Source organism: Salvia miltiorrhiza, chromosome 2, assembly GCF_028751815.1.
Source record: "Salvia miltiorrhiza cultivar Shanhuang (shh) chromosome 2, IMPLAD_Smil_shh, whole genome shotgun sequence".
In the NCBI taxonomy this organism is placed as follows: Eukaryota; Viridiplantae; Streptophyta; class Magnoliopsida; order Lamiales; family Lamiaceae; genus Salvia; species Salvia miltiorrhiza.
Genome location: NC_080388.1, coordinates 19,558,320 through 19,630,408, shown reverse-complemented (window position 1 = coordinate 19,630,408; position 72,089 = coordinate 19,558,320). Strand labels below are relative to the sequence as shown.

Genomic DNA, 72,089 nt, shown 5'->3' with positions numbered 1-72,089 from the left:
TAATTGTATTACTATGAAAGTAATACAATTATTTTTATCTTACTGTTCATACAGACATATGTACTTTAAGTAGGTCTAACATTTACATTTTTTTTCAAAAATGTATACATTTGTTAGGTATAACTATTACATTTGAAAATAAGTATGACTCTACATATTAAGAAGTTAATATAAGTATTTCCTATCATTCTATATTTTGTAATTACCTGAACACTGAATATTAAACCCTAAATAGTGAATACTAAACCCTAAACCTTGAATACTAATCCCTAATCCTTGAATGCTAAACCCTACTGAAAATATTTACTTTTATGTAGTCTAACATATACATTTCTTTGTACAAATGTATACTTATGTTTCTATAAGTATTTCTTGTCATTATATATTTTGTAATTACCTTAACACTGAATACTAAATCCTAAATAGTGAATACTAAACCCTAAACCTTGAATACTAAACCCTAAATAATAAATACTAAACCCTAATCCTTGAATGCTAAACTCTAATTGAAATATTTACTTTTATGTAGTCTAACATATACATTTCTTCGTACAAATGTATACTTATGTTTCTATAAGTATTTTCTGTCATTCTATATTTTGTAATTACCTGAACACTGAATACTAAACCCTAAATAGTGAATACTAAACCCTAAACATTGAATATTAAACCCTAAATAATGAATACCAAACCCTAATCCTTGAATACTAAACCCTAATGGAAATATTTACTTTTATGTAGTCTAACATATACATTTCTTTGTACAAATGTATATTTATGTTTCTATAAGTATTTCCTGTCATTCTATATTTTGTAATTACCTGGACACTGAATATTAAACCCTAAATAGTAAATACTAAACCCTAAACCTTGAATACTAAACCCTAAATAATGAATATTAAACCAGAACCCTTGAATGCTAAACCCTAACGGAAATATTTACTTTTATTTAGGCTAGTATATACATTTCTTTGTACAAATGTATACTTATGTTTCTATAAGCATTTTCTGTCAATCTATATTTTGTAATTACCTAAACACTGAATACTAAACCCTATATAGTGAATACTAAACCCTAAATATTGAATACTAAACCCTAAATAATGAATACTAATACCCTGATTATTTTTTCTTACAATAATAGTTATTTGATTAAATAACTAAAAGTATAAATTTGGTACCTTATTTTTATAAACATTATTGTGAATAAATGTAATATTGTTAAAACATTACCTTTAATCATATCGATGTTTACTTTTATTTAGGGCAATTTTTACTTTACTAAATAACTAAAATATAAGTTCTAATGAGTAAAAATAAGCACTACTTTTATTCATATCAATAATTACTTTTTCTTACTATAATAATTACTTAACCAAATAATAAAAAAAACAAATTATATATAGTAAATACTTTTCACAAAAATATACTCCCTCGGTAAAAGTAGGTGGGGCCCTTACTCCACTTTAATTATTTTAACTCTCACATAAAATGTGGGACCTTTATTCCACTCACAACACATCAATCACTTTATTAAAACCCGTGCCGTTCTCAACTGAATACCAAAAGCCAGGACGGAGGGAGTATAAAATAATGCAAAAGAAAAACAGTAAAATTTTTAAAAAATGCAATAGAAAAACAGTAAAAAAAATACAGAAAAGAAAAAATATATAAAAAAAATGTAAAAAGAAAACAGGAAAAGGAAAAAAAATGTATATATAAAAAATACAAAAAAAACAAAATCAGAATTAGAAAATCCAAAAAAATGTGAAAAAAAAGGAAGAAAAATAAGAAAGGAAAAAGTAGCAGAAATTGGGGGCTAGAGGATTAGAAAATAAGGCTTTATAAAGCTATTACCACTGCGTCAACATACAATTATATTTAATTTCTGTTCAAATATATATAAAAACGTTCAATGAGCGGGTGACCGCATGGGATGCGGCCACCCGCATGCAAGTTTTTGCCTTAAATGAATTCACAACTATAAATATTATTATTTGTGAATTCTAATTTTAATTGTGAATTCTAAATTTAGTTGTGAATTCATAGATCTAGTTGTGAATTCAAGAACATAAGTTGTGAATTCATAGATCTAGTCGTGAATTCAAGAACATTAATCAAATTTTTAGTTTTTTTTCTCGAAGTCTTGAAATGTACTTCTAATCCTAAAAGAATCACGAGTTGATAGAGAAAGAGTGTGTGTGTGTGTGAGAGAGAGAGAGAGAGAACAATGTGCCTGGAATCGCCGCGTCCAGAATAACAAATTCAGATCACCGCGTTCAGAATAACAAATTCACACCAATTCAGATTGAAAATCAGAATAACAAATCGTAGAGCTTACTCTCGTCCACCAAAAGAGAGAGACGACCCAAAAAGCTAAAACTTGGCGGAGAGTTCGAGTTTTATGCCCAATAATTGCAACAGAGCTCGTCTTTTTCATATCACAAGGCAATGATGGCTCTGTTGAGTGGTGGAGTCACTTTGAAGCTCCCAATTCTATTTTCCCCATCAAGTTTTGGTTCCTCCAATTTCCTAGGATATACCAAAAGAGAGAGAGACTCCATGGAGAAAAGAGAAGAGAGAGAGAGAGAGAGAAAGAAAAGAGAGAGAGAGAGAGAGAGAGAGAGAGAGAGAGAGAGAGAGAGAGAACTGCGAAAGAAAGATGAGAAAGAGAAGCGAAAGAGAGAGGAGAAAGAGGAAGCTTTTGTAAAAAGAGAAAGGAGAGAGAGAGTTGTAATTTATTTTTTAAAAATGTGTAATCTATTTATTATATGAAAACACAGTTTGTGGTAAAATGACAATTAAAGAATCATGTTAAGGGTATTTACAAAACTCAACAATACTCAACAAATCCCATATATTTTCTCTCTCCTCTCTCCTCTCTCCTCTTTCATCATACGTTTCTTTCACTTTTCTACATACTCTCTCTCTCTCTCTCTCTCTCTCTCTCATATTCTCATATTCTCTTTTTCATATTTTTGTGATTTTTTTTTTAAAATCAAGTTTTATTTTTAAAAAATATTCAATATATATATCTTAAATTAAAGATAAATGCAAGATCTTTAATTTGATATAAAAATTATCAAATATGAATTTAAAACAAATAAATTATTATACTTTAAAATTTTAAGATGTTTATCAATTTTTCATATTTTTTGTCTTTTCTTATTTACATGGTTGTTTTAAGGTTGTCGTTATTATTAATATTTTTTCTCTCCTTCTCTACTACAAAATTTTGTTTCTACTCCTTCTCTTTTGATAAAAATAAATAAATATCATTGAAACATTATATTTATATGTTGGATTATTTTATTAAGCATAACATAAAGATACCTTTAATTCTTTTGTGGAAAATATCACATCTCTTTAAGACTAAACAAACGTTTACCTTTTTTCTTTGATTTCCTACTGTATATAAATTTAGTGGCCTTTGCACATTAATTTTGAAATATATATTAAATTATCCAATTATTATATATATATTTTTATTTTGCATACTCGCTTAGTTTTTGGTCAAATTTTGTGTTGAAATACTAGATCCTACGTACCATAATTGTCGATTACTAATATAATGTTAATTTGGGCATATTAAAACAACGTAATTTACATTTAAAATTAGCATCTAACTAAATAAATTAAGAATCAAAGTATTAAATTGAGAGAAAGTGAGATGAATGAAGATGATGAGAGAAAATGACAAGAAGTAATCCAAGAAATCGAAGTAAAAGATAGAAACTCTTTTTGCTACAACAAATTGATTAGATATAAGGATTAGGAGGAAACGAAAATAGGAATGAAAATAATTTTAGGGTTTTTAATTGTCTAACACCCTGAAATGACGTTGTTTCCATCCAACTGACGTTATATCTATTTTACCACACGGTCATATTTATGTCAAGTTGGGATTATATGAAAAATAGAATTCCAAAAATGATTTTTTTTTAATGATTGTGAATGAAGGTATTCAATTACTATATAATAATAAGAGTTAATATATAAATATGGCCACTTTCATATAGTAAAATTAAAATTTGGCCTATTAAATAAAAATATTAAAATCTGGCCAATTTTTGAGCGAAAAGACAAAAATACCCTTCTCTTTAGAATATTAAAAAATGGCCAGTCAACCTCTAATGCGTTCTCTCTCTCTATGCTCTCTGACTTCTCTCGCTCTCTCTCTCCCTCCCTCATTCCTTCTCTCCTCCGGCGAAGCGCCGCCGCTCCGATCACCGCCGCTCTCGCTTCGTTCGTTGCCGCCAGAACATCAAGGCTCGAGTTTCCAAGGAGCAGCAGCCGCTTCGCACTTCTCTCCCTCCCTCCTTCTTTCTCTCATTCGGAGAAGCGCCGCCGCTCTCGCTTCGTCCGCTGCCGCTCTCGCTTCGTCCACCGCCGCCAGAACATCAAGGCTCGAGTTTCCAAGGAGCAGCCGCCGCTTGCGCGCTTCGTCATTTGTGTTTCCACCTCCCCCTCCAATCGCAGGCCCTACGTTCTGGATCTCCAGTGCGTATCTCAGATCTGTTTTTGTGAAGATTGAACGAGGCCTTCGTTCTGGATCTCAGCGATTTTCCAGCTTTGCCTTTGGCTGTTTCGATTTGGACGTTGATAATGAAACAACGTTGGACTTGAGGGATGCGTAGCTTGATTGGATCTGTTCCAATCTCCCCCGCAGTTGGCATTTGAGCTTCGATTTGGGGTGGTTGACCAGTGCATCTGTCGCAGCCCGATTCCCAACGCTAGTGATAGCGGGGTACGAGTATCGATACGATTAAATTAAATGAATAAAGGGCATTAAAACTAAACTAACATCGGGCGGAAGCTCACATCAAAACATACTAAGGCAAATCATTATAATTTGGCTCAAAGGTATATTCATCAACATCGTTATAGCTTCTTGAATATTAGAAATTTCAAGAGGAAAAGCAAAGTAGGTACAGCTTATTTTCCATAAGGAAGCATAATATCAAGAGTATCACAGCAAAAGGCGTAACAATTATATGTATGAAGACATATAATCGCGAGTATATTACTTGATTAGGAAGGAATAAAGTATCATCTCACTAAGGTTTTATCAATGTCAGAAGGAAAGCAAAGTACATCATCCTTAAGACTAATATCAAAGGAAAGCAGCAAAGAACATCATCAATGAAACAATCCCCACCAGCACCAGTCCAATCTCGCTCCATTGCTTAGCTTGCACATTTAGAAATATATGCAGGGCGTGGGTATATAATACTCAGTGGGCAAACGCCGAAAAACATGAAAGGCGCTCTTAGAGCTATATGTTTGGAACTTGCCACATCATCAGCAATACACAGAAATAGGTTAGCATAAATGAATCTGTGCATGCAGTTTTTATAATCATAACATCATAAAGAAACGATAGCGCTATCAAAATACTCATCATGTATGTACCACGTCTACAACTCATCATTATTAAAGGTACTGAGAAGTAGGCCTCCCTCTCAAGTACCGTGACCGGCCGACCCGAAGACGGCTCACAGTCACCTCTGTGTACACAACCCCGCTTGTGGCAGGATCCGAATTCGTCTCATTAGTAGAGGGTAACACACAAGTTCATCATCAAAAATATTGGCAAGTCAAACAGTTCATAAGCATCATTTAACTCAACATTTGATAAGCTCATAACATCAATAAAATCATTTCAGAAAGCTCGTAATATTTGCATACTCAAAGTATTGTCCACGTAATAGTGGTTATAAACATACTGCCCACCTGTAGTCCTTCGCTTAAGCTCGGTTAGGAAAAGGTGACTTACTTCTTCGTCTCGCTCGGGTCTTCATAAATCATCAACATCATCACGAAGGTTCATGTGATAAAACAAACCTTAGTTAGAACTCATTACTAAAATTCAACCTCGTCTCAACAATAACTTCTCACTCAACGTCTATTTACCCAATAAAACTAAATCCCTAGGTATACTCAACTTCTAAGGATTCACACGTCCTACTCTCGATTTAACTCTCAACTCGGACCATACTCAAAGCAAATAAGCACATAGGCATGTACAAACACATAAGCATACAACTCACATATACATAATTCACAAACAAACAAACATAAGTTTGACTCGGTGACCAGAGCAGAGAAATGTTAGGTGGTCAGAGTGGAAAAACTCAGCAGAGCGGAGCAGACTAGCTCGGCAGAGCAGAGAAGAAATGCTCGCCAGAGCAGAGAAATGCTCACGTCAGAGCTGAGAAATGAACTCGCTGTCATAGCAGCGGAGAAATGAACTCGCTGTCATCAGATGAATGACGAACTCTCTGTCATCAAGGAATGACGAACTCTCTGGCATCAGAGGAATGACGAACCCTCTGTCATACCAGAGGAATGACGAACTCTCTGTCATACCAGAGGAATGACTTCTCGGGTCAGGGCAGAGAAATGGGAAACCAGAGAAATCAACATATCAGAGCAGAGAAATCATTAGTCAGAGGAATCAATCGTCAGAGGAATCACTAGTCAGAGGAATCAATCGTCAGAGGAATCACTAGTCAGAGGAATCGCGAACTCTCTGTCAGCAGCGAAATGAACTCTCTGCCAGCAGCGAAATGAACTCTCGGCTGAGTAGTGCAAGACTCAAGGCAGAACAGTGCAGCCAAGAGCAAACTCGAAAATTCATCAACTTTTCATTCCCAAAAAATCATCAAACACTCCCAAACATCAAAACACTATCATTCAGCATCATAGCCAACTCAAAAACTCATTTAAACACTACATTCATCAAACATCACGTTAGTCCTTTCATATATTCATGCTCATCATCAAATCATCATTCAAGACATAACCTCAAGGATTTTCCAAATTTTTATATATCAAACAAAATTTTGTAAAAATCATGTCTCAAGACTAAGCTTTACAAAACACACCTTAATCACCTCAAATAATCACATATAACATATTTCTCACCCCAATTTTAGAAAAGAACCAGAAAGATTTTTAAAGGGCATGAACCCTAATTTTCGAAAATGAAGAAAAAGGTGGAGGGGGAGTTTCTCATGCTTCAATCACCATTCTATACACATATAAAACATCATAGAAGCTAGATTTATGTACTTAAAGATCACTTACCCAAGATCAATCAAAGAACAAAGTTTTTCCTATTTCAATCCTCGTGGTCAAGCTCCACGGTTCTCTTGTAGTACAAAGATTTGGAAGTGTTTAAGCTTGATTTGGTGGATGATTTTGTTCTTGATGTGAACTTAGGAGATTTGGTGATTCATCTTTGGTGATCTTTTGGAGCAACATCGGTAGAGAGGGAGAGGAATTGGAGAGTGCCGAGAGTGATGAAGTGTGAGGGAGTGAAATGAATTTGGCTTGGTTAGGAAGGATGATTAGGGACAAATAACTATTCCTCATTTAATGCATGGTTCCATCATAACTGTACATACTAATCCCTTTCTTCACTCATCCACACGTCCACTTACAAGGCTAGGAAATTAGCACATGCACAAATTGGATTAATAAATCATGTACGTGTAATATTGTGTGGTGTAGATAATCCATGTATTAAAAAAAATCATGGAAGACTAATCACCAATTAATTAAAATGCTAGAGTATAAAACTCTTGTGATCTTAAAAAAAATATATAGCACTAATATTAGTGCACTCACTCCAACAATTTCAGATAAAACACGGATACAATTCACATCAAAGTAATCAGCAATCATCTCTCAATTAGATCATCTCTCGGATCGACTCTCCCTTCTATAGGGTTTCTCACTCACTTATCTCAACTCGTTTCCTCAAACTGCTCACACTCTATCTTCATCATTGATTTGATCAGACTCATATTTCCATCTAAAATAATAACTTGTCTCATCAAAATAATGTAACTTTAATTCTCAATACCTCTATTTATCATCATAACTCCATCTCATCTTAATTATAATCTCATATCTTAGTACCGTAGTACTCTCTGTAGTGTCTCGACACTACTACTACTCATAAAAGTACGGGGTGTTACATCCTACCCCCCTTAAAAAAAATTTTATCCCGAAATTTGAGTTATTCACCTTCGGGAAAAAGCTCGGGATATTTCTCTTTTGTCTTCTCTTCAAGTTCCCATGTTGCTTCCTCTTGCCCATGATGTCTCCATTGGATTTTCGCCAAAGGAATTTACTTGTTTCTCAATTGCTGGAGCTTCCGGTCCAGAATAGCATCGGGCCTCTCTTCGTAGCTCAAGTCCGGCTCTAGGGACATTTTTTTCTCAATGAAAGACGTGTTTTGGATCAAACACGTATTTTCTTAATTGGGAAACATGGAAAACGTTATGAACGTTTGCGAAGCTCGGAGGCAACGCAAGTCTATAGGCAACCGGGCCTACTTTCTCGAGTGTATTGTGGGGTCTAATATATCTCGGTTTGAGTTTTCCTCTAACTCCAAAATGATGTATTCCCCTGGATGGGGAAACTTTAAGAAAGGCTTTGTCTCCTTCATCAAAATGAATCTCTGTTCGCCTGGTGTCTGTATAAGACTTTTGGCGATCTTGTGCTTCTTTTAATTTTCTGTCGAATCTGTCGCACAATGGCGATCATCTTCTTCAATGGCTTCTGGTCCAAGCACTTTTCTCTCTCCAACGTCATCCCAAAAAAAAGCGGGGATCTACATTTTCGTCCATACAAGGCTTCGTATGGAGCCATGTTAATAGTTGATTGAAAACTGTTATTATAAGCAAACTCGATCAGGGCAAAACTTGCTCATATAGACTTCCTCTATCTAGCACAACAGTTCTAATCATATCTTCTAAAACTTGTATAGTCCTTTCGGACTGTCCATCCGTCTGCGGATGAAAGGCTGTACTAAAATTCAGTTTAGTACCTAACTCTTTTTGCATGCTTGTCCAGAAACGTGAAGTAAATCTGGAATCTCGATCCGATGTAATCGTCATCGGTAATCCGTGCAATTGCACTATCTCTCGGATATAAATCTGAGCTAACTTGTCAGATCCATAGGTAATCGAGATCGGTATATAATGTGCACTCTTCGTCATTCGATCTATGATTACCCAAATAGTTGTGTTTCCTCTTTTAGATTTTTGGCAATCCAGTCACAAAATCCATGGCTATATGATCCCATTTCTGCTCAGGAATTTCTAATGGGTACAACTTGCCATAGGTTCATTGATATAATGCTTTCACTTGCTGGCATGCCAAACATCTCTCAACAAGGCTGCTATCACTCGTTTCATTACTTCCCACCAATATTTCGTTTTTAAATCTTGGTACTTCCTCGTACCTCCTGGGTGTGCTGTGTAAGCGGTGTCATGAGCTTCACTCATGATTTCATATTTTTTTTCCAACTCTTCTCTATCAGGCACACACATTCTTCCATCAAATAATATGGGATTGTCTGCCGTTTCTTGATAATTCTCCATCTTCTCGGTTCGAATCTTCATTCGTAACCTGTCCATCTTTTCATCCTCTCTTTGAGCTGTAATTATCCTTGACCGTAGGTCAGATGTAATGTTCAGTGTAGCAATCACTATTTCCATCATTTGAGGTGGTATCACTACCTCCAATCTCAATCTCTCGAATTCTTTGGTCAAGTTTTCTTCTTGAGTAAGGAAAAATCTTAACTCTCCTTGATTCTTTCTACTCAACACATCAGTGACAACGTTAGCTTTTCTGGGGTGATAATTTATCCAGCAATCGTAATCTTTCACCAACTCTAGCCATCTTCTCTGTCGCATATTTAGATCTTTTTGCTCAAAGAAGTATTTGAGACTTTTGTGATCGGTGTATATCTCACACCGTACTTCATAAAGATGGTGTCTCCAGATCTTCAAAGCATGCACTACAGCTGCTAACTCTAAATCATGCGTCGGATAATTCATCTCATGCGGTCTCAAAAGTCTCGAGGCATATGCAATAACTCTTCCATCTTGCATCAGTACACATCCCAGTCCATTTTTTTTCGATGCGTCTGTATAGACTGCATATTCTTTGTTCGCCTTTGGAACGGCTAAAACTGGGACAGTGGTAATTCCCTTCTTCAGCTCTTGAAAACTCAACTCACACTCGTTCGTCCACTCAAATTTAACTTCTTTCTTTAGCAGGTGCGTCAATGGCTTAGCGATTTTCGAAAAGCCCTCAATAAAACATCGATAATACCCTGCCAATCCCAGAAAACTGTGAATCTCGTGCGGTGTGGTTGGCGATCTCCATTCCTACACCGCTTGAACTTTTGCGGGGTCTAACTCAATTCCTCTCGCAAAAATAACATGGCTGAGAAAATTGACTTCTTCAAGCCAAAACTCGCATTTACTAACTTCGCATAAAGCTTTTAGCTCACAATCTCTCTAACATGATCCTCAAATGCTCTTCGTGTTCTCGTTTACTCTTCGAGTAAATCAGGATATCGTCTATAAAGACTAACACGAACTTGTCTAAGTATTCGTAAAAAATGCGATTCATGAGATCCACTGAATACTGTCGGGACATTCGTCAATCTGATAGGCATTACTATAAACTCATAGTGTCTATATCTCGTACGAAATACCGTCTTCGGAATATTTTCCGATCGCATCTTCAGCTGGTGGTATCTCGTTCTCAATTCAAATTTTGAAAACGTGCTCGCTCTTTATGGTTGATCGAACAGATTATCGATCCGGGGTAACGGATATTTATTCTTTATCGTCACTTTGTTGCACTCTCGATAATCGATAAACAACCTCAAGCTTCCATCATTCTCTTTAACAAAAGAACTGGTGCTTCCCTCGGGAAAAACACTAGGTCACAAGAAGCCCATATCTAGAAGTTCTTGTAGTTGCAGTTTTAACTCTCGCAACTCTGTGGGGGTCATTCTGTATGGCGCTTTCGACGTCGGTGACGCGCCAGGCTCTAAACCAATCGTAACCCAAGCTGTCGGTCTGGGGTAAACCCGATAAAGTCTTAGGGAAAAACATCGTTATACTCTCGCACGACTGGCATCATCAACGTTTGCTTTTGATTTATCTCTCTGGCTCGGATATACAACGTACGCGGTTGTATCATTTCTCCGCAAGAACTTTCTTGCTTGCAGTGCCGAGATGATCAGCATCTTCTTCCATCTTCTCTCAATACCAATGAAGGAAATAGGTTCTTGGCCAGGTGGCTAAAAAGATATCCGTCTCTCCTTGCATTGTACCTTCACATGGTTCTCCTCTAACCAGTCCATTCCAAGAATTATATCCAAGTGCCATATAGGCATCAATCTCAGGTTTATCCCTCGAGCTTAATCGATCTCAACTCGAATTCTAAGTTAGGGCTCACGGATGAAACCGTAATGGTTCAGCCTATGGGTGTAATTACTCTTTAGAGGTTGTGGAACCGGCTCTTCGTTCGGTGTCGAACAAAATACTATGGGCACACCTTCCAATTCAGTCTATATCTGACAATTTTCCTCGATTCTTGTCCGGTGCTTTCTGCTCAAACGCGAACAGTCTCTGGTGATGAGGTCGATTTGCCTACGGGGCTGGTGGTTGCCTTCTTGACTGACGTGGTCGAAAGGCTGGCTGTTGTCGCTGTGGTGGAGGTAGCGGTAGAATTCCCTTTATCGCTTTGAGTTGTGGCCGAAGCTAACTCGATCGTTATCCGCTTCCCCTTTGTTGACGATTCGGACACTGGTTGAGTAGCGCTCGACCCTTCCGCAGGGGTGACAGGTATTCAGTCTCATCTTACATTATCTCAAATGTAATTTATTGCTCTTCGACAAGGCGACATTCCTCGCGATTCTTGAAGGTTTACTGCTGCTGGGGCAGTTGGGCCAACATCAGGCCGTTTGTCTCAGTTCTGATATTGCGGTGGCACATTCTGACTCTGCCACGGCTTCTTAGGGCCTTGACTTCGGTCGTCTCATTTCTCTTTCCTTCTTGCCCTTGTCCAGAAAAAGATAGATTGCACGTTCGAGTGCTCTTAACCGTTTTGGGGTGCTGAAACTTAAATCGCTTTCTCTGGCTACATTGCCAAATCTATATCCAATGCTCTTTTTTTAATACTTCAGTATGCATAACCGCACTCCAACTCGTTAAATCGTCTCGTACCTCTTGTCTCAAACCTGATCGAAATAATTCTGACATCTTCTCGTTCATCTCTTTTCGATGTGTGGCATACCGAACCAAGTCGCGAAACTGACGTTCGTATTCAGCTACGGTTTTATTGCCCTATCTCATATCATCAACTCTACCTCTTTCTTCAATCGGTTTCTCTTTCTCGGCAAAGTCTAAGGGGACATGTATCATCCTTAGAACTAATTCTCATAACTCACAAATCATAAGGCTCTTACTCAACATCATATTATTTCCTCAATTCTCATAACTAACCGTCGAAGACATATTTCATGTCTATCATCGTAACATCAGATCAAAGCTCTACTCAAGCATAGGGACTCTCTGGTCATCGTTGTATAGACATATAAGAAAATTTTATCTTTCGAGAACTCTTACTAAATGCGAGGCATAACGGAAATAAAACATCCCGTAATACTACGACGTTGCTACTTCTATACTAGTTGTCATCTCAGTCTGCTATCGTGGAAAACGCCATCTGTTCTAATCTGTCATCTCGATCTCCTTGAATCTGCTATTGCCTATTCTGGCTTAGCATCACTTCTTCTCATCCTCGAAAAGGTTAGCTTTCTACATACTTGGCTAATATAAGAAAATCCATAATCGAACAGTTGTGCTCGTCCCATAAAAATATATTCTACGACTGCTCCCATAACTCGTGTTTCCTTCCAAAAACTCTTCTTGTTATGCCATCCTAGTTACCTAGACATTCCTAACTCTTGTCAGATGTGGTAGGGACTAGGATGTGATGAATAAAAATGTCTGATCTTGAACAAGACGAGCTCAAGTAATGGAATGATTCCATAATAGCCAGTGCTATCTCAAGGATAATGAAGAAGCTTACAATCAAAGGAAGATCAAAAGCTAGAACAGAAACTGGAATAAAACTGAGATATGATATGATGGGAGTACATCAACACTGGAAGTAGAATTAATCCACTAAGTGGAAAATGAATAAATTGTCCACTGTTAAAGCAAGGGGTAAGGATTTCCAACACAAACGGCTCAGACTCGAACACAGTGGATCTTGGAAAAATTTCTCAATAGCAAATAGTTCATCTCATATAGGAGTTCAAATGGATGCAGAAAAATTTAAAAACGACCAAGCGGGACTCAAAAAGTTTACTCTAATGATTACTCTAGCGATGATACGCGCGGTCCCGGTGAAAGTACCTCTATTACGAAGTACAATTGGTCAAAAGTATCTATGCATCCCATGAGGTCTCCATACTACGTTCGCCCTATTAGGGTCGTGTCTATAAATCGCGATGAAATCTCTAACTCTCGTCGTATTATCTCAACTATCTCTATCTCTGCTTCTCTTCTTCATCTTCTTCTCGGTTTATGTTCTTTCCGTTCCCTCTTCTTTTCGGAGGTATACTACAAAGGAAAAGAATTATATAACTATCGACTTCGAAACTAGCCGTTCGTCAAAACAAAATACTAATTCTCTTCTTCTTACTTCGCTTCTATATCTCATAAGTGATCTCAAAATTCTCAAAATTCTTGTGCACTCTAGTTCTCGTTTATCATCATTCGAAATTCTCATCAATCTCTATTTCTCATTTATCATCAAGCATCAGCATTATCATCATTCTCAAAGATCTGATAAAGAAAGTGAAACTCACTAATCATCAACACTTCTGTATATATATATATATATATATATATATATATATATATATATATATATATATATATGGAAGACTGCCTCTCTCTCTCGAGGTCTTTTACAAAAGTAAGGTCTTATGTACCAAAGCCCTAACTCCAAAATGATGCTCTAACTATACAAGCATCATAGGTACCAAGCACCTATAGATATATACTATCTACACATACATACTATACTATGCCTTTTCTACCTCTATATATATATATATATATATATATATATATATATATCAACTATGCATCTAACATATATACGCGTCTACTAGATACACGTGATCGCTAGTCGTCGTCTCCTGAAATCCTGCTCGTCGCATTGTCAACCTCCATATCCTCACTCGGCTTTGACTCCTGACTCTCATACTCGTCGATCAGTCGGTAGACGCTATCGTCGCTTGGCTCATCCTCGACGTTGGTGTCCACCATCGGACCATAAACCGGCACCTCAGGAACAGGTACCCTTGTCTCGACTCTGTCAGCAGTAGTATGATGCTGCAATGGCTGGGTTCGTCCGTAGCCGACCGTCATCTCTGGAGTCTCCTCATCCGGATCCTCCTCATCGCTATCAACGTGTGCTGGCCGAGATCCTCCCTCCTAGGCATCTCGGGACTAGTGGATATAAAATCGAGTGCACAAACATCTGAAAAGCCAAAGTGCCTAGCTCAGACAATAGGGCAACCCTCGGATAAGGATCAAAGAGAACTCGCTCGATTTGAGACTCAGTAGGAACAATCGGCGGTGAAACTTCAGACTCAAGATAAACTGGAATCAAAAGCGTAATGGCCTCTGCCTCGTCAATCCCGTAGATACTAGCCTCCAACCAACGACGGTGGTAAAGTGCTAGAAACTCTCCTAATGTATCGCCTCTCTCTTGGTCCAGTAGTCCTGAACCAACGGTGTATTCGCCTCGCTATATCGTCTCTGTATCGCTGCTTCTTCTTGACTCTGCATCTCGTCCTCGTTTGGTACGGTGGGGCATCGGCTATACTAGCCTCAACATCTCTCCTCATATTCCACATCAACTGCCTCGTATCAGAATCCATCATCTCAAACAATTCCGTCATCAAAACAATACATAACTCATTAGTGAATCAAACTCAGCTCTCAACAGGAAAGCAATAAGAAACAACATCAACCTCTTACCTCGTTAAGCCGGAGGAGATGGGGTGTTGGGGTTTCGTTTCAAAATGACTCTCTCTCAAACTAGCCTAAGAATTCAAATTAGACTAGTACTCAATCTAAGAAGAGTCTAAAAAGAGTAGAAGCAATCAAAGGTTCGACTCAATCAAGCAATTAACTCAGAGCAGAAGACCTGCTCTGATACCACTCTGTCGCAGCCCGATTCCCAACGCTAGTGATAGCGGGGTACGAGTATCGATACGATTAAATTAAATGAATAAAGGACATTAAAACTAAACTGAACATCGGGCGGAAGCTCACATCAAAACATACTAAGGCAAAGCATTATAATTTGGCTCAAAGGTATATTCATCAACATCGTTATAGCTTCTTGAATATTAGAAATTTCAAGAGGAAAAGCAAAGTAGGTACAGCTTATTTTCCATAAGGAAGCATAATATCAAGAGTATCACAGCAAAAGGCGTAACAATTATATGTATGAAGACATATAATCGCGAGTATATTACTTGATTAGGAAGGAATAAAGTATCATCTCACTAAGGTTTTATCAATGTCAGAAGGAAAGCAAAGTACATCATCCTTAAGACTCTAATATCAAAGGAAAGCAGCAAAGAACATCATCAATGAAACAATCCCCACCAGCACCAGTCCAATCTCGCTCCATTGCTTAGCTTGCACATTTAGAAATATATGCAGGGCATGGGTATATAATACTCAGTGGGCAAACGCCGAAAAACATGAAAGGCGCTCTTAGAGCTATATGTTTGGAACTTGCCACATCATCAGCAATACACAGAAATAGGTTAGCATAAATGAATTTGTGCATGCAGTTTTTATAATCATAACATCATAAAGAAACGATAGCGCTATCAAAATACTCATCATGTATGTACCACGTCTACAACTCATCATTATTAAAGGTACTGAGAAGTAGGCCTCCCTCTCAAGTACCGTGATCGGCCGACCTGAAGACGGCTCACAGTCACCTCTGTGTACACAACCCCGCTTGTGGCAGGATCCAAATTCGTCTCATCAGTAGAGGGTAACACACAAGTTCATCATCAAAAATATTGGCAAGTCAAACAGTTCATAAGCATCATTTAACTCAACATTTGATAAGCTCATAACATCAATAAAATCATTTCAGAAAGCTCATAATATTTGCATACTCAAAGTATTGTCCACGTAATAGTGGTTATAAACATACTGCCCACCTGTAGTTCTTCGCTTAAGCTCGGTTAGAAAAATGTGATTTACTTCTTCGTCTCGCTCGGGTCTTCATAAATCATCAACATCATCACGAAGGTTCATGTGATAAAGCAAACCTTAGTTAGAACTCATTACTAAAATTCAACCTCGTCTCAACAATAACTTCTCACTCAACGTCTATGTCATACCCCGACTTTTAACCCCTGATTAAGGGCTTAATTATTAATAATTAGGGTTCGGCATCCATTAATAATAAAACTGGTTTGATTTATCTGATGTGACTTAATCGTTATATATGTGATTTTCGTTACTTGAGACCTTAGGAGCAAGTTATTATGATTTTTATTTGAGGATTTTAGCACTTGGAATTTTAATTAAGTTTCTAAAGCAAGTGCAGTTTATTTTTACCGAGAAATCAAGGAATGCCGGTTTATGAAAATATTTCCAAGCATATATTTTGTTTTAAAATTATTTTTCCTATGAGAGGAATATTATAATTGAGTGAGTGCACTAATATTAGTGCTATAATTATTTTATGTGGTCACATGAATAATTATGCTATGGTATTTTATTAATGAGTAATATTTCCATAATTATTGTGGTTATTATTTAATCATCCTTCTCACACTATTATTTTAATTTCTCAAGCATGTGCCTAAATACCCAATTGCCAAGTGGATTAGTGTATTAATTGAGAGAGTGTATAGATTAGAGAGAGAGTGTAGAGATTAGAGAGAGAGAGATCAAGGCATTAATGCCCAATATTCTTTAAGATTGCCAAATCTTTCCTAAGATTACCAAATCCTCACAAATCTTGCAAGGCAATTCTCTCTCTCCCTCCACCCCATTTTCGGCTCTCTCTCCCTCTCCCTCATCTCTCACTTTCCACCATTGACATCCATTGTAGAGACCTTCGGAGCTTCCAAAAATTATACCAAACACCTCAATCCACTCTTAAATCTTACATAGACACCTCCTAGCTACTTGAATTCAAGAGGATCCTTGATGATTGGCTTCAAAGCTAGAGAGAGAAAGTTTGATATTTGATGTAAAGTTTGGGTAAGTGATCATGTAATCCATAGATCTAGCTTGAATGATGTTGTATGTGAGTATTTTTGAAAGATTGAAGCAAGAAAAATCATCCCTTCTTTTTCTCTCAATACAAAAAAGCGTTGTCTATAATAGCAAAACTGTATGTACGAATTATATTTTATAACGCAAAAATAATTTTCATAACGGTGAAAAACCGTTATGTTTTCTCCCATATGATAACGGCGGAAAACCGTTATATAAAACATAAAAAACCGTTATCTATATGACAAATACATATCGGAAAAAAGACATTTTATAACAGAAAAATTTCGTTATGTATTACTGTCATAGACAACGGTTTTGGATATGTTATATATATCCCAGATACCGTTATGTATACATTGTATAGGTAACGGTATGTTACCGTTATGTATGAGCGCCCTCATACATAACACCACTATATACAACGGTAGTTTTGGTACATACATAACGGAAATTTACCGTTACGTATGAGCGTTTTTTTTAGTAGTGAGAGTTTAGTTTAATAAAAATTAGGACTTTCTTGTCTATGTGTTTATTAAGTGAATTGGCTTAAGATATATGTAATTGAGCATGATTTTAGTGTCTTATTATGTTTGATTAAATCTTTTGTTGGCTAAGTAAAATTTTGACATAGTTTAGTTTGTATGAGTTTTTGAGTTTTCATATGTTGAGAAGTCGATGATTGATAAAATGAGGTCTAATTACTTTATGACCATTATGTGAACGTTTATCATGTTTTATTAAGAGTTTATGTTGGTACGTGAGTTTTCCTTAGAGTTTAGTTTACATGATAAAAAGGGAATCTATATGTGTATAATGAGTTATGTGGTGTATGAGATCATGTTTGAATAATTGAGTAATTTTGAGCATGAAAATGAAAAGAGAATTGAATTGATGCGTTCGTTGAAACGTTTTCCTTGAGATTTGAGTTTATGATGTAAGAGGAGAGTTGAGATTGAGTATGATGAGTATTATGTTGTACTTGAATGTTTTTTTTAGTGCTATAAGTGTTTAAAATAAGCTTTGATGAGTTTTCTTTGAATGAATGTTGAGTTGAGCATGTTTGCTTGTGTGATTGAATTCGGAGTCATTTTTTCATGACGCACTGACCTACTGCTTTCGAGGGGTTTTAGTTACCTAAACACCATGACAATTTTATGGTAAGTATACTTGAGAGTCTTAAGCATACCGGTAGAATTTCAAGCCATTCCAACTTCGTTTGATATTTATTTAAAATGCAAAACCTAAACTGCACATTACTACCGAGAATTTCAGAGAACAGGAGAAATAGTCATTCATTTAAGTAGCTTCCTGTGTGATCTAGATTTCAAACTTTTTATGGTATTAACCTTATTGTGTTAGATAGATATACACCAAATTTTAGCCCAGTTTGACAACGTTTGCTAATTTTCAAAAATCAAAGTTTTCGATTGCCCAAAACTGCCGAATATGGTAGATCGTGGTAAAAACGTCATATCTCTCAAACCACTTGGAGTTTTCGACTCTACTTTTTTTATATGAAACTAGACTTGAAGATCTTTCTTTCAGTATGAGTCTTGAGTCCAGGAGATGTCGGAGTCAGAACAGATTAAATTTTGAAGTTGAATCAGTGTAAAACCAGAGCATGTTTTAATGATGTTTGATTGTGATTCTTATGTGCCTTATGTGATTGTGTTGTCTATGTGTTTGAATGAGATTAGACGAGCCTTATATGAGAGATAAATCGAGACTTAGTACCATGATTTTCTTGAAACCTATCCTTGAACTTAAGGATTTGAGATGAGTGGAGAGTTTATATAGAGTTGAGTAAGGAGATAGAATATGAGATAGAGCATGAGTTAAGGCTTTATGAGTATGGATTTTAAAAGGATTAAAATGTTTTAAATCAATTCCATTTTAATGGAGTTTAAAATGCTTATTTAAGTCATTTATAAATGAATATTGGAATTTCAAATTTATTTACATGCAAATGAAATGTATAGAATGTTATAAGATGGTGCATGATTATTATCTCTTATGTGAACATGTGAATTTCTAAATGATATTAAGTTTAAGGATGTTGAATTCTTTTATTTCGTTTGTTATGTGGTTACGTGATATTATGTGGTTAGTCGATGTTATGTTGGTTTTTGATTGTTTTAATCGAAATGAATTATGGATGCTAGAACCCTAAAACACTAAAAGATACCCTAGGCACGTAGAATTAGACTATGTCTTGTGACAATTTTCTTCACGAACTTACCGACTCTTCATCAATAAAGGTTCGGGCGACAGGAAGTGAAGCCGAAGAAGAAGCGACTCCACGCTAGCTTAAGAACGTTTGAGGTGGGCATTACTTTTACTATACGTATATAGAGATCCCCTGCGTGACGTAGGCCTCATATACGAATATATGTGCATGATATATTTTAACTGTTTATTCAGCTTTTATGAAATGCTTATATGTTCAATGCCCTTTATGAAAATGAAAATGTTTATGAAAATGAAATGTTTATGAAATGATTGACTGCCAAAAATATTTATGTTTTTATATGTATCCTATCTGTGTTGGTTCGCCAACTTTAAAGGAAATCCAATTGGGATCCTATGCTAGACAAAGGTCGCTAGCTAGGGTTAACGTGTACACTCATGGAGACCGCGAGTCGCTTGCGACCGGTCTCGGCGTCCGTGGTAAGGAGGCCTCCTTCCCGGCGCATGACAGAAAGGAACAGATATGGATCATATGAAGGAAAATGGGTCGGCCGGCCAATCTTATGAAAATGAAAGAAATGTTTTAGTAAGCGCAGGACTTTCAAGAAAACCCCTGTGTGTTACTGTTGGCAGTTCAATTTATATATGTTATGCATGATTGTATTATCGGCATATGTCCACTGAGTATTTTTATACTCAGCCCTGCATGTATTTCTAAATGTGCAGGTTGAGCAGCTGATTGAATGGAATGGTGTTGAGCGGGTGTTCCTTTGATCATTTCAAGAAATGTAACCTTGAGTATACATCTTCATATGTATATCTCACACGTTTTCCGCTGCAAAACACTTTGATTAGGATAACTCTATGTTATGAAGTTGTGACACGTGATATTGGGTAACCCACCTTAATCAGTTCTCCTTTATGTGTATGTGTTATAAGTATCCAAATGATCATATATGATCCTAGCATTTTATCTATGAGTGACATTTCCATATACTTTAATGTTAATTAATTATCCATTTCCGTTCCCACTCATTAATTCTCATTCCAAGTCATAATCTCGGCTAAACCGTCATTAAGGGTAGCGGGCTGTGACAGAGTGGTATCAGAGCGGTTCGTTCGCTCTGGCCCTAGAAACCTTATTCTAAAGAGTCGAGTCTAGTTTGATTCTTTAGACATACATGGGTTCATATGGCACCGCTCAACACTCCATTGCATCGTGCTCAATCAAGGAAAGAAGGTAACCGTAGTTCAACGTTTTAAAGATGTTATTGTTCTAAGATGTTTTATAAATACGTTTATGTAAAGAGCATGCTATGATGAAATGTTGAATGTTTTGCCTTTCATGGCATATTTTCGCAGTCTATGATGTTATGATCAGACGAATGATAGAAAAATTGACATATGTTTTCCCGGAGAACATAGATTGCTATAAGTTGTATGATCACAATTTCAAAAGAACATAGACTACTAGATTAGTAGGATATCTCTACAATCTAGATTCTTAAGGTGATGATGTAGAAGAATGAAAGAGAACTTAGAGCATTTCAGCTCCCTCAAGAAAATAATGATTCTTTTGAACTACAAAGAGGAATGAAAAGATATGTACGAGGTAAAGGAAAAACACAGAATGACGATACGCGACGAATTCAAGGTAAACGTTGCATCAAAGGTTGAACCATAGTCTCTACGTTCAAATGTTCAAGTGCGACGGAATATCAAATCGACTTTTGCTACAGGATAGATTTTAAGAATAGTGTGTTTTGCCTGTGTACGTATGTCTGTGTGTATATGTCTTAAGAGAGGTTTGGGGTTTGAGATCAATAGGATAGGGAACCTTAAGATAAGTTTAGTTGTCATGATGAACTTATGCTTTGTTATGTATAGTATGTTCATGGCTCTTCAAGTTCGGGACGATGTTTCCCGTGTGACTGGGAGGTGATGATGTTGGACCTGGCCAGTCCACATGATCCAAATCTCAGTAGACGTCTTTTGGGTTGAAAACCCATGTGTTTCAACTTTCGGTTGAAAAGCCAGATGGGTTCATACTCGAGGTCATTTTGTTCGACCTAGTAGTTAATCATTTCATACCCTCTGGTCATTCTTTTGATTCTCTTGAACAATTTTTACAACACCTTGCTTTGATGTTGTGTTGAGTTTGAGTCTTGCAACTCGTGAGTTGTCATATAGATCCCCTTGATTGATAAGACTAAGAAGTGTTAGTCTACTGACGTAGTATACTACCCAAATTATGGCTTCGTATAATTGTGTCTCATTGTGTTAAATTAGTTGAGATTAGTCTTTGTCCTATAAATGATATCGACCACTCATTATGATAGAAATTCAGAGTTCAAGCTAAGACCGTAATATAGTGTTCGAGTACGAGGACTTAAGTTAATTGGTCTATGATAGTTTTAAGATAGATTCATAGGAAAGTGTTGTGCATGTGATATGTAACAAGAAATGGGTTGCTGACCATTTTGGTCTTTAGAAAATAGAATACCCCGTAGATGAGCCCTAGGAATGAGGTAGGAGCAAAATGAACCACCGCAAAAGGACGAGGGAACTTATTCTCAAGTAAATTTTGTGTATATAAATTGGAATTGGGAATCCAACTGATATGAGGAGAGACCCGGATCTATTCTAGATCGGAAAGTTAAAGTACTAAGGAATAAGTCGATACCCTTAATAAAGGTACTTTGGAAGCATCATGATCAAGAAGAGGCGACGTGGGAACTCGAGTCTAGCATGAAGGAGAAGTACCCAGAATTATTTTCCTGTGGTACAAATTTCGGGACGAAATTTCTTTTAAGGGGGATAGTATGTCATACCCCGACTTTTAACCCCTGATTAAGGGCTTAATTATTAATAATTAGGGTTCGGCATCCATTAATAATAAAACTGGTTTGATTTATCTGATGTGACTTAATCGTTATATATGTGATTTTCGTTACTTGAGACCTTAGGAGCAAGTTATTATGATTTTTATTTGAGGATTTTAGCACTTGGAATTTTAATTAAGTTTCTAAAGCAAGTGCAGTTTATTTTTACCGAGAAATCAAGGAAAGCCGGTTTATGAAAATATTTCCAAGCATATATTTTGTTTTAAAATTATTTTTCCTATGAGAGGAATATTATAATTGAGTGAGTGCACTAATATTAGTGCTATAATTATTTTATGTGGTCACATGAATAATTATGCTATGGTATTTTATTAATGAGTAATATTTCCATAATTATTGTGGTTATTATTTAATCATCCTTCTCACACTATTATTTTAATTTCTCAAGCATGTGCCTAAATACCCAATTGCCAAGTGGATTAGTGTATTAATTGAGAGAGTGTAGAGATTAGAGAGAGAGAGTAGAGATTAGAGAGAGAGAGATCAAGGCATTAATGCCCAATATTCTTTAAGATTGCCAAATCTTTCCTAAGATTACCAAATCCTCACAAATCTTGCAAGGCAATTCTCTCTCTCCCTCCACCCCATTTTCGGCTCTCTCTCCCACTCCCTCATCTCTCACTTTCCACCATTGACATCCATTGTAGAGACCTTCGGAGCTTCCAAAAATTATACCAAACACCTCAATCCACTCTTAAATCTTACATAGACACCTCCTAGCTACTTGAATTCAAGAGGATCATTGATGATTGGCTTCAAAGCTAGAGAGAGAAAGTTTGATATTTGGTGTAAAGTTTGAGTAAGTGATCATGTAATCCATAGATCTAGCTTGAATGATGTTGTATGTGAGTATTTTTGAAAGATTGAAGCAAGAAAAATCATCCCTTCTTTTTCTCTCAATTTTCGAAAAAAATGGGTCTTTACCCTTCAAAAATTTTCTTTTTCTTTCCTTGATTTGGGGTGAAAAATGAGATCTATATGGTGTTTGTTGATGATTGATGTGTGTTGTGAAAGTATATGCTTTGAGATGTGAAAGTCGATTGAGTTTAGTTTACCCAAAAATTGGGAAATTGTGAGTTGATGATTAAAATGATGGATTGATGATGAAGATGAGTCTATGAGATGTATATGATGATGATTGATGGAGTAAATTGAGTATATGATGTCAATTGATGATTTTGATATGAGTTAGTTTAATAAAATTAGGGATATGTGTATTTATGCCCTAAATTGTTAATTGATGGTTTATATGTGAGTTTAAAAGGTTAAAATTGGTAGATCAATGATTGGATCAAAGTGTCATGTGTGTTTATAAAATTTCAAAGAGTTTAGTTTAATAAAAATTAGGACTTTCTTGTCTATGTGTTTATTAAGTGAATTGGCTTAAGATATATGTAATTGAGCATGATTTTAGTGTCTTATTATGTTTGATTAAATCTTTTGTTGGCTAAGTAAAATTTTGACATAGTTTAGTTTGTATGAGTTTTTGAGTTTTCATATGTTGAGAAGTCGATGATTGATAAAATGGGGTCTAATTACTTTATGACCATTATGTGAACGTTTGTCATGTTTTATTAAGAGTTTATGTTGGTACGTGAGTTTTCCTTAGAGTTTAGTTTACATGATAAAAAGGGAATCTATCTGTGTATAATGAGTTATGTGGTGTATGAGATCATGTTTGAATAATTGAGTAATTTTGAGCATGAAAATGAAAAGAGAATTGAATTGATGCGTTCGTTGAAACGTTTTCCTTGAGATTTGAGTTTATGATGTAAGAGGAGAGTTGAGATTGAGTATGATGAGTATTATGTTGTACTTGAATGTTTTTTTTAGTGCTATAAGTGTTTAAAATGAGCTTTGATGAGTTTTCTTTGAATGAATGTTGAGTTGAGCATGTTTGCTTGTGTGATTGAATTCGGAGTCATTTTTTCATGACGCACTGACCTACTGCTTTCGAGGGGTTTTAGTTACCTAAACACCATGAAAATTTTATGGTAAGTATATTTGAGAGTCTTAAGCACACCGGTAGAATTTCAAGCCATTACAACTTCGTTTGATATTTATTTAAAATGCAAAACCTAAACTGCACATTACTACCGAGAATTTCAGAGAACAGGAGAAATAGTCATTCATTTAAGTAGCTTCCTGTGTGATCTAGATTTCAAACTTTTTATGGTATTAACCTTATTGTGTTAGATAGATATACACCAAATGTGAGCCCAGTTTGACAACGTTTGCTAATTTTCAAAAATCAAAGTTTTCGATTGCCCAAAACTGCCGAATATGGTAGATCGTGGTAAAAACGTCATATCTCTCAAACCACTTGGCGTTTTCGACTCTACGTTTTTTTATATGAAACTAGACTTGAAGATCTTTCTTTCAGTATGAGTCTCGAGTCCAGGAGATGTCGGAGTCAGAACAGATTAAATTTTGAAGTTGAATCAGTGTAAAACCAGAGCATGTTTTAATGATGTTTGATTGTGATTCTTATGTGCCTTATGTGATTGTGTTGTCTATGTGTTTGAATGAGATTAGACGAGCCTTATATGAGAGATAAATCGAGACTTAGTACCATGATTTTCTTGAAGCATATCCTTGAACTTAAGGATTTGAGATGAGTGGAGAGTTTATATAGAGTTGAGTAAGGAGATAGAATATGAGATAGAGCATGAGTTAAGGCTTTATGAGTATGGATTTTAAAAGGATTAAAATGTTTTAAATCAATTCCATTTTAATGGAGTTTAAAATGCTTATTTAAGTCATTTATAAATGAATATTGGAATTTCAAATTTATTTACATGGAAATGAAATGTATAGAATGTTATAAGATGGTGCATGATTATTATCTCTTATGTGAACATGTGAATTTCTAAATGATATTAAGTTTAAGGATGTTAAATTCTTTTATTTCGTTTGTTATGTGGTTACGTGATATTATGTGGTTAGTCGATGTTATGTTGGTTTTTGATTGTTTTAATCGAAATGAATTATGGATGCTAGAACCCTAAAACACTAAAAGATACCCTAGGCACGTAGAATTAGACTATGTCTTGTGACAATTTTCTTCACGAACTTACCGACTCTTCATCAATAAAGGTTCGGGCGACAGGAAGTGAAGCCGAAGAAGAAGCGACTCCACGCTAGCTTAAGAACGTTTGAGGTGGGCATTACTTTCACTATACGTATATAGAGATCCCCTGCGTGACGTAGGCCTCATATACGAATATATGTGCACGATATATTTTAACTGTTTATTCAGCTTTTATGAAATGCTTATATGTTCAATGCCCTTTATGAAAATGAAAATGTTTATGAAAATGAAATGTTTATGAAATGATTGACTGCCAAAAATATTTATGTTTTTATATGTATCCTACCTGTGTTGGTTCGCCAACTTTAAAGGAAATCCAATTGGGATCCTATGCTAGACAAAGGTCGCTAGCTAGGGTTAACGTGTACACTCATGGAGACCGCGAGTCGCTTGCGACCGGTCTCGGCGTCCGTGGTAAGGAGGCCTTCTTCCCGGCGCATGACAGAAAGGAACAGATATGGATCATATGAAGGAAAATGGGTCGGCCGGCCAATCTTATGAAAATGAAAGAAATGTTTTAGTAAGCGCAGGACTTTCAAGAAAACCCCTGTGTGTTACTGTTGGCAGTTCAATTTATATATGTTATGCATGATTGTATTTTCGGCATATGTCCACTGAGTATTTTTATACTCAGCCCTGCATGTATTTCTATGATGCAGCCCAAGGTTCGTTAGTACAAGACCCGGTGCATGTTCCTGTTGGTCCGGTTACAAGAGCACGAGCCAAGAAGTTCAAGGAGAGCTTGATGAGCTTAGTTCAAGAAGTGTGGGCTCAAGAGTTGATGAAGAGACCCATTGGAGATGGTGGAGTCGGCCCAAGTTTAATTAATATCATCAAGTGCGAGCGGGCCGAAGCTTGAAGAATTTATTTATTTTGAAGACTTCATTTATTTATTTCAGTATTGTTATTTTCGCAGCCCATTAGTTTAAAGGGCCTTGTTATTTTCGGATTTTAGTAGTAAGGGCCTTGTTTGGCTTATTAGGGCTTGTTTTTAAGTTGTTTCCTTATTAGATTAGGTTTAGCTTTTGCCTATATAAGGCTCCCTATGTGTTGGACGAAAATCAACCAATTTTATATCAAATTTCGTGAGTTATCACTTCTCCTTGAGAGTTTCGAATTTTCTCTTGTATATTCCAAGAGAGTTCATTTATCCGGCGTAACGGCGAGTCAACCATCCATCGTCGCGTGTCATTCATCATCCCCGAGTTGCTGCGTCAACTTCACGTTGGGGTTTAGGGATTCGTTCGCCTAAATCATTCCGTGGGTTAGATTCAGAGGTTTTGGGATTCCATCTTCTATTCGTGTTATCAAGTCTTCCGTTTGCGTAGTGTTCGATTGGTCGGCAAGGATCATATCATTTGGCACCAGAGCCGCGTTTCGTATCCAGGTTTTGTTTGTTTGTTTTCGTTTCTGTGTCAAGGGTAGAATTTTAGGGTTTCCGTTTTCTGTCCTAGTTTTCTGTTCCGCTGTCTGATTATAATTCCTAGGGTTTCGATTTTCTTCTGCTGTGTTCAATACCATAATATCTGGGGTGGTCTGAATTACTCATACACTTACACGCTTATACACATCCATCATCATACGACTTACACACATCCATATAAATCCATACGTCATAATTTCGTTTGGTTCTTGATTTTCTTTTTTTTTCAGAACCTATAGTCTGTTAGGGTCCGAGAAAAAAAAAAGAGTATAGAATTTCCGAAAATTTTCTTGCAGCATCTTGTTCCTACAGTTCACTGGCATCGTATAGAGCCTTTTGGGGCAGTTTTCTGTGTACACTTTTTCCGGTTTTTGCTTATTTCTCGTTGTGTTTTCTGGAGTCCTTGGGTAGTATAGAGCGTTTTGAGCCTATTTCTGCGCAATACTTCTTGGGTTGTTCAGTCTGCGTTTCTGATTGTCTTCTTTCTGTTTGGGGGTTTTCCCATCTTTTCGTATCCGTTTAGTGTTGTTGGTGTGGTCTCTTGTGGGACGTTTCGTTGAGTGCTCTCGTTGAGATAGTTTGGCAATCTCGTTGGTGCAGTTGGTTTTTGAGTTCAGTTGGTAGATTGAGGGAATTTGATTCCTTGAGAGAGAAATTGAGCGGAAAAAGGCACGAGAGAGTGAGATTATTAGAGTGAAAAAAGCCGTTGAATTGTGTGATACACGAGCGCTGAGTGATTTCATCTTGAGTGATACACGAGTGTTTGTGAGGTGGTGAGGTCCTTTTATTTTGTTTCACTAACCGTTTCTTGTTTTCTGTCTGTGTCACTATGTCTAAGAAAAATGAACAGGGTGCGGATTTGAGCGATAGCCCTGTTATGGATCCACAATTAAAACTCGTAGTGGAGGCACTTCGCTCAGAATTTGGCAAGATGCTACACTCAGAAATTGAGGGAGTGTACGACAAGATCGAACTCATGGAGCAGTCTCATTCTCGAGAGACCACTTTCACACGAGGAGGCTGCCGCGGGCGAGGAGGCCGTGGTGGTGGCGGAGGTCGATTCCACCGTCCGTATGAGGAGCATGTAGATGATACAGGATTTGAGGATGAGGACGACGACGGCAGAACGTGGCAAGATAACAATCTGGGCAACATTAAGATGAACGTTCCTCCCTTCCAAGGGAAGAATGACCCAGAATTGTATCTTGATTGGGAGAGAAAGGTGGAGCTTATGTTCGATTGCCACAACTATTCAGAGCTCAAGAAGGTGAAGTTGGCAGCAATTGAGTTCTCCGATTATGCACTTGTTTGGTGGGATCAGATGGTGACGAGTAGGAGGAGAAATAGTGAGCCGCCTATTCAGACTTGGCAGAAGATGAAGGCTGTGATGAGGAAGCGTTTTGTGCCGAATCATTACTACCGCGAGCTTTTCAACAAGTTGCAGACTTTGAGGCAAGGCAGTCGGAGTGTGGATGAGTATTATAAGGAGATGAAGGTTGCCATGATTCGAGCCAATGTGGTGGAGGAGCGAGAGGCGACCATGGCGAGATTCTTGAGTGGTCTGCATTGGGATATTCATGATAAGGTGGAGTTGCAGCACTACGTTGAGTTGGAGGACATGGTTCACATGGCCATCAAGATCGAGAATCAACTCAAGAGGAGGGGCAACAACAGCAGCAACCAGCGCCAGAATCAGGGCAATTGGAGGCAATCACAACCAGTTTCTAGTGGTTCCTCATCAAAAGGGAATCAATGGAAAAAGGAGTCACCGCCGAGAGAGGAGAAGAAGCCATTCGTTAGGTCCCGACCCGAGGGATCCGGTGCAGCAAATCAGGGCATTCCGGCCGTTTCTGATGGTCGAAATCGAGATAAGAAGTGCTTCAAGTGCCAAGGCTTCGGGCATATTATGAGTGACTGCCCGAACATGAGAATTATGATCATGAGAGATGACGGCGAAGTCGTGACGGATGGTGATGAGACCGATCCTGATATGCCGAAATTGGAGGATGGAGATGGTACCGATGATGAGGAGGAGCGTGAGGAGATTTTTGCGCCCAATGGACAGCTTTTTGTAGCTAGGAGAGCCTTGAGTGTCCAAACTCAACCCAATGAGCGAGAGCAGCGGGAGAACCTCTTTCACACGAGATGTCTTGTTCAAGACAAGGTATGTAGTGTGATCATTGATGGCGGGAGTTGCACGAATGTGGCTAGTAGAGCCATGGTTGAGAGATTGGGGCTGACCACGGAGAAGCATTCCAAGCCGTATCGTTTGCAGTGGCTGAATGAGACAGGCGTCATCAAAGTGACGAAGCAAGTGAAGGTTCCGTTTCGCATTGTGAAGTATGAGGATGAGGTTGTGTGTGATGTGATCCCTATGCAAGCGAGCCACATCCTGTTGGGGCGACCGTGGCAGTTTGATCGCCGTGTTATTCATGATGGCTTCACCAACAAATATTCATTTGAATACAAGCAGAAAAAGATGTCACTTGTTCCTCTTACTCCTAAACAAGTTTATGAGGATCAAGTGCAATTGCAAAAGGAGGCGGACAAGGTGAAGTCAAAGGAGCAGCCCGTGGAGAAGAAGGAGAATGGGTTGATTCATAAGTCCTTTCTTGCTAGGGCTAGTGATTTGAAGTAGTGTGTACAGGAGGAGAGGCCGATCATGTTGTTGCGATATCAGGAGAACTTGGTTATTACTAACGATCTCTCTTCTCTACCCCCTTCTATTCGTTCTGTTTTGCAGGAGTTTGATGATGTTTTTCCCGACGATACACCTGCCGGTTTACCACCAATTCGAGGGATTGAGCATCAGATTGACTTTTTGCCCGGCGCTACACTGCCGAACCGACCAGCTTACCGAACCAATCCGGATGAGACAAAGGAGTTGGAGAGGCAAATTGGCGAGTTATTGGCCAAAGGGCATGTGAGGGAGAGTTTGAGTCCTTGTGCGGTACCCGTTCTACTTGTACCAAAGAAGGACTCGTCTTTGAGGATGTGCTGTGATTGCCGAGCCATCAATAACATCACGGTAAAGTATCGCCATCCTATCCCTCGTTTAGATGATATGCTAGATGAGTTACATGGTTCTTGTGTCTTTTCTAAGATCGATTTGCGTAGTGGATACCATCAGATTAGGATTAAGGAAGGTGATGAATGGAAAACTGCTTTTAAGACAAAACTTGGTTTGTATGAGTGGTTAGTTATGCCTTTTGGTTTGACTAATGCGTCTAGTACGTTCATACGTCTTATGAATCCTGTCTTGCGTGCTTTCATTGGCAGATTTGTTGTTGTCTACTTTGATGATATCCTCATTTATAGCCAGAATCATGATGAGCATGTTGAACATTTGAGGTCTGTTATGGATGTGCTTCGAAAGGAAAAGTTGTTTGCTAACCTTAAGAAGTGCACTTTCGGTACGGACAAGCTTGTGTTTCTTGGTTTTGTTGTTAGTGCACAGGGTGTACAGGTTGATGAGGAGAAGATACGAGCTATCCAAGAGTGGCCAACGCCAACGGACGTTGCAACAGTTCGAAGCTTTCATGGACTTGCTAGCTTCTACAGGCGGTTCATGCCTCATTTTAGCAGTGTTGCAGCACCTTTGACGGAGGTCATCAAGAAGAATGTGGAGTTTAAGTGGGGCAAGGCACAAGAGGATGCATTTCAGCAGATGAAATACAAATTGACCCACACCCCGGTATTATCTCTTCCTAATTTCTCCAAATCTTTTGAGATTGAATGTGATGCTTCTGGTGTTGGTGTTGGTATTGGTGCAGTGTTAATGCAAGAGAGACGACCCATAGCGTATTTCAGTGAGAAGCTCAACGGGGCGACGTTGAGTTATCCCACGTATGATAAGGAGCTGTACGCATTGGTGAGAGCTTTGCAAACGTGGCAGCACTACTTGTGGCGTAATGAGTTCGTCATTCACACGGATCACGAGTCGTTGAAACACTTGAAGGGGCAGCACAAGTTGAACAAGCGGCATGCGAGGTGGATGGAGTTCATTGAGACGTTTCCCTACGTCATCAAATACAAGCAAGGTAAAGAGAATGTTGTGTCTGACGCACTTTCTCGGAGGTATGCCTTGATCTCTACCTTAGATGCTAAGTTGCTTGGTTTTGAGTGTATCAAGAGTTTGTATGAGCATGATGATAACTTTGGTGAGATTTATCTAGCATGTGCGAGAGCTGCACGTGGAGAGTATTTTAGGCATGATGACTATCTTTTTAGGAAGAATAAGTTATGTGTTCCTAAATGTTCTTTACGTGAGTTGTTATTGCTTGAGTCTCATGGTGGAGGTTTGATGGGACATTTTGGCATTGCTAAGACTTTAGCTGTTCTGCATGAGCATTTCTTTTGGCCTCATATGAAACGTGATGTTGAGAGAATTTGTGGTCGATGTGTTACATGTAAACAAGCTAAGTCTAGGGTGAGTTCCCATGGATTGTATACACCATTGCCTATTCCTACAGCACATTGGATTCATATTTCTATGGATTTTGTGTTAGGTTTGCCTAGGACTAAGCGTGGTCGAGATTCTATCTTTGTGGTTGTTGATCGATTTTCTAAGATGGCACATTTTATTCCATGTCATAAATCTGATGATGCATCTCATGTAGCTGATCTATTCTTTAGAGAGATTGTTAGATTGCATGGCATGCCTAGGACTATTGTTTCTGATAGGGATTCGAAGTTCTTGAGCTATTTTTGGAAGACTTTGTGGTGTAAGTTGGGTACTAAACTTTTGTTTTCTACTACTCGTCATCCACAAACTGATGGTCAAACAGAGGTAGTGAATAGGACTTTGTCTACTTTGCTTAGAGCTATTATCAAGAAGAACATTAAGTCTTGGGAAGATTGTTTGCCTCATGTTGAGTTTGCTTATAATCGTTCTGTTCATTCTGCTACTCAATTTTCGCCATTTGAGATTGTGTATGGATTTAATCCTTTGACTCCATTGGATTTATCTCCATTACCTGAGCATGAGTATACTAACCTTGATGGCAAGAGAAAGGCTGATTTTGTGAAGCAGATTCATGAGAAGGCAAGGATGAATATTGAGAGGCGCACGAAGCAGTATGCCGAGCGAGCCAACCAAGGACGTCGCAAAGTAGTGTTTGAGCCCGGTGATTGGGTATGGCTGCACATGCGCAAGGAAAGGTTTCCATTGCAGCGGAGATCCAAGTTACTTTCTAGAGGCGACGGGTCATTTCAAGTGTTGGAGCGCATCAATGACAATGCCTACAAGTTGGACTTACCAGGTGAGTATAATGTGAGTGCTTCTTTTAATGTGACTGATTTGAGTCCTTTTGATGTAGGTGATGCTTTGGATTTGAGGACAAATCCTCTTCAAGAGGAGGGGAATGATGCAGCCCAAGGTTCGTTAGTACAAGACCCGGTGCATGTTCCTGTTGGTCCGGTTACAAGAGCACGAGCCAAGAAGTTAAAGGAGAGCTTGATGAGCTTAGTTCAAGAAGTGTGGGCTCAAGAGTTGATGAAGAGACCCATTGGAGATGGTGGAGTCGGCCCAAGTTTAATTAATATCATCAAGTGCGAGCGGGCCGAAGCTTGAAGAATTTATTTATTTTGAAGACATCATTTATTTATTTCAGTATTGTTATTTTCGCAGCCCATTAGTTTAAAGGGCCTTGTTATTTTCGGATTTTAGTAGTAAGGGCCTTGTTTGGCTTATTAGGGCTTGTTTTTAAGTTGTTTCCTTATTAGATTAGGTTTAGCTTTTGCCTATATAAGGCTCCCTATGTGTTGGACGAAAATCAGCATACTTTTATCAATAAACTTGTGAGTTTTATTTCTCTCTTGAGAATTCCGAATTCCTCTTGATTGTTCCAAGACGAATTCATTTATCGACGTAACGGCGAGTCAACCAACCCTCGTCGGGTGTCATTCAGCGTCTGGGGTTTAGGGATCCGTTCGCCTAAATCATTCCGTGGGTTAGATTCAGAGGTTTTGGGATTCCATCTTCTGTTCGTGTTTTCAAGTCTTCCGTTTGCGTGGTGTTCGATTGATCGGAAAGGATCATATCATTCTAAATGTGCAGGTTGAGCCGCTGATGGAATGGAATGGTGTTGAGCGGGTGTTCCTTTGATCATTTCAAGAAATGTAACCTTGAGTATACATCTTCATATGTATATCTCACACGTTTTCCGCTGCAAAACACTTTGATTAGGATAACTCTATGTTATGAAGTTGTGACACGTGATATTGGGTAACCCACCTTAATCAGTTCCCCTTTATGTGTATGTGTTATAAGTATCCAAATGATCATATATGATCCTAGCATTTTATCTATGAGTGACATTTCCATATACTTTAATGTTAAGTAATTATCCATTTCCGTTCCCATTCATTAATGAGTAAAATTTTGGAATAGCCAAAATGAATCATAAAACACAAATTATGGCCACTCATTGAAAAAACATAAATTTTAGCCATTTTTATAGCTTTGGGACGTTTTTACCCTTAATTGGGCGGACTGGGTAGGGTCAGGAGCGCGGGTCGCAGTGCCGGGTAGGATCAGGCACGCGGGTCGGGTTAGGCACTTATGGCACTATTAGTGCCATAAGTGCCAACGAAATTTTTTTTACTCCCCCTGCCCTGTCTACCCCCCAGACCCCCGACCCCACCCACCCCCAAGCCAAAAATAAAAAAAAATTACTCTCCCTAGATAAAAATAAATCAAATTTTACTTTTGTTATTTTATTTTATGGCACTAATAGTGCCATAAGTGCCAACGAAAATCCAAAATAAAATAAAGTAAAATGGTCTTTTTTAGCACTTATGGCACTATTAGTGCCATAAGTGCCAAACATGCAGAACAAATATAGAAACAACAACATCATCTAAACCCTAAATGGAACATTTAAACCCTAAATGGATAATCGAAACCCTAAATGGAATATCTAAACCCTAGGGGAAGTGTTTAAAAAGTTCCTTTTGGCTTGGGGGTGGGTGGGGTCGGGGGTCTGGGGCGTAGACATGGCAGGGGGAGTAAAAAAAAATTTCGTTGGCACTTATGGCACTAATAGTGCCATAAGTGCCTAACCCGACCCGCGTGCCTGATCCTACCCGGCACGCGACCCGCGCTCCTGACCCTACCCAGTCCGCCCAATTAGGGGTATATTAGGCATATTGCCTAATTAATGGCCATCATTTGTGTTTTTTCAATTAGTGGCCAAATATTGTGTTTGCATGTTCAATGTGGCCATTTGACACCATTGTTTCTTCATTAATTCTCATCCCAAGTCATAATCCCGGCTAAATCGTCATTAAGGGTAGCGGGCTGTGACAGTCTATTTACCCAATAAAACTAAATCCCTAGGTATACTCAACTTCTAAGGATTCACACGTCCTACTCTCGATTTAACTCTCAACTCGGACCATACTCAAAGCAAATAAGCACATAGGCATGTACAAACACATAAGCATACAACTCACATATACATAATTCACAAACAAACAAACATAAGTTTGACTCGGTGACCAGAGCAGAGAAATGCTCGGTGGTCAGAGTGGAAAAACTCAGTAGAGCGGAGCAGACTAGCTCAGGCAGAGCAGAGAAGAAATACTCACCAGAGTAGAGAAACGCTCACGTCAGAGCTGAGAAATGAACTCGCTGTCATAGCAGAGGAGAAATGAACTCGTTGTCATCAGAGGAATGACGAACTCTCTGTCATCAAGGAATGACGAACTCTCTGGCATCAGAGGAATGACGAACCCTCTGTCATACCAGAGGAATGACGAACTCTCTGTCATACCAGAGGAATGACTTCTCGGGTCAGGGCAGAGAAATGGGAAACCAGAGAAATCAACATATCAGAGCAGAGAAATCATTAGTCAGAGGAATCAATCGTCAGAGGAATCACTAGTCAGAGGAATCAATCGTCAGAGGAATTAATGTAACACCCCATATTATTTTTTTTCCTTATGTTGGGAGATAGTGTTTTAACACTATTGAGAATACTGCGATGTCGAGATGCGAGATTCTTTTCTTTCATGACCAGATAAGACAGTTTTTCTATTAAATAGAGTTATGAGTAGACAGACCAAGGGTGGAGTTAGAGTGATGAGATTTGAGGAACGAGTCGAGATTTTATTTTACTTTCGACTACCGGGAATACAATTACCGGATACCGAGTTATCAGAGATTGACTGTCCTATTAAGAAAATAGGAATAATGAGTTTGACATAGAGTCGAGGAAGAGAAGGAGAGAACCCTTGATGATATTACCTTGAAGTAGCATCAAAATACCATTGAGAACCTTGAGAGTTAAAGACTAGCTTAATAAAATCGAGAGTAAGTTATCGATGGATGGTAATATGAGTAAAATAGAGATGTTGATAGAATTGAGAATGATGTTAGAGTTGAGATGGAGACGTTGATTAAATTTTGAGATGAGATGAAAGACGAGAGATAGAGTCGAGATAGTGATTGAGAGTCACTATAAAGAGGATTAAGCTAGAATGACGATAAGATTAATGACGAGTGATGACCTGTTTTAATGTGATAACCTTGTTAGCTATTTGTTTGACGTTATTTGATTTACCTGATGAATGTGTATTTATGTTTGAGTAATTGGGGTAGTACATGATTTATTTTCCACCACACATTCCTACACTCACACTCATTATTTTAATCCTTCTCACATGTGTGATGTGACAAGTGGCCAAGTGGGGAGACAAAGTACTATTTGAGCATTTAATGCTTTCTAGATTAGAGTGTAAGAATTTTGATTAAAACAAGAGACTTTTCTCTCTCTTGCCGTCACTTTCATTTTTGGCCCTTCACCTTCTTCTCTCCCCCTCACGCCATTCTTCCTCTCCTCCATTGGAGACTAAGCTCAAGCTTCTAAGGACATATTGATGGTGAAATCCTCCACTAAATCTAGTCCTTAAACACTTTCTACTCTTGATTCAAGACGATTAGTGGAGTTTGATGCTTGAAGAATAGAGAGAAGATTTCTTTTTTCTTGAAACCACTTGAGTAAGTGTTTCAATCTTTTGGATCTAGACTTTTTTTTTTATGTGATATATGTGTATAGAAGGATGATTGAAGCATGAGAAACTCCCCCTCCACCTTTTTCGTCATTTTCGAAAATTAGGGTTCATACCCTTTAAAAATCTTTCTGGTTCTTTCCTAAATTTTGGGGTGAGAAATGTATCATATGTGATGTTTGACGTGATTAAGGTGTGTTTTGCAAAGCTTAGTCTTGAGATCTGAGTTTTTACAAAATTTAGTTTGATGTAAGAAATTGGGAAAAATCTGTAGGATATGTTTTGAACGATGATTTGATGATGAGCACGAAAATATGGAAGGATTAACGTGATGCTGATGTGTAACACCCCGTACTTTTCCTTATGTTGGGAGGTAGTGTTTTAACACTATTGAGAATACTGAGATGACGAGATTCGAGATTATTTTTCTTTTATGACCAGATAAGACAGATTTTCTTTTAAACAGAGTTATGAGTGGACAAACCAATGATGGGGTGAGAGTGATGAGATTTGAGAAACGAGTCGAGTCAGAGATGCTGATTGAATTAAGTTGAGATGTTATTTTACTTCCGACTACCGGAAATAGGAATAATGAGTTCGACATAGAGTCGAGGAAAAGAAGGAGAGAACCCTTGATGATATCACCTTAAAGTAGCATCGAAATGCTATTGAGAACCTTGAGAGTTAAAGACTAGCTTACACAAATCGAGAGGAAGTTATTGATGGATGGTAAAATGAGTAAAATAGAGATGATGATAGAATTGAGAATGATGTTAGAGTTGAGATAGAGATGTAAATTGATTTCTGATGTTGAGATGAAAGACGAGAGATAGAGTCGAGGTAGTGATTGAGAGTCTCTATAAAGAGGATTGAGCTAGAGTGACGATTAAATTAATGACGAGTGATAATCCGTTTTAATGTGATAGCTTTGTGAGCTATTTAATTGACGTTATGTGATTTATCTGATATGTGTGTATTTATGTTTGAGTAATTGTGGTAGTACATAATTTTAAATTACCACCGCACACATTCCCACACTCACTACCAATTTTTATAATCTCTTTTCCCACATGTGGATAATTGGCGGATGAGACTTGCTGCTAAGGGGGAGACAAGATACTATTTGAGCATTTAATGCTAGTTATCTTAAGGGGTAAGATTCTTGATTAAAACCAAAGAGTTTCTTTCTCTTTCCGTCATTCCCATCATTTTCGGCCCTTCACTCTCTTCTCTCCCCCTCACGCCATTCTTTCTCTCCTCCATTGGAGACCAAGCTCGAGCTTCTAAAAGACGCAACTATGATGAAATCCTCCACTAAATCTAGTCCTTAAACACTTTCTACTCTTGATTCAAGAAGATTAGTGGAGTTTAATGCTTGAAGAATAGAGAGAAGATTTTCCTTTTCTCGAAAACTACTTGAGTAAGTGTTTTAATCTTTTGGATCTAGACTTTATTATGTGATATATGTGTATAGAAGGATGATTGACGCATGAGAAACTCCCCCTCCTCCTTTTTCTTCATTTTCGAAAATTAGGGTTCATGCCCTTTAAAGATCTTTCTGGTTCTTTTCTAAAATTGGGGTGAGAAATGTGAAATATGTGATGATTTGAGGTGATAAAGATGTGTTTTGCAAAAACTTAGTCTTGAGATATGAGTTTTTACAAAATTTCAGTTTGATTTAAGATTTGGAAAATCTGTAAGTTATGTTTTAAATGATGATTTGATGATGAGCATGGATATATGAAAGGATTTTAACGTGATGTTTGATGAATGTAGAGTTTAGATGAGTTTTGAGTTGGCTATGATGTTAAGTGATAGTAAATTTTGATGTTTGTGAGTGTTTGATGATTTTTGGGAATGAAAAAGTTGATGAGTTTTCTAGTTGCTCTTGACTGCGTCGTTTTGTCTTGAGTCTTGCTCTACTCAGCAGAGAAATTATTTCCCCGCTGGCATGCCAGAGAAATCGTTTCCCCGCTGGCATGCCAGAGAGTTCATTTCCCCGCTGCTCTGCCAGCGAGTTCATTCCTCAGACGATCGATTCCTCTGACGATCGATTCCTTTGACGATCGATTCCTCTGACGATCGATTCCTCTGACGATCGATTCCTATGATGTTTGATTTCTCTGATGTTTGATTCCTCTGGCGACAAAGAGTTCGCCATTCCTCAGGCATTTCTCTGCTGCTATGCCAGAGAGTACATGATTCCTCTGCCCTGGCGAGTATTTCTCCGCTGTCATGCCGAGCTGCTCTACTCCGCTCTGCTGAGTTTTTCCCACTCCGACCACCGAGCATTTCTCTGGTCTGGTCTCCGAGTCAACTTATGTTTGCTTGTTTGTGATATGTTTATATGTGAAGTTGCATGCTTATGTGATTGTGCATGCCGATGTGCTTGTTTGCTATGAGTATGGTCCGAGTTGAGAGTTAAATCGAGAGTAAGACGTGTGAATCCTTAGAAGTCGAGTATGCCTAGGGATTTAGTTTTACTGGGTAAATAGTCGTTGAGTGAGAAGTTATTGTTGAGATGAGTTTGGATTTTAGTAATGAGTTCTAACTAAGGTTTGCTTTATCACATGAACCTTCGTGATGATGTTGACGATTTATGAAGACCCGAGCGAGACGAAGAAGTAAGTCACCTATTTCCAATCCGAGCTTAAGCGAAGGACTACAGGTGGGCAATATTTTGAGTATACGTTTATCGTATGAGCTTTCTAAAATGATTGATGATGATATTTATGAGTTTATCAAATGATTGAGATAAATGATGTTTAAGAATTGTTTGACTTGCCAATTTTTTTGATGTTGAGTTTGTATGTTACCCTCTACTGATGAGACGAATTCGGATCCTGCCACAAGCGGGGTTGTGTACACAGAGGTGACTGTGAGCCGTCTTCGGGTCGGCCGGTCACGGTACTTGAGAGGGAGGCCTACTTCTCAATACCGATAATAATGATGAGTTGTAGACGTGGTACATACATGATGAGTATTTGATAGCGCTATCGTTTCTTTATGATGTTATGATTATGAAAACTGCATGCACAGATTCTTTGATGATAACTTATTTCTGTGTATTGCTGATGATATGGCAAGTTCCAAACATATAGCTCTAAGAGCGCCTTTGATGTTTATCCGGCGTTTGCCCACTGAGTATTATTACTCACGCCCTGCATACATTTCTAAATGTGCAGGCTAAGCAATGGAGCGAGATTGGTCTGGTGCTGGTGGAGAATGGTTTCACTGATGAAATTTTCCTTGCTATTTTCCTTCGATGTTAGAATCTTAAGGAAGATGTACGTTGTTTTCCTTCGGATGTTGATAAACCTTAGTGAGAGGATACTTTATTCCTTTCTAATCAAGCAATATACTTGCGGTTATATGTCTTCATACATATAATTGTTACGCCTTTTGCTGTGAGACTCTTGATTTTAGGCTTCCTTATGAAACATAAGTAATACCCGTTTTGTTTTTGTTCATGAAATTCCTAATAATTAAAAAGTTATAACGATGTTGACGATTTTACCCTTGGGTTCATTTATGATGATTTTCTTAACACCTTTGATGCGAGCTTCCGCTTGATGTTTGACCTATACATCTTATCTTCTATTCTTTTAAAAATAGTCGTATCGATACTCGTACCCGCTATTACTAGCGTTGGGAAATGGGCTGCGATAGAGTGGTATCAGAGCAGGTCGTCTGCTCTGAGTTAATTGCTTGATTGAGTTGAATCTTTGATTGCTTCTACTCTTTTTAGATTGAGTACTAGTCTAATTTGAGTTCTTAGACTAGTTTGAGAGAGAGTCATTTTGAAACGAAACTCCAGCACCCCATCTCCTCCGGCTTAACGAGGTAAGAGGTTGATGTTGTTTCTTATCGCTTTTCTGATGAGAACTGAGTTTGATGCGCTAATGAGTTATGTATTGTTTTGATAATGGAATTGTTTGATGATGATGAATTCTGATATGAGGAGAGATGTTGAGGCTAGTATAGTCGATGCCCCACCGTACCAAACGAGGATGAGATGCTGAGTTATATTGAGACAGTGATGCAGCGATGGTTCAGGGAGTATATCCCGGACGAGGATGACACCTTGGGTGAACTTTTGGCATGCTATCACCGATGATGGAGGAGGGCTATTCCCTATGGGATTGATCGTGCGGAGGCCATTACTCTTTCGATTTCATTTTCTTTTGAGTCAAATGTTTCACAGCTAATTGTTCCTACTGAGCCTCAGATTGAGCGAGTTCCCTTTGATCCTTATCCGAGGATTGCCCCATTGCATGAGCTAGGCACTTTGTCTTTTCAGATTAAAATGTGCATTTGAGATTATATCCACAGTCCCGAGACGCCTAGGAGGGACGATCTCGGCCAACACACGTTGATAGCGATGAGGAGGATTCGGATGAGGAGACTCCAGAGATGACGGTCGGCTACGGACGGACCCAGCCATTACAGCATCATGATACTGCTGACGGAGTCAAGACATGGGTACCTGTTCCCGAGGTGCCGATTTATGGTCCGATGGTGGACACCAACGTCGAGGATGAGCCGAGCGATGATAGCGTCTACCGACTGATCGACGAGTACGAGAGTCGGGATTCAGAGCCGACTGAGGATATGGAGGTTGACGATGTGACGAGCAGGATTTTAGGAGATGACGACTAGCGATCACGTGTATCTAGTGGACGTGTACATATGTAAGATGCATAGTTGATATATATATATATATATATATATATATATATATATCTATAGGTGCTTAGTACCTATGATGCTGGTATGGTAGAGCATCATTTTGGGGTTAGAGCTTTGGGACATAAGACCTTACTTTTGTAAAAGACCTCGAGAGAGAGAGGCAGTTTTCCTTATATACGTAGATATACAGAGGTGTTGATGGTTAGTGAGTTTCACTTCCTTTATTAGAGCTTTGAGAATGATGATGATGTTGATGCTGGTTGATAAATGAGAAATAGAGATTGACGAGAATTTCGAACGATGATAAGCGAAAAATAGAGTGGACAAGAATTTTGAGAATTTTGAGAATTTTGAGATCACTTATGAGATATAGAAGCGAAGTGAGAAAAAGAGAATTAGTATTTTATTTTGACAAATGGCTAGTTCGAAGTCGATAGTTGTATAATTCTTTTCCTTGTAGTATACCTCCGAGAAGATGAGGAAGAGAAGCAGAGAGAGAGATAGTTGAGATAATACGACGAGAGTTAGAGATTTCATCGCGAATTATAGACACGACCCTAATAGGGTGAACGTATTGTGGAGACCTCATAGGATGCATAGATACTTTTGACCAATTGTACTTCGTAATAGAGGTACTTTTACCGGGACCGCGTTTATCATCGCTAGAGTAATCATGAGAATGGACTTATTGAGTCCCTATCCCGCTTGGTGGTTTTTAAATTTTTTGCATCCATTTGAACTCCTATATGAGATGAACTATATGCTATTGAGAAATGTTTCCAGATCCACTGTGTTCGAGCCTGAGCCGTTTGTGTTGGAAAACCTTACCCCTTGCTTTAACAGTGGACAATTTATTCATTTTCCACTTAGTGGATTGCTTCTACTTCCAGTATTGGTTTACTCCCATCATATTATATCTCAGTTTTTATCCTAGTTTCTGTTCTAGCTTTTGATCTTCCTTTGATTGTAACTTCTTCACTATCCTTGAGATATCACTGGCTATTATGAAATCATTCCATTACTTGAGCTCGTCTTGTTCAAGATCAGACATTTTATTCATCACATCCTAGTCCCTACCACATCCGACAAGAGATAGGAATGTCTAGGTAACTAGGATGGCATGATAAGAAGAGAATTTGGAAGAAAACACGAGTTATGGGAGCAGTTGTAGAATTTATTATTACGGGACGAGCACAACAGTTCGATTATGGATTTTCTTATATTAGCCAAGTATGTAAAAAGCTGACCATTTCGAGGATGAGAAGAAGTGATGCTAAGCCAGATAAGGCAATAGCAGAATCAAGGAGATCGAGATGACAGATTAGAACAGATGACGTTTTCCGCGATAGCAGACTGAGATGACGACTAGTACAGAAGTAGCAACGACGTAGTATTACGGGATGTTTTATATCCGTTATTGCCCTGCAATTAGTATAAATTCTCGAAAGAGAAAATTTTCTTATATGTCTATACGACGATGACCAGAGAGTCCCTATGCTTGAGTAGAGCTTTGATCTGATGTTATGATGATAGACATGAAATATGTCTTTGACGTTGAGTTATGAGAATTGAGGAAATAATATGATGATTGAGTAAGAGTCTTATGATTTGTGAGTTATGAGAATTAGTTTTAAGGTTGATACATGTCCCCTTAGACTTTGCCGAGAAAGAGAAACAGATTGAAGAAAGAAATAGAGTTGATGATATGAGATGAGGCAATAAAACCGTAGCTGATTACGAACATCAGTTTCACGACTTGGTTTGGTATGCCACATATCGAGAAGAGATGAATGAGAAGATGCCAAAATTATTTCGATCAGGTTTGAGATAAGAGGTACGAGACGATTTAACGAGTCGGAGTGCGGTTATGCGTACTGAAGCATTAAAAGAGCATTTGATATAGATTTGGCAATGTAGCCAGAGAACGCGATTTAAGCTTCAGCACCCCGAACGAGTTAGAGCACTCGAATGTGCAATCCATCTTTTTCTGGACGAGGGCAAGAAGGAAAGAGAAATGAGACTGATTTATGCCTAATTGTTCTAATTTTGGGGGTTTACATGCGCATATTTTAAGTTAAATCTTTTGGAAATTGGTGCGTTTTATGGTTTGTTTTATGCTTTTCAGGAGATTTAGGTCTTATAGATGGAAGAGTGCGATTTTGGAGATTTTGGGGGTAAGAATGGTGTTTTTAGGCACACTTTGTTATGCAGAGCTGAACTTCTCTATGAAGGCCCATGCCAGAGTAGAGAAGCCCGCTTCAGAGTAGAGGAGTGCGCTCCAGAAGTCGCCAGTGAAATCCGCTCACGCCAGAGAAATGAGAAAGCCAGAGCGGAGAGCCAGAGGAATCGAGGCGAGCGAGGAATCGCCAGAGGAATCGAGGCGAGCGCGGAAATGCCAGAGGAATCGAGGTTAATAAAGTTTTAGGCGTTTTAGTTGTGTCGTTTTTACTTGCTTTATTTAATTTCCAGCGTTTATCGTTTTTGTTTTTACATTTCTTCCACTCGGTGCGTTTAATCCGTTTGTTCAGTGTTGTGCATGCAGGGACGCCGTAGTCTTAAAGGCAAATTGGTGTCTCCTTTGCATAGTACGAGCGAAGGGATTTTCAGGAAGAATAGTTGCAAGGGAGTGATCGGGGATGACAGAGCAGACGGTTCAAACTCCAGCTCTGACGGAGAAACACGTGACAGAACTGAAGATTTCTTCTCTGACTCTGAACCTGAAGTTCCAGAGCAGACTGTAGAAGAGGAAGAAGCCAGCTCTGCCAAGTCCTACTCTGATTCTGAACTACCAGAGCAGAGCGCAGGAGAGGAGGAACTAGATCCGCCAGCCAGCTCTGACTCTGAGCCTTCAGAGCAGCCAACGAAAGAGGACGCCAGCTCTGCCGATACAGAGCACACGACAGAAACGGCAAAACAAGCTAAGGAGGAAGAGGTCAGCTCCGCCAATTTCAGCCCTAGGCAGAAATTAAACAAGGAAAAGAAGGAGATGGCTCAAAACATGGAGTACATGGGAGACTTCACCAGGCCGGTGATTGGAGATACCAACACATCGGCAATCGTGCTCCCCACTGCTGTGAGAAACTACAATCTCAAACCCAATGACTCGAGTCTACTGCCGGTGTTTCATGGGATGCCAAGCGAGGACGCTCTGCAATTCATCCGAGATTTTTGCACACAAGTGCAAACGATTCCTCTGCTTAGCCTCACGGAGGACCAACTCAAGCTCAAGTGCTTTCCCTATGCACTTAAAGACCGGGCGAGGACGTGGATGCTAACTTTGCCGCCCAACTCTATCACTATATGGGGAGATGCTTGTGAAAAATTCATGTTGAAATACTACCCAAGTCACAAGACACAGGAGCTGAGAAAAATTCACCCAAGGAGCGGATGAGCCTTTGCATGAAGCTTGGGAGAGATATGAAGAACTCCTCCGTCAATGCCCTCAACATCAATTCACTAATGTTATGTTGATGCAGTTCTTCTACGATGGGTTAGTGCAAACTACCCAATTTATGGTGGACAGCACGGCAGGAGGAAACATAGCTCGGAAGACTGCGACAGATCTGAAAGAAATTTTCAAGACCTTGGCCGAAAGCTCCCAATAGAAGTCAGTCTGTGGACGGAGAGTGGAGGCTAGTGCCGTGACAAATCAGTTCGAGATGCAGCAGCAATTGGCTTCGATCATGCGAGAAATTCAACAGCTCAAGATGGAAAAGATGGAAAATTCTCCAAGTTCAGAGCTCAGCGCCGCCGATGACAACCCAGCCGAATCCAGCTCTGCCAATGTCAACTCCGCAGAACCCAGCCATGCAGTATGTTGAGCCGTGTGGTATCTGTGGAGATTTCAGCCATGGAGCTAATGAGTGCCATAGAATGGGAGAGTTTACTCCGGAAGGACAAGATGAGGTCTATGCAGCACAAGGATTCCAAACCTACAATCAAGTGCAGAACAGACCATATGGCCAGAATATGAATCAAGGTCCACAGAATATAGTTGGAGGATGGAGAGGTCAGCTGAATGTTGGATGAGGAAATCAAAATTTTGGGGGGAATCAATTCCGTCGACCACCCCATATGGGCTATCAACAACAACAACAGTATTTCCTACCACAGCAGGGGTCTTCTCAACCATACAGACCACAATACCAACAGCAGCAATCCATTCCGCAACAGAGTGCGCAGCCGATTCCACCACATAAATCCACGCTCGAAGAAACGTTGCAAGCCTTTATGGAGATCAGCAAACAAAGTATGGAGTCCCAAGCGTCTACAATCAAAAGGTTTGAAACAACGGTTGGACAACTTTCCGGTGCCTTGAATCAAATTCAACAACAACAGCAGCCCGGGAAGTTTCATGGCCAACCTGCTCAACCACATCAAGCTCCAGCTGTAACTGCTCTCCGCAGTGGTAAGATGTTGGATAACAAAGTGGATGTTCCAACACAAACCAGAGCAGAGGAACCGTCCCACCAGAGTAGAGCCGTTTCCTCTGGCTTTACCAGAACAGAGCTGCCGAACTCTGCTCAATCCAGAACAGAGCTGCCGAGCTCAGCTCTGCCCAGCTCGACTGATGAAGAAAAGGCAGACCAGCAAAAGGAAGGAGAGAAGGAGAAGGAGGTCAAGCTCCACAAAGCTTCTACACCTTATCGACCACCGATTCCCTTCCCGGGCAGATTGAGCAACGAGAAGCAGGACCAACAGTTCACCGACTTCTACAACATGCTTGCCAAGGTGAACGTGAATCTTCCTCTCCTTGATGTGATCAAAAAGGTCCCGGCATATGTGAAGTTTTTCAAGGAATTGGTCTCCAACAAGCGGAAGTTCGGAGACAATGAGAAGATTCTAGTCTCAGAAGTAGCAACCTCAATCATGCAACAATCCCTACCACCAAAGCAGCGCGATCCAGGTAGCTTTGTAATTAATATTGCTTTGGGAAATGGTAAGGAAGCCACGGGTATGTTAGATCTGGGAGCGGGAATTAATTTGATGCCTTACTCTATTTTTCAACAATTAGAGTTAGGTAATCTGAAATCCACTCGCATGTGTCTACAACTTGCTGATAGGTCCGTTAGGTACCCCCGTGGGATAGTAGAAGATATTCTGGTTAGAGTCGGGGATTTGATTATGCCCGTTGATTTCGTAGTGCTTGAGATTGGGGATGTGCATGAGAATGGTAGAGATCACACTCTGCTATTAGGAAGACCCTTTATGGCGACCACTAACACTTTGATTGATGTCAAAAATGGAACTATTAAAATGACAGTGTTAGGGGAATCAGTGTCTTTCTCGGTGCATGAAAATCGGGCTATGCCTTCTGCCAACTTTATGAATGAATGCTCATATATAGATGTTATTAATGGCTTGGTTGAGAAGGTATTTTTACAGGAGCAGGAATGCATGGAAGTGTACGCTGGATCAGCCGACATGGAGGAATTGGCTAGGGAAGTTGAAGAGTTCAGCGCTGCCCAGCCAGCTCTGCCCTTCAGCAATGCCCAGCTAGCTCTGCCCTTCAGCAATGCCCAGCCAGCTCTGCCCTTCAGTGATGCCCAACCAGCTCTGCCGAGCTCAGCGCTGGAACTGAAGGAACTTCCCGCCAATCTCAAGTATGTTTTTCTGGAAGAAGGCGAGGAGAAGCCAGTCATCATCTCGTCTACTCTGACTCTAGAGCAAGAAGCGGCGCTGCTCGATGTGTTGAAGAGAAACAAAGCAGCGCTGGGATGGAGCCTAGGTGACATACGTGGCATTAGCCCAGCCACATGCATGCACAGGATCAACCTAGAGGAAGGAGCTGCACCCAAGCGAGATGCCCAGCGACGCTTGAACCCTATGCTGATGGAGGTTGTGCGCAAGGAAATCCTTAAGCTTCTTGCCGAAGGGATTATCTACTCTGTCGCCGATAGTGAGTGGGTGAGCCTGGTGCATGTCGTGCCAAAGAAAGGAGGAATGACGGTTTTGCGCAATGACAAGATGGAGTTGGTGCCGACACGTCCTACCACGGGATGGCGGATGTGCGTCGACTACAGAAAACTCAATGCCGTCACCAAAAAGGATAATTTTCCCCTCCCTTTTGTTGATCAAATGTTAGATTGGTTGGCAGGGCATGATTTTTATTATTTTCTAGATGGTTTGTCAGGATACTACCAAATCGCAATCACACCGGAAGATCAAGTCAAGACTGCCTTCACCACGCCTTTTGGGACATTTGCATGGAAGAGGATGCCGTTCGGATTATGCAATGCACCCGAGACGTTTCAACGATGCATGATGTCCATATTCTCTGATATGATTGGTAAATTCGTGGAGGTTTTTATGGATGATTTTTCGGTTTTTGGGCAGTCCTTTCATGATTGTTTGACTAAGATTAATGTAGTGTTGCAAAGGTGTATTGAAAGTGGCCTAACCTTGAGTTGGGAAAAGAGTCATTTCATGGTTACTAGCGGGATTGTCTTGGGTCATGTGGTGTCTAAGCATGGACTAGAGGTCGACAGAGCCAAGGTGGAGGTAATCCAAAAGTTGCCACCCCCTATTGATGTCAAAGGGATTAGGAGTTTCTTAGGTCACGCCGGTTTTTACCGGCGTTTCATTAAAGATTTCTCTAAAATTAGCTAACCTCTATGCAAACTGCTAGCTCAGGATGTTCCTTTTAATTTCGATGACTCTTGCATGCACGCCTTTGAAACATTGAAACTTAAGTTGAGCTCTGCCCCGGTTGTGATTGCGCCTGATTGGTCATTGCCTTTTGAGATCATGTGTGATGCGTCTAACTCTGCTGTAGGAGCAGTGCTAGGTCAGCGTGTGGATAAAATGTTACGTGTGATTTACTATGCTAGTTTAACTCTGAATAGTGTACAAGTAAATTACACCACTACTGAAAAAGAGATGCTTGCTGTGGTCTTTGCCTTAGATAAATTTCGAGCATACATCATTGGATCTAAGGTCATTGTCCATAGTGACCATGCCGCGCTTCGATATTTGATGACAAAATCTCAAGCTAAAGCTCGTCTAATCCGTTGGGTCTTACTGTTACAAGAGTTTGATGTAGAGATCAGGGATAGGAAAGGGAGTGAGAATCACGTAGCTGACCACCTTTCCCGTTTGGATAATAATCTGATAGACTCGAGTCTTAATTGCATCCCTGAATCTTTTCATTTTGAGCATGCATATGCATTCACCCTTGACAAGTGCAGCTCTGCCGTGCTCTGCTCTGCCGACTCCAGAGCAGCCAGCTTCCCTCTGGCCAGCTCTGTCGAGCTCTGCTCTGCCGACTCCAGAGCAGCCAGCTTCCCTCTGGCCAGCTCTGCCGAGCTCTGCTTTGCCGACTCCAGAGCAGCCAGCTTCCCTCTGACCAGTTCCACCGACATCACCTCTACCAGCCTTGCCGAACTCAGCGCTGCTCAGTGCAGCCCTGCGAGCGCCGAGCCCTGGTATGCAGATATTGTCAATCACTTAGCTTGTGGTATTCTACGGCCGGAGCTGACGTCGCAGGAGAGAAAGAGATTTTTAGCTCAGTGCAGGCATTATTATTGGGAGATTCCTTACCTCTTCAAGCTTGGAAAGGACGATGTCATCCGACGGTGTGTGCCGGCAGAGGAATCAACAACAAGTGTTAAAAATGTGCCATGAAGATCATTGTGGTGGACACTTTGGGGGGCAGAAAACAGCTCATAAAATTCTTCAATCAGGTTTGTTTTGGCCTTCCGTTTTCAAAGATGCACACACTTTCACTCTTGCATGTGATCGGTGCCAGAGAGTAGGGAATATCTGAAGGAATATTAAACTGAATTAATGCTCCGTTTGCCCGATGATCGTTTCTTGGATTATTATTAATTTATCATACAACGATTAATCCCTAACATGCATCTATGAATTTAATTGCTGCACGTTGGAGTTCAGAAATACCTGAAGAATTCAGAAGAATTCGTCAAACTCGCAGCTGAACAGACCAGTCAGCTTCAAGCTTTCGTTTGAAGCCTCAAACGTCCTCAAATCGTATTCTGTCCAGAAATACGACTTCTTCGTCTTCGAGAGAGCTTTCCTTGGCCGCCTGTTTCGCCTGAATCGGAGTTCTGTGGAGGAAGGTATGGCCATTCTCCCGAATCTGCCAGAACTTAATTTCCTGCGAAAAATCTGACTCCAGCTCTAATCTTCTGAACTGTATCCCGGTCAGCTTTCACCGTTGGATGGACAACGTTCTATGAAAGTCCCAAGAGAGAAATAAGGCTCCACACGTTTCCCTGCGCCCCACAGCTCTCCAAAAACCTAATATTTTATCAGTGTGTTTTTCCTGAGAGCTGACAGCTGTATTTATAATAAAATAAATACGTCGGAGGCGCAGATTAGGTGTAGGAGGCGTGTTCTCTCTCTTCTTGGGCTAGGAGACTTTGGGCCAGTCCAGGGACCAAATACAAGGAATAAAGATGGGCCTCAAATAAATTAATTATCTATGGTCAGCCCAGACCATAATTAATTTATAAATATCAGTTCATTCCACTAGAGAACCAATATTGACTTACCCCTTTATTGCCGGTGATGAGTCGGGGCTTGTATTTAGACTTATTAAATCCTCGTATTTAAAATATCCGACATCCATTAATTAATTAGAGCTCTGACAGCTTAAATTAATTAATCTCTTTGTAATCCTTAAGCAGTACCACTCAAAACTTATTATTGCGCCTGAACTTAATCAACCTGCAGGGTTTAACGCAATAAACATTATTGAGCTCCTTAAGGGGATGTCATTATCCTCTATCGGATACGAGTACTAATACAGATAATCAAATATCATATATTAACCGCTATCACCCAAGATACAAAGTACTCAAGTTACTATATAACTCTCACCCATAGTAAATCAAAGTGATATACGAATCAACATATATATCTGAAATCTTATTAGTATTAAGATTTTATTAAGTCACCGAGATCTTGATTCTTCACTTAAGTCAGATAGAAGAATACATCTCACTGTGGTCCTATCAGTACGTTATGACGTACCAGTATAGACAAGTAGTCAAGACAAACTACTTCCATCTATACCGCAGCCTAAACCAATAACTTGTCCTAGAGTTATTTCGGCTGTGATCATATTATATCTCTTAAGGTTATTCCAATTATATGGTCTTCTGTGATCTACAACACACCATATAATCTACTTGTATAGAGATAAAGAACATACATATGCAATCATGAACACAATCAGATAGGAGATTAGATAGTGAACTTAGGAAACATTGTATACAAGCATAAAACGTTCTTGCTTTCAGTATACAAATCCAACAATCTCCCACTTATACTAAAGCAAACTTTTAGTATACATTGCGTCTATTTACCAATCACCTAACACTTCTCCCACTTATACTTAAAGTTTCCTAAGTGGGTGGCATCAACCGCATTCCCATCTTCCAATGACCATTTGCGATAAGCCTTTTGTGAAAAGATTAGTAGGTTTCTCCAATATGTGAGAATTTATTCTATGAGCACAAAAACCTCGATTTACGAATGATCATATAACTTGGTACTTACTCTCCATATGTTTGACCCCTTGTGGTTCTTGGATTCCTTAAAGTTTGCAACTGCACTTGAGTTATCACGAAGGTGATGCTCTCACGCAAACTAGGAATCACCTTTAGATCCTGGAGGTAGTGGTCAAACCAAAAGGTTTTACCTCCCAAGGAAAACACATAGCTCGAGGTAATTATTCTTTGTTCCGGTCAGCCTGGAAATCCGAAATCGTATAATCCAAAAAGGAACTAAACTGTCTAACTGGTAAACTATCCTTATTCTCTAATCATGAACTTGAGAATATAATTTACCACGGTTCAGTGTCCTTAGCTAGGACTATACTGATATTTTACAACTATGCTAACTGCATAGCAAATATAAGATCTCGTACATAGTAATCCATACATGAAGCTATCTACTGCGGAAACGTAGAATACTGCCTTCATTTTCTCAACCTCAACAGGCATCTTAAGACATAGTCTTTAGATAAAGGAACACCATATCTAAAAGGTAGCAATCCTTTCTTGGCGGTATGCATACTACAACGAGTATTGTCAGTATCAATGTAAGACACTCGAGATAAGCCCAACATCTTTTTCTAGTGATCCCTTATGACCTTGATCACAAAGATGTATACTGTACCTCCTTAGTCTTTCATCTGAGACTGTTCGGATAACCATTACTTTATGTCTTGACAATAGCTCCATATTGTCGCCAATTAGGAGGATATTATCTACATAAAATGCAAGATAAACCACATCACCGATGACACGAGAGCGATTGACACGAGATGCTTCTCTCCCTCCCTCACGTAACCTTCAGGTTGTTGCACATGGATGTCCTTACCTTTTCAAAGGTAATATAAATGACATCCATTTGCCAGACCTCGATGGTTTAAGTGAGCTGCTATGGGTAAAATGATCCGAATGTTCTGAGCATGGCACTGGCGAAAATATCATCATAACATATACCCTTACACTGGGCATAACTTTTCGCCACCAGTCTAGCTTTGAAAGCTACGACCTTGCTCATTCGGGCTTGTCATTATCTTGTATACTCACTTACAACCTAAGGCTTTACTGCCTCCTGGTAACAAGATTTTTCTAGTATACACCCATATTCTTAATGGATTGCTCCATTGAGGCGTGCCGGGAATCTACATTCTCGTCTTCCACTAATTTCAAGTAGATATCTTGGGTCGATTCTCTTATATTCACTACCAGGGACTGAATCCAAAGATCTTCCCAAGAACATAAATCGATCGGGTTGTCCCACAACCCTCCCACTACAATGGATCTGTGGTGGCACATGTGTGTCAACAGTGCGTGCAGTGTCTTGTGGTACAAAACTCTTGCACACTTGGCTTGGGTGATGGAATCGCCTGTCTAATGTCTTCAATTTGTTGAAGCACACTATCTGACTTGGATTAGTGATTACTCCCATAGTCCACTTCTAAGAATCGTGTGTCATTGCTAATAACCACCTTCTGATTCTTTAGGACTAATTGCAAAGATGCATAACTCATCATCGAACATATTTTTCCAAGAGTGACCTATTTCTTCTCTCCACTACACCATCTTATATAGGGATTACACGGTGTAGTAAACTGGGTTGGAATCCCAAACACTGACAATGAATCAGAAAAGATCATTCCTAACACATTATTGGCCCTTTATCCCCTTTGCCATGAATGACCCGATCTCCATCTTTTCCTCTATACAGGATTCACAGGTTCCAAATAGTACAACCTGGATTGAATCCAGTGTACTTATTTAGACACGAGCCTTTGGATCCTGTTAAGATAGATGTGACCTATTTCTAGGGTATCAATATATGTGTAAGATCCTCATGAGAGATTAGCCTTAACTTTTCTCTTTCTTTTGTTCGATGATGTAAATGCAATATAAAGGTATTTTGTAGACAAGTTATAGTATGAAAAGAGATGTTCAAAATATACCAGAATAGACAACTTTGTCATTTCTTATGATAGAAATGTTTAGCCCTATTTTGTGATGAATCTCTGGGTGTTTACGTGTTATATTGACTTTTATTTTGGTCTCTTTCACTTAAGAGTTGAATGATTTGAGCTTTTGTGCTAATTTTGTTGTCTCAGGATTTTGTGCTCACATTGATTGATATGTGAACAAAATTAAAGTCAGAATTTAGTTGAATGGTCTGAAGACGAATCAAAGTTCGTCTCGATACGAGTTCGTAGGCGAAAACGGATCTAAAATCCGACTTGAAACGAGGGAGAACGGACCAAAACAAAAACGCTGCGCATTGCAGTCTGCGAAAGGCATACACGGCGGCGCCGTGCCACGGCGCGCGCCGTGCACGGCGGCCGCCGTCCCACGGCGCCGCCGCCTCTGTTCAGATCCGAAAGTACGATTTTTCGATTAAAAACCCCTTTCTAGGGTTTTACTTTATCATTCTCGTCTCCAGCAGCCTCCATAGGCGATTTTCACCTCTTTCTTAAGGTTTTTAGAGTTCCACAACACTTACTTTCAATCTTGGATTCATTGGATTGCTTTGGATGTCAATTAACACTTCATCGGATTGGTTTTCCTTGGATTGCTATGTTTTGTAAGAACTCCCTTTGATTCTCTTTGTTTATGAATCCCTTGGTTATTTAAGTCTTTGTTTCTTGTCTTTAATGAATATGATGATTGAAGATTATTGTTGTTGATTCTATATTCTCTTGGTTTTATGAATCTTTTGGTTAATTGAGTTTTGTGTTTTATGTATTTGATGAATGTGAAGATTGAAGTTCATTGTTGTTGATTCTAGATTCTCTTGGTTTTCTAAATCCTTTGGTTTATTTGAATCTTTATTTTGTGTTTTGATTAATATGATGATTGGAGATAATTGTTGTTGAGTTTAGATAATCTACGTGATTCGTAGTTTGTTGCTATTGTTTACCCTTTTCCTTTCTTGTTGATGAATATTTAGAGATTTCTTTTATGGAGATTAAGATTTTCTTGCATTCGAATCTTATGCTTGATTGAGTTTCTTGCCTAGGTAGTTATTAATCTTTGATGTTTACAAGTTTATGATCGTTTGGTTTAGTGTTGGAGTTGGAAACTCTAGTTGATTTCGTTAATGTTCAAATGCCATGTTCTAGTTAGTTCGTCGTTGAGTTGCTTGTGAAATTCTCTTTGATTGTGTGTGTTTGCTTAACATTCATTTGATTAAATGTTAATATGTTATTTCGCCTAGATAATCGTTGTTTATGGTGTTGAATTGATGATTGCTTTCTAGATTGCTAGTTTAGAACCCTAGCTTTGTTTGCCTTCTTGCATTCTTATTGGCTTTCTATCTTTTGCCTAGTTAACTTTATATGCTTTATTTTAATTACGCATTAGTTAATCGGAGAGAAAGTGTCAGACCCAAACTTCTGATTAGAGTGTTTAGGTTTATTTCATGTTTTCTGTGCGTAGCATGATCAAAGCCCTGTTTAGCCTTCCTTGAGAGACGACTTGGATTAGCTTATTACACTAGGACGACCTCGTACGATTGCGAGTCAATCCATTAGGTGTTTTGGGTTGAGTCAAATTTTGGCGCCGTTGCCGGGGAAGGCTTTAGGCATTTGATTGTGTTGCATTGTTTTCCGTGTTTATTTTTGTTTATTTCTTTTGACTCGGTTATTTTCTCCCTCCGGTGCGTTTTATTTGTTTGTTCGTGTTGTGTATGCAAGGACGTAGAAGCTTGAAGAGAAAGCTTGCACCTAACTACGACAACATTCATCGACCTCGGGAGGTTCTTTCAAGCCTGGAGAAGGAGTCCGAGTCCAGTTCGAGAAGTTTTGTGGAATCACAGTTTCGAGAGAAAAATTGTGAAGAGAGAATTGCTTCCAATCCCATTCTGGAAGCTTTTGAGGAGACACTTTCAGTGCATTCTGAAAAAGAAGAAGAAGCTTGGCCCAATCCTGACCAAGAAGCAATGGCGGAGCAGAATGTTCAGTACATGGGAGATTTTTCCAGGCCAGTTATTGGGAGCACTAGCACGTCAGCTATAGTGCTTCCCACGGCGGTCCGAAATTACAATCTGAAGCCCAACGATTCAAACCTGCTGCCGCTCTTTTATGGGATGCCGAGTGAGGATGCTTTACAGTTCATCCGTGACTTCGGCACTCAAGTGCAGACCTTCCCACTATTGGAACTCACCGAGGATCAGTTGAGACTCAAGTGCTTAACTTATGCACTCAAGGACCGGGCTAGAACGTGGTTGTTGTCCCTGCCGCCGAACTCCATCACTACATGGGGAGAGGCGTGTGAGAAGTTTATGCTCAAGTACTACCCTAATCACAAGACTCAAGAGATTAGGAGCCAAATAATGAACTTCATACAAGGAGCTGACGAGCCTCTCCACGAGGCTTGGGAGAGATTCCAAGAGCTCCTCCGCCAGTGCCCACAGCACCAGTTAGCACCCGTCATGTTGATGCAGTTCTTCTATGACGGATTGATACAGACGGCACAGTTTATGGTGGACAGTACAGCAGGGGGCAACATTGCCCGGAAGACAGCTGATGAGCTCAAGGAGATTTTCAACATACTTGCAGCGAGTTCTCAACAGAAATCAGCTAGAGGAAGGAGGGTTGAAGCCAATGCAGTAGCTCCCAACAATGAGCTTCAGAAGCAAGTAGCAGAATTGATGAGGCAAGTTCAGCACCTCAAGATGAACCAGGCAGAAGCCCCACCAGTTCACGCGCCACCAGCAGAAGGATGTGGAATTTGTGGCGATTTTGGTCATGGAACCAACGCGTGCCATCGCATGGGGGGATTCACACCTGAAGGAGAAGCAGAGGTCTATGCTGCTCAGAGCTATCCGGGGAGGCCTCAATTTGAACAGAGGCCTATCTTTAATCAAGGGCAACAAAGCTCCAATTCGGGTTGGAGAGCTCAGCAGCAGAACTACACTCAAGCTTATCAGCAGCAGCAGCCCCCGCAGTATCAGCAGTATCAACAATTCCCTATGCAACAAGGGAATTTTCAGCAGCAGCAGCAATACCAGAATGCCTCCCAACAGTGTCAGAAGCAAGCTCAACCGCAGAAGCCGTCTCTCGAGGACACCATGCAGTCCTTCATGGAGATGACCAAACAGAACATGGAGTCTCAGAGTGCTACCATCAAGCGCCTCGAGACTACAGTTGGGCAACTTACAGGAGCCCTAAATCAGCTGCAGCAAGAACAGCCAACTGGGAAGTTCCTAAACCAGGACAAACAGCCGCGTCAAGCTCATGCCGTGGCGGTAATCAAGGAAACTACCCCAATAACCACGGGGAAATGGAGAAGCAGAACCGTGCAAGCAATCAAGGCAACCCAATGCCCCAGTGAGCCACTGCCACCTGTCACTGTTGCACCAGACCAACCACCACCCAAGCAAGGAGATCCAGGTAGCTTTATCATTGATATTAGCTTAGGAGGGGTTGAAAAGGTCTTGGGAATGCTTGATTTGGGCGCGGCAGTCAATTTGATGCCGCTTGATATTTTTGAGAGGTTGGGAAATAAAGAGCTGAAATGCACGAACATTAAGATAGAACTAGCTGACGGCTCCATTAGCAGCCCACGAGGCCTTGTCGAGGATGTTGAGGTAGTCGTGAGGGGGATTAGTGTTTTAGCTGACTTTGTTGTACTTGATGTGGGAAAAGGGATTAGAGGCGAGAATGGGCATCTCGTGCTACTTGGCCGACCCTTTATGGCTACCACCCATACTCGCATCGATGTGGGTACGGGAACTGTAAGTATGGTAGGGGCAGGTAGAGCGGTAACATTCTTAGTTTTTGATAAAAAACCTACTACCCCCACTTCCTTAATTCAAATCTGCTCTTATGTTGAAACATTTGATGCTTTGGATGAGGATTGTATTGTGCAGGAATTCCTTAATAAGTTTCAGGAGGAGGACGAGATTGTGGAGGAATTCCTTGCTACCTTGCAGGATGAAGCTGACATTGAGCAGGAATCTCTGGATAAGCTGCACGAGGAAGGTGATATTGAGCAAGGCTTTCTGTGTGCCTTGCTCCTAGAAGAGAAGCTTGATGAGGTTGGGTCATTCAATCTCGTGGGATGTGTGGATAGAGGGCCATCCCAGAATACGAGCATGGAGGACTCATTTGGGGGACCCGCAGCTACAATTCAAGAAGATGTGTTTACAAGGGCGCTAAGGCAGCTGGATCTTCAATCGGATTTTGGTTAAGGGGTTCTCTTAGTCGGGCTGGCGACTTAAAAACTAGCGCTGCATGGGAGGCAACCCATGTTTTCTTGCTTTTTCTTGTTTCGTTTTTCTTTCGTTTTGTTTGTGTTGTGTTTTGTTGCTTCTGCTGTTTGGTGCAGGTTGTTGCGTTGGAGACTGCTTGTTCTATGGATGAGAGAGAGGCAGACATCGTGGGACACTACAGACTCACCACTGGATCGGTATTTAGGGAAGTTTCCTCTTTCACCTCTCTTTTTGTTTGCACTGAGGACAGTGCCAGATTTTAAGTGGGGGGGGGGGGTGTTTGTTGGTAGTTGTGAATCCTGTGGGTGTCTTTTTGTTGTGTTCTTGGGCTTTCTTGTGTGGGGCAAATGGTCTCCTTTATCTTGATTGTTGTTTGGCTTCAAGTAATAATGCACACTTTGATGATTTGTTCACAAGTAAATTTCATGCTTTGTGTTGGCTTGGTTGCTATCTTTGTCTCTCAGGCTATGCATATTCCTCTCTTGATGTAAGTTGTTTAATGTTTTGGATGCAACACCCTTATGAGCTATTCTTCACGTGATTTGTCCGGTAGATGCTAGAGGGAGTGTTTTCATTGTGATAGCCTACGATCTTATCCCTTGAGTTTGAATGTTGGTTTGTTGTGAAGTTTTCTATAGCTTTCGGTCTCTGCTCCTCTGACAGTAGTGTTATGAGCATGGAAAACCACGTGAGAACATTTTGGATTACCTCCAAAAGTGTTGATCTCACGAAAGTTGGCCCATCTATTGAGAATGGAATAACATCACCTTTAAAAGAAAGATGTATAAAATTTGATTTGGTTTGATTGTTTATCATCTTCAAGGAAAATGGGATTTGATTATAAAGGCAATCACATTAGGGAATTCACCTCTAGCGGAGAATTGGGTCTGATCGGATTGAATTGTATCATGTGGTTGTTGCTTCTTAAAATCTTAACAATGAACATCTCGTGAGGAATGTGAAAGGCTAAGAGACTTAGATTGGTTGGAGATGTGAATGGTGAGGAAGTTTTCTTGTGAACTATCTTTTGGTGTCGTGACTTTGCTTGAGGACAAGCAAAGGATCAAGTGTGGGGGGGTTGTTTAGCCCTATTTTGTGATGAATCTCTGGGTGTTTACGTGTTATATTGACTTTTATTTTGGTCTCTTTCACTTAAGAGTTGAATGATTTGAGCTTTTGTGCTAATTTTGTTGTCTCAGGATTTTGTGCTCACATTGATTGATATGTGAATAAAATTAAAGTCAGAATTTAGTTGAATGGTCTGAAGACGAATCAAAGTTCGTCTCGATACAAGTTCGTAGGCGAAAACGGATCTAAAATCCGATTTGAAACGAGGGAGAACGGACCAAAACAAAAACGCTGCGCATTGCAGTCTGCGAAAGGCATACACGGCGGCGCCGTGCCACGGCGCGCGCCGTGCACGGCGGCCGCCGTCCCACGGCGCCGCCGCCTCTGTTCAGATCCGAAAGTACGATTTTTCGATTAAAAACCCCTTTCTAGGGTTTTACTTTATCATTCTCGTCTCCAGCAGCCTCCATAGGCGATTTTCACCTCTTTCTTAAGGTTTTTAGAGTTCCACAACACTTACTTTCAATCTTGGATTCATTGGATTGCTTTGGATGTCAATTAACACTTCATCGGATTGGTTTTCCTTGGATTGCTATGTTTTGTAAGAACTCCCTTTGATTCTCTTTGTTTATGAATCCCTTGGTTATTTAAGTCTTTGTTTCTTGTCTTTAATGAATATGATGATTGAAGATTATTGTTGTTGATTCTATATTCTCTTGGTTTTATGAATCTTTTGGTTAATTGAGTTTTGTGTTTTATGTATTTGATGAATGTGAAGATTGAAGTTCATTGTTGTTGATTCTAGATTCTCTTGGTTTTCTAAATCCTTTGGTTTATTTGAATCTTTATTTTGTGTTTTGATTAATATGATGATTGGAGATAATTGTTGTTGAGTTTAGATAATCTACGTGATTCGTAGTTTGTTGCTATTGTTTACCCTTTTCCTTTCTTGTTGATGAATATTTAGAGATTTCTTTTATGGAGATTAAGATTTTCTTGCATTCGAATCTTATGCTTGATTGAGTTTCTTGCCTAGGTAGTTATTAATCTTTGATGTTTACAAGTTTATGATCGTTTGGTTTAGTGTTGGAGTTGGAAACTCTAGTTGATTTCGTTAATGTTCAAATGCCATGTTCTAGTTAGTTCGTCGTTGAGTTGCTTGTGAAATTCTCTTTGATTGTGTGTGTTTGCTTAACATTCATTTGATTAAATGTTAATATGTTATTTCGCCTAGATAATCGTTGTTTATGGTGTTGAATTGATGATTGCTTTCTAGATTGCTAGTTTAGAACCCTAGCTTTGTTTGCCTTCTTGCATTCTTATTGGCTTTCTATCTTTTGCCTAGTTAACTTTATATGCTTTATTTTAATTACGCATTAGTTAATCGGAGAGAAAGTGTCAGACCCAAACTTCTGATTAGAGTGTTTAGGTTTATTTCATGTTTTCTGTGCGTAGCATGATCAAAGCCCTGTTTAGCCTTCCTTGAGAGACGACTTGGATTAGCTTATTACACTAGGACGACCTCGTACGATTGCGAGTCAATCCATTAGGTGTTTTGGGTTGAGTCAAGAAACACCACTATCAAAAATGACATGTGATCCTTCTATTCAAAATTTTGAAACATGATAAGGAACTCTAAAAAAAAACTAAACTATGTCTTTAGAACTCAAAGACAAGTCTTCAATTGCAACAACTGCGACTCTAGCCACGTTGCCTATGAAGACAATCATCTCATCACTTCTCAGCTTCCTTGTCAGCTTATAAAAGGCCATGCAAGGTGTAACAATCATTATCAGTTTCTCTCGTTATCCACTACTCACAACTGAGTAGAAAATGAGCTGATATGTCTCAGTTACTATAGCAAGTGAAGTACCTTAACCCTTTGCCTTGAGTATTGAAAGAAGAAATCTCCAATACCCAATCTTATCACACCACTACTCCCACTATTTCCCTTGTCTTTCTTGCCCCTTGGACCCTTTTTTCTTCCGTCATTCGACGAAGAAGATGGCTCTCATTTGGCAATAACAAGTGCTTGCACATCTCTTTCCCACAACTTCCTTAGTCGTAATTAGAGCATTCAACAACTTAAAAGAAGTATTATCTTTCTTGCTCATAACAGCATTGAGGCGGAAGTTCTTAATTAAAAGACTTGGGAAGAGAGTTCAGGATAATATCGACTTTTGCCTCACCGTCGATACTCCTACTGAGCAAGTCAAGCCCGTCAAAATTTGCATGACATGCTCGTGCACTGAGCTGTGCTCACTCATAAAAATAACAAGATTACTCTTATCAAATTTAAATGGGCAGCTCAGTCCGACTCTCCGAACACTTCCTTGAGATTCAGCATGATGCCAATAGCATCATCCATGCCCTGATGTTGGAGCTACAATGTTTGTGACATTATACTCATAATATAGCATATAGCCACATTATTCGTCTTATGCCACCTTTTATGTAATTCCTTTTTCTCATCAGTTGACTCATTGTTCGGACCATAAGAACGTGGAGTAGTAAGCAACACAAAAATTGTGTTTAATTTGTGATAAAGATAAAAATCCAAAACTGCGTTTCCATTTTATATATATGTGGACCGGTTAAATGACTTTGTGCAAGAATAAATAAACAATAAGAGACATAGACATATCTGAAAGTAACGAACATAAAGCACATAGTTCGTAACAATAATATTGTAACCTTTTGATAAAACAATATTAATGAAACCTCCAACGGCTCAAAGAATTCCATGTGCAAGCCACGTGGGGTGGACAGTTACACACGAACTCCTCAACCAGACTATTCATCTAGTCATTTAATTTCCATGTCAACTTAACCTTTTGACAAAAGAAATTAATAGTTGGCACCTTGACTAGACCATATCATCATCAAGAAGGGACTCCATGGGGGAGTTGTACATTGTACTTGATATGATATCTAAGCAATGACCACATTTTAACCTTGTCGAAATTGACATACTCACTCGGACCATGTCGCTTTCAATTTAATTTTCTTGGTTATCTTATTTAATACCATTCTCCAAAGTACTTGTGAAAATTACACAAGTAAGCCACGTGGGGTGGACCGTTACTGCATAACTCCACTACTTTAATGGTTTAAATATTTTTTATAGAAACCTCTTCTGACAAACTTATGAGAAACAAATACGAAGTAAGCCACGTGGGGTGGACCGTTACTCATATTGCTAAACACTTTGTCTAGAGACCGCATGTGGAGGTCTATATAATTTTAAGAATAAAAATTATTTCAAAATAACCACAATCTAACTTTGAAATTAAATTTTCGAATTTGACATACTCACTTGGACCATGCCGCATTCAATTTAATTTCTTAGTTATCTTATTTAATTCCATCCTCTAAAGTACTCGTGAAAATTATACAAGTAAGCCACGTGGGGTGGACCGTTACTGCATAACTCCCACTACTTTAATGATTTTAAATATTTTTATAGAAACCTCATCTGACAAACTTATGAAAAACAAATACGAAGTAAGCCACGTGGGGTGGACCGTTACTCATATTGCTAAACACTTTGTCTAGAGACCGCTTGTGGAAATCTAAATAATTTTTAATCATCCATAAAATTATTAAGCTTAGTCTTTTTTTCTTTCAAAAGGTTTGTACATGCTCAAGCACATAATCCTAATCATGCTTTTCTAGAACGCAACATGTAAGACATGCTCGCAGAATTCTAAAACATGCTTAAGAAAACGATAAACCTACTATCATGCTTGTCTAAGCGCAGTTAATAAAACATATTAACAAGCAGAGACGAACAAAAGTAGGTAAAGAGCATAGGGGATTAACACCACGACATGCAAAGAACAGAAATAAATAATAAAGTTCTTCGTGACCCATTCGTGGAATCCAACATTTCTAATCTACTACAAAGAACAGAAAAGAAATAAAATTCAAAAACGTAAACTCGGCCCGAAAAGCTTCAAACAGGCCCGTCTTTGAAACTAGGGTTTGGGCCCCCTAGGGTTTGAAACACGCCCGATTCTCCGCTAGGGGTGAATTTCCTAATGCAATTTCCTTTACAATCATATCTCATTCCTTTTTCACATTCTTACATTTTTTTCACATTTCACTTTCTCTTTTTTTTTTTTTGGGGTCAAGTTATTTTCGCTCTCAATAGACGGACCATAATTCACGAGATTGGACTTTTGGAGGTGATCCAAAATATTCTCGTGTGGTTTCCCATGCTCATAATGAAGCCATTAGAGGAGCAGAGACCCAGATCTATCAAAAACTCAACAACCAACCAAACAATTCAACACAGAGAATGATATTAGGAATTTGCACTGAAAACACTCCCCCTAGCTTCTACCGGACAAATCACCTCAAAAGTTGCTCATCAGGGTGTTGCACCAAAGCCTTAAACTAATTACACTTCATTGGGAACAAATCAATCAAGAAAAACGAGGATAACAAACAACACAGACACAATCCAGAATCGCCAATGAATCACTATCAACATGCGATGCACTTAAAAACAAGCAAGAAAACAAGGCAAGGGGACCATTCGCCCCAACACAAGAAAGCCCAAGGACACAACAAGAAGACACCCACAGGATTTACAAATACCAACAAACGCCCCCCCCCCCCACACTTAAAATTTGGCACTGTCCTCAGTGCAACAAAAAGAGGGGTGAAAGAGGAAACTTCCCTAAATACCAATCCAGTGGTGAGTCTGTAGTGTCCCACGATGTCTGCCTGTCTCTATCCGCTCAAACTATCATTCCCAAGCACCAACCTGCACAAACACAAGAAACAACAGAAACACAACTCAAACAAAGCAAGAGAAAAACAAGAGCAAAGAATAAAGCAAGAAAAACATGGGTTGCCTCCCATGCAGCGCTAGTTTTAAAGTCGCCAGCCCGACTAAGATGGGTCCTTAACCAAAACCCCATTGAAGCTCCATCTGCCTTAGCATCTTTGTACACATATCTCTTTCGATCGCAGCTGCGGGCCCTCCAGGTGAGCGTTCAACGCTCATATCATAAGATGATCTCCTTTCTACACATTCTTGGGGACCGAGTGGAACTACCTCATCAAACTTCTCTTCCAGTGGCAGGGCAAGCAGAAAGCCCTGCTCTACATCCTCATCCTCTTGCAGCTTATCGATAAACTCCTGCTCAATGTCAGCCCCATCCTGCAGGTTAGCAAGGGATTCCTCCTCGATCTCGTCCTCCTCCTGTAACTGATTAAGGAATTCCTGCACAATATAATCCTCATCCAAAGCATCAAATGTTTCAACATAAGAGCAGATTTGAATTAAGGGAGTGGGGGTAGTAGGTCTTCTATCAAAAACTGAGAATGTGACCGCTCTACCTGCCCCTACCATACTTACAGTTCCCGTACCCACATCGATGCGAGTATGGGTGGCAGCCATAAAGGGTCGGCCAAGTAGCACGAGATGCCCATTCTCGCCTCTAATCCCTTTTCCCACATCAAGGACAACAAAATCAACCAAGACACTAATCCCCCTCACAACAACCTCAACATCCTCAACAAGGCCCCGTGGACTACTAATAGAGCCGTCAGCTAGCTCTATCTTCAAATTCGTGCCTTTCAGCCTTTTATTACCCAATTTTTCAAAAATATCAAACGGCATCAAATTGACTGCCGCGCCCAAATCAAGCATCCCAAACACCTTTTCAACCCCACCTAAGCTAATATCCAAAATAAAGCTACCTGGATCTCCTTGCTTGGGTGGTGATTGGTCTCGTGCAACAGTGACGGGTGGCCATGGCTCACTGGGGCATTGGGTAGCCTTGATTGCCTGCACAGTTTTGCTTCTCCATCTCCCCATGGTTATTGGGGCCTCGTCCTTGACTACCTCGATGGCATGAGCTTGATGCGGCTGTTGATCCTGGTTTGGGAACTTCCCCGTTGGCTGTCCTTGCTGCAGCTGATTCAATGCTCCAGTTAGCTGCCCAACTGTAGTCTCGAGGCGCTTGATGGTAGCACTCTGAGACTCCATGTTCTGTTTGGTCATCTCCATAAAGGACTGCATGGTGTCCTCGAGAGACGGCTTCTGCGGTTGAGCTTGCTTCTGAAACTGTTGAGGAGCATTCTGGTATTGCTGCTGCTGCTGAAAATTCCCTTGTTGCATAGGGAACTGTTGATACTGCTGATACTGCGGGGGCTGCTGCTGCTGATAAGCTTGATTGTAGTTCTGCTGCTGAGCTCTCCAACCCGAATTGGAGCTTTGTTGCCCTTGATTAAAGCTGGGCCTCTGTTCAAATTGAGGCCTCCCCGGATAGCCCTGAGCAGCATAGACTTCTGCTTGTCCTTCAGGTGGGAATTCGCCTATTCGATGGCATGCGTTAATTCCATGGCCAAATTCGCCACATATTCCACATCCTTCTGCTGGTGGCGCGTGAACTGGTGGGGCTTCTGCCTGGTTCATCTTGAGGTGCTGAACTTGCCTCATCAATTTTGCTACTTGCTTCTGAAGCTCATTGTTGGGAGCTACTGCATTGGCTTCAACCCTCCTTCCTCTAACTGATTTCTGTTGAGAGCTCGCTGCAAGTGTGTTGAAAATCTCCTTGAGCTCATCAGCTGTCTTCCGGGCAATGTTGCCCCCTGCTGTACTGTCCACCATAAACTGTGCCGTCTGAATCAATCCGTCATAGAAAAACTGCATCAACATGACGGGTGCTAACTGGTGCTGTGGGCACTGGCGGAGGAGCTCTTGGAATCTCTCCCAAGCCTCGTGGAGAGGCTCGTCAGCTCCTTGCATGAAGTTCATTATCTGGCTCCTAATCTCCTGTGTCTTGTGGCTAGGATAGTACTTGAGCATGAACTTCTCACATGCCTCTCCCCATGTGGTGATGGAGTTCGGCGGCAGGGATAGTAACCACGTCCTAGCTCGGTCCTTGAGTGCATAAGGTAAGCACTTGAGTCTCAACTGATCCTCGGTGAGTCCCGACAGTGGGAAGGTTTGCACTTGAGAGCAGAAGTCACGGACGAACTGCAAGGCGTCCTCACTGGGCATCCCATGAAAGAGCGGCAGCAAGTTTGAGTCGTTGGGCTTCAGATTATAATTCCGGACCGCCGTGGGAAACACTATTGCAGAAGTGCTAGTGGTCCCAATAACAGGCCTGGAAAAATCCCCCATATACTGTACGTTCTGCTCTACCATGTTTTCTTGGTCAGGATTAGGCCGAACTTCTTCTTCTCCTTCCGAGTGCACAGGAGGTGTATCCTCGATGGCTTCCAGAATGGGATTGGAAGCGATTCTCTCGTCACGGTCTCCCTCTTGAGACTGTGATTCCACAAAGTTCCTCGAACTGGACTCGGACTCCTCCTCCAAGTTTAAAAGGACCTCACGAGGTCGGTGAATGTTGTCAAAGTAAGGCACTAGCTTTCTCTTCAAGCTACGGCGACCTTGCATACACAACACTAGCAAACCAAATCAAACGCACCGGAGGGAGAAAATAACCAAGTCAAAAGAAAGAAACAAAAATAAACACGGAAAACAATGCAACACAATCAAATGCCTAAAGCCTTCCCCGGCAACGGCGCCAAAATTTGACTCATCCAAAAACACCTAGTGGATGGACTCGAATTTATACGAGGTCGTCCTAGGGTGGTAAGGTGACTCAAGTCGTCTCTCAAGGAAGGCTTAGCAGGGCTTCAATTGTGCTACTCACAAGAAACAGAAATAAAACCTAAACACTCTAATCAGATAATTGGGTCTGACACTCTCTCTTTAATTCTAGGCGTAATTAAATAAAGCTTGTAAATTATCTAATGCAGAATCAACAGAAAGCATATAAATCTATCTAGGCGAAAGATGGGAAGCAGATTAAGAACGCAGGAAAGCCAAAAACCTAGGGTTTTAACTAGCAATCTAGAAAGCAATAGTAAATCAACAATCATAAACACTAATTATCTAGGCGATGAAAACATCAAAAGCATAAATCAAATATCATTATCTAAGTGCTCAATTATCTAGGCAATGCAATAACAAGAAAGCTTGTAAAGATTAACTAATCAAATTGAGAACTTACAATCGATTCAATGTAAACAACGATCTAGCGGAATCCACAAGTATATAGAATGTTTCTATCTAACTAAACTAAGGGAAAAAGCATAAAATTGCGTCTGGAGGCTGCTGGGGTCGGAACTACAGAATGAAACCCTAAAAATCAGATTTTAAAGGTGAAATCCGTAACTGCCGGAACTGCACAGGGGCGGCGGCGGCCGTGAGGCGGCGGCGCCGTGGACGGCGGCCGCCGTGACACGGCGGCGCCGTGAGCGCCCTTCGCATTTCTCACCAAAAATGTGCACGGCCCGCGCCGTGGGGCCGCGGCCGCCGTCTCCACGGCGGCCGCCGCCTGGCGGCGGCGGCCGTGAGCCGAACTCCAGAAAATGCTCGAAAAGAATGCCAAAACGCTCGGCAACTCGCGAATCCTGCACGCGACAATAGTACATCCAAAAGATCATCGAGCACGTGAAAAATAAAGCACAAAGGTATGAAACGAGCTCGAATGCACAGCAGGAAAACTCACAAAATCATCACAAAATAGGGCTAAACACTAGGGTTTGGAAACCCTAGCTGCCCTCGCCTCCCTTGCACAGCCGCCCCTCCACCGCGTAGCAGCCGCCCGACGCTGCAGCAGCGCCCCGGCGCACAAGGCAGCCCGGCGCTGGCAGAAGCTTCCTCGGCGAGCAGCAGCGGCAGTCTGCAGCTCTCGGCGCCTCCAGCAGCAGCAGCCCTCGGCGCCTCCAGCAACATCAGCGCACGTCCAACAGCGGCAGCAGCACAGCTCGGCAGCCTCGGCACCTGGTCTCGGCAGTCTCGACAGACCCGGCGCGCAGACAGCAGTCTCGGCAGCAGCGGCCGCGCGACGCCTGCCGGGTGCACAGCGCGCAAAGCACGCATGCGCAGCCCTCGACGCGCACAGCCCCTGCTCACCGCCTGTCCTCCCTCGCCGTACCTCGCCCGACCAGCCTCGGCAGTGCCCAGCACCGAGAGCAGCAGCATCCGCACGGCACCGGACCGGACGTGCAGCGCACGGTGCGCAAGCGCACACGCACGCGCAGTCCTCGTCGGCGCACGCAGCAGCGGCCTCGTCTGCCCCCGGTCCGCCAGCAGCCATCCAGCCCGGGAGTTTGTGCGCGCGCCGTGGCGCACGGGGCTCGTGCAGTGCGCAGCCCTTCGTGCCCTCGGCGCCCGCCGCCTCCCGGCTCTCCAACCTTCGTTCATTCGATGTTGATTCGTTGTCGTCTTCGTCTCGATTTTCAACAATTACAGATTACAACGGAAAAACAAAAATAATTTGAAATCCTAATCTAACCACGGATTTTCTCGTGGTGAAAAACAATTACAACGTCAAAACGACGTATCCCACGAATCAACAGACCACGAAGAACAACAGCAGATAAAAACAACGCATATTATTAATCGTACATAAATTAATAATAGAGCTAAGAAATTAATCTTGGGCTCTGATACCAATTGAAGGAATATTAAACTGAATTAATGCTCCGTTTGCCCGATGATCGTTTCTTGGATTATTATTAATTTATCATACAACGATTGATCCCTAACATGCATCTATGAATTTAATTGCTGCACGTTGGAGTTCATAAATACCTGAAGAATTCAGAAGAATTCGTCAAACTCGCAGCTGAACAGACCAGTCAGCTTCAAGCTTTCGTTTGAAGCCTCAAAAGTCCTCAAATCGTATTCTGTCCAGAAATACGACTTCTTCGTCTTCGAGAGAGCTTTCCGTGGCCGCCTTTTTCGCTTGAATCGGAGTTCTGTGGAGGAAGTTATGGCCGTTCTTCCGAATCTGCCAGAACTTGATTTCCTGCGAAAAATCTGACTCCAGCTCTGATCTTCTGAACTGTATCCCGCTCAGCTTTCACCGTTGGATGGACAACGTTCTATGAAAGTCCCAAGAGAGAAATAAGGCTCCACACGTTTCCCTGCGCCCCACAGCTCTCCAAAAACCTAATATTTTATCAGTGTGTTTTTCCTGAGAGCTGACAGCTGTATTTATAATAAAATAAATACGTAGGAGGCGCAGATTAGGTGTAGGAGGCGTGTTCTCTCTCTTCTTGGGCTAGGAGACTTTGGGCCAGTCCAGGGACCAAATACAAGAAATAAAGATGGGCCTCAAATAAATTAATTATCTATGGCCAGCCCAGACCATAATTAATTTATAAATATCAGTTCATTCCACTAGGGAACCAATATTGACTTACCCCTTTATTGCCGGTGATGAGTCGGGGCTTGTATTTAGACTTATTAAATCCTCGTATTTAAAATATCCGACATCCATTAATTAATTAGAGCTCTGACAGCTTAAATTAATTAATCTCTTTGTAATCCTTAAGCAGTACCACTCAAAACTTATTATTGCGCCTGAACTTAATCAACCTGCAGGGTTTAACGCAATAAACATTATTGAGCTCCTTAAGGGGATGTCATTATCCTCTATCGGATACGAGTGCTAATACAGTTAATCAAATATCATATATTAACCGCTATCACCCAAGATACAGAGTACTCAAGTTACTATATAACTCTCACCCATAGTAAATCAAAGTGATATAAGAATCAACATATATATCTGAAATCTTATTAGTATTAAGATTTTATTAAGTCACCGAGATCTTGATTCTTCACTTAAGTCAGATAGAAGAATACATCTCACTGTGGTCCTATCAGTACGTTATGACGTACCAGTATAGACAAGTAGTCAAGACAAACTACTTCCATCTATACCGCAGCCTAAACCAATAACTTGTCCTGGAGTTATTTCGGCTGTGATCATATTATATCTCTTAAGGTTATTCCAATTATATGGTCTTCTGTGATCTACAACACACCATATAATCTACTTGTATAGAGATAAAGAACATACATATGCAATCATGAACACAATCAGATCGGAGATTAGATAGTGAACTTAGGAAACATTGTATACAAGCATAAAACGTTCTTGCTTTTAGTATACAAATCCAACAATATCGGCCGCAGGAATGAGATGCCTCTCCAAAGCATTTTAATTGTCGAAATTTTTGATGTATAGGGCATTGATTTCATGGGGCCATTTCCTACTTCGCATGGGTTTCAATATATTTTACTTGCTGTAGATTACGTGTCCAAATGGGTTGAGGTTATCCCCACGCGGACATGTGATGCTAATGTGGTGCTTAAGTTTGTGCAAGAGAACATTCTTTCTAGATTCGAATTTCCTAGAGCTATTATTAGCGATGGAGGCAAGCACTTCTGCAACAAGTTGTTTGCAAAGCTCATGAAGAAGAATGGGATCACGCACAAGGTTGCAACACCATACCACCCACAGACCTCTGGACAAGCCGAGACGAGCAATCGGCAGATCAAGGGAATTTTGGAGAAAACGGTCCAGCCCTCGCGCAAGGATTGGTCCGCAAAGTTGAATGATGCTCTCTGGGCGTACAGAACTGCCTTCAAAGGCGTGCTTGGGATGAGTCCATACCGTCTCGTCTATGGCAAGGCCTGCCATCTGCCGGTGGAGATTGAGCACAAGGCTTATTGGGCGATCAAGGCTGCCAGCTATGACTTGGACTCTGCTGTGAAGCAGCGCACGCTGCAAATGGAGGAGTTAGATGAGCTACGCAACGAGGCGTACGAGAATGCAAAGATCTACAAGGATAAAGTGAAGCGACTACATGACCGCCGCATTTGTCACAAGAAGCTTTGCCCTGGAATGAAGGTGCTTATGTTCAATTCTCGACTGAAGTTATTCCCGGGTAAGCTGAAATCTAGGTGGAGCGGTCCATTTTTACTCAAGGAGGTGTTCGAGCATGGTGCCATTGAACTATTCAATGAAAACACGAATGAGAGCTTCAGAGTGAACGGCCACCGAGTGAAGCCATATTACGAGCACCAGAGCTCGTCCATGGTGGTGGAGTCTCACACTCTGCACGATCCTCACTAAGGGTCAGATCTGAAGTCGGGTTGGAGACTCTAACTCTAGCGCTTGGTGGGAGGCAACCCACCGTTGGTTTGTTTTTAGTTTTTGTTTTTCTTGTTTTCCGTTGTTTGTGTCTTTCCTAAGTTTCGGTTGCTTTGCGGATACTTTGATGCCTGGTGAGCATGTCTTGTTTTCAGCGCTGCAATTCTAATTCAACCATCCGCGCTGCATTTTTCCCCGCTGCACTTCTCCACTCTGCCATAGATCGTGAATTTCCCTCTTCACCACCTCGCATGATGCTTCAGTTTCTCAATGCCAATAATTAGGGACATTTTTCTTAACTCTTCTTATTTCTTTTTGTGCCCTGAGGACATAGCATGCTTTAAGTGTGGGGGGTGTTTTATTGTGTTTATGCTTTCAATTGGGCGAGATTAGTCTGTCTATGCTTAGTTTTTGGTCTCAAATCTTGCTAATTTTTATGAATTTGTGGAAGAGTAGATGGTTTTCGATGCGAATTTCGGGTTTGTGAATGAATGGTGGTTATTATTGTTTTACTGTTGATATCTGTTTCTTGTTTGTGCAAAGAATTTTACTTTTGTTGCAACATGATTGTAAGTTAGTAAAACGTGATTTATCCGGTAGATGCTAGAAGGAGTGTTGTCATTGTGATTACCTACGAATCGTATCTTATTTGTGAAAATGTTGGACGAATTGCCAACTTCAAAATTGCTAGCTCTGAAACATCTGGCCTGTTCTGAAAAATGTGATAGCTCTGAGTCTCTGCTCCTCTAGTCTAACTATGAGCATGGGAAACCACGTGAAAAGACTTTGGATTACATCCAAATGGTTTTTATTTCACGAATTATGGCTCAACTGTCGAAAATCTCAATCACACAAAGTGTGAAAAAATGGTGATATTGATTATAAAGGTGATCACATTAGGGAATTCACTTCTAGCGGAGAATTGGGTCTGATCGAATTGCCTACATTACTGTTTTGTTGCTTCTTAAACTTTGAGTTACTTGCATGATCGAGAGATGTGTATTGATTGTAAAATTTTGAATTGACTTTGAGAATGTTGGATGGAAATTAGCATTGTTGAAATCAATCTATTCCTAGGATTCATATGGATTTTGCTTGAGGACAAGCAAAAGGCTAAGTGTGGGGGGGTTGATTTATGCCTAATTGTTCTAATTTTGGGGGTTTACATGCGCATATTTTAAGTTAAATCTTCTGGAAATTGGTGCGTTTTATGGTTTGTTTTATGCTTTTCAGGAGATTTAGGTCTTATAGATGGAAGAGTGCGATTTTGGAGATTTTGGGGGTAAGAATGGTGTTTTTAGGCACACTTTGTTATGCAGAGCTGAACTTCTCTATGAAGGCCCGTGCCAGAGTAGAGAAGCCCGCTTCAGAGCAGAGGAGTGCGCTCCAGAAGTCGCCAGCGAAATCCGCTCACGCCAGAGAAATGAGAAAGCCAAAGCGGAGAGCTAGAGGAATCGAGGCGAGCGCGAAAATGCCAAAGGAATCGAGGCGAGCGAGGAATCGCCAGAGGAATCGAAGCGAGCGAGGAAATGCCAGAGAAATCACCATTTCTCTAGAGTCAGAGAAATCACCATTTCTCTGGAGTCAGCGAAATCAAGAAGCCAGTGTAGCCAAGTTATCACCAGAGGAGTCAAGAGTCAGAGCAGAGGAGATAGAAATCCATTACAGCGGAATCATGAAGCCAGAGAAATCACCATCCCTCTGGCGAAAGCCGGAGCGGAAACCATTCCGCTGGCGACCCATTCCGCTGGCGAAAGCCGGAGCGGAAACCATTCCGCTGGCGACCCATTCCGCTGGCGATAGCCAGAGCTGAAGCCATTCCGCTGGCGAGAACCCCGAATTCGGCCAGAGAGGAGATTATTTCCGGGGCGTGCGTCATAGCTGGAGAGTTGCCTTATTTTGCACGATTCTATTGCCTTTAGAGTTCTACTTTGCATGGCAACTTTCATGGTGATCCAGAAGGATTTGAAGTCTATAAATAGGGCCATACTTTTCATTGTAAAAAATCAATCTCTTGCCCTAATTTTTGGAGTTCTGCCGTGAAGAAGCATCCAGCGCTGCACTGCTCCGAAGCTTAGGAATTTACTTGCTTTCATAGTTTTTCATAGTTTTCAAATTCATTGCTTTAAGTTAGATTTCAATTCAGTTTTTAGTTTATTCTTGGATTGTGATTGCGTGACACAATTACACGTTCAAGACAATTACGGTATTTCGTATTTAAATTTAATTTCTTTCGTTTAATCATGTTCATGTTTTTCGTTCATATTTATACTTTCTTTTTAATTATGCAATTTAAATTATGCACTTTAGTTTATGCTTAGATTAGAAGTCTTTAAATTTACAAGTATTTAATTTCATAAGTAGGTTTAATTTAAGTTCTTTAAAATCTTGCCTAGGGTTTAATAGTTGATCACTATTTTATTAGCAACAAAAATACCGCAACTAACACGGTGTAATCGTAGCACAAAATAGCAAGCAGAGTATCGTATCCACAGAGACTGTAAAACGAAATCACTCTATCTACTTCCTAAACAGACTCTCACAGTATGCAAGTGAAACGATTATGAAGGAAAGTTTAATTAACTTAAACTAAAACGAAAATAACAATAATTAAAAACACGTAGGAAAAATTCAAATATAAAAAGACAACTGATCCTAGGGTAGTAAATTCATTAACTAAATCTACGCAATTAATCTATTAATCCTATGTACCAGTTTAATCCAGTTATGATGAGAGATCACTTAATTAATCAATCACTCTCGCTAGAGCAGCAACGATCGTAGATTAGTAAATTATCTATCTCCGTTAGGTCTCAAGAAAATCTACTAACTCCCAATAGCTCATAAGAATAGCTCCCTATGATC

At 40.2% G+C, this 72,089-nt stretch overlaps 1 protein-coding gene and 2 long non-coding RNA genes across 3 annotated transcripts; all 3 read left to right on the top strand.

Annotated features, from left to right (window-relative positions):
* Positions 1–19,152: 19,152 nt before the first annotated feature.
* Positions 19,153–20,373, top strand: LOC131011489 (uncharacterized). Its single transcript, XR_009096952.1, has 2 exons — positions 19,153–19,481; positions 20,073–20,373. It is a non-coding gene; the product is annotated as an uncharacterized LOC131011489 (long non-coding RNA).
* Positions 20,374–22,865: 2,492 nt separating this feature from the next.
* LOC131011488 (uncharacterized) lies at positions 22,866–33,122 on the top strand. Its single transcript, XR_009096951.1, has 3 exons — positions 22,866–23,048; positions 25,346–25,409; positions 32,822–33,122. It is a non-coding gene; the product is annotated as an uncharacterized LOC131011488 (long non-coding RNA).
* An 11,001-nt stretch (positions 33,123–44,123) lies between these two features.
* LOC131008103 (predicted GPI-anchored protein 58) lies at positions 44,124–47,809 on the top strand. The gene is made up of 3 exons (XM_057935001.1): positions 44,124–44,276; positions 45,838–46,067; positions 47,647–47,809. Exons 1-3 carry the CDS (start codon positions 44,124–44,126, stop codon positions 47,807–47,809), a joined length of 546 nt encoding a protein of 181 aa, XP_057790984.1.
* Positions 47,810–72,089: the final 24,280 nt, after the last annotated feature.

What these genes read in the sequence shown, in the direction of transcription:
- LOC131008103 (XM_057935001.1), top strand. Translation starts at nt 44,124, where the DNA reads ATGCAGCAGCAATTGGCTTCGATCATGCGAGAAATTCAACAGCTCAAG. An exon ending in CCGCAGAACCCAGCCATGCA is followed by an intron (nt 44,277 to 45,837) that starts GTATGTTGAGCC and finishes TTGGTTGAGAAG; the next exon opens with GTATTTTTACAGGAGCAGGA. An exon ending in GAACTTCCCGCCAATCTCAA is followed by an intron (nt 46,068 to 47,646) that starts GTATGTTTTTCT and finishes ACCCTTGACAAG; the next exon opens with TGCAGCTCTGCCGTGCTCTG.